Source organism: Mytilus trossulus, chromosome 6 (assembly GCF_036588685.1).
Source record: "Mytilus trossulus isolate FHL-02 chromosome 6, PNRI_Mtr1.1.1.hap1, whole genome shotgun sequence".
Lineage (NCBI taxonomy): Eukaryota > Metazoa > Mollusca > Bivalvia > Mytilida > Mytilidae > Mytilus > Mytilus trossulus.
Genome location: NC_086378.1, coordinates 65396773 through 65468861, shown reverse-complemented (window position 1 = coordinate 65468861; position 72089 = coordinate 65396773). Strand labels below are relative to the sequence as shown.

The 72089-nt window shown below is 33.1% G+C and overlaps 2 protein-coding genes and 1 pseudogene across 2 annotated transcripts; 1 reads left to right on the top strand and 2 right to left on the bottom strand.

The window, feature by feature from the left end:
- The window catches only part of LOC134721687 (uncharacterized), a 1667-nt pseudogene extending 1301 nt beyond the window's left edge, over positions 1 to 366 (top strand).
- A 26994-nt stretch (positions 367 to 27360) lies between these two features.
- LOC134722917 (uncharacterized) lies at positions 27361 to 63316 on the bottom strand. Its single transcript, XM_063586552.1, has 16 exons — positions 63245 to 63316; positions 59625 to 59901; positions 42186 to 42234; positions 41315 to 41680; positions 40246 to 40453; positions 38415 to 38543; positions 37101 to 37295; positions 34757 to 34910; positions 33676 to 33815; positions 32730 to 32928; positions 32264 to 32402; positions 31022 to 31505; positions 30785 to 30833; positions 29768 to 29991; positions 28509 to 28593; positions 27361 to 27668 (listed from the first exon to the last, which is right to left on the bottom strand). Exons 1-16 carry the CDS (start codon positions 63260 to 63262, stop codon positions 27361 to 27363), a joined length of 3024 nt encoding a protein of 1007 aa, XP_063442622.1. The 5' UTR covers positions 63263 to 63316.
- Positions 63317 to 67577: 4261 nt separating this feature from the next.
- Positions 67578 to 68781, bottom strand: LOC134722916 (uncharacterized). The gene has a single exon (XM_063586551.1). The coding sequence runs from the start codon at positions 68676 to 68678 to the stop codon at positions 67578 to 67580; it is 1101 nt and encodes a 366-aa protein (XP_063442621.1). The 5' UTR covers positions 68679 to 68781.
- Between the last annotated feature and the right edge of the window lie 3308 nt (positions 68782 to 72089).

Genomic DNA, 72089 nt, shown 5'->3' with positions numbered 1-72089 from the left:
TTGATTTTGCAATTTGATTATGAACTTTCCGTTTTGAATTTTCATCGGAGTCAGTATTTATGCAATTTTACTTTTTTTAATCATACAATTATACATAACTGTCAAAACCTAAAATGTTATATATCTTTTTTTTCCAGCACAGCTCGTTGTGTTGATGCTTTTCACATTTACTCAAGACGTGGCCAGGAGGACGTACCATACCAACCATTTGTAGTCTCATGGAAATATGGCGTAAAGGGGTGTTTCCAAACTAACTGTGGACCCAACTTCTGCTGTTGTATTGTTTAAGCAAAAACAGACTTGGATTCAGAAGAAAGCGATAATGTCAATATTTTGACGATTATCAATAAAGAAATTTAAAAGCAATTTTGTTTGTGCTTTATTACAGTTTTGCGTAACCTCACAAATTTATTAACGAAGGTAAAAAGGAGCAATGTATGATTTGATTGATTTGAATTTGACGGTTGTCCCGATATACAAGCAACTAGATGATTATGGGACCCAATGTGCTAATTTGATTTTTTAAATTTGCAACCAGTTTTCTTGTTAAAATTGTTTATCAATTATGCTGCAAAAAAAAACAGTTTATATACAAAAAATATTGTACCAAGGCAAGAATAGGACAGTTGTATCTTTGTTTTTGTAATGTTTGAGCTGTTGCTTTTGCGATTTGTTGTTGGATTTTCATCCTGTTTAAGATTTAACTTTTCCTCGGAGTTTTGTATTGTATTTTTGGAATATTGTATGAGTAAAGAAACGATACGTGATACAGGGGTACAGTTTTGTATATTGCTTCGAAGTAAGAAACTGTATTTTCCCGTCCATACAAACTTCTAAACAGAAGTATAAAGAAGAACACTGAAAATGACACTTTGTAAGATTACGATTATCATAACTGTTTGATTGAGCGATACGATAAACGATTATGTCGTAAATCAAATTCATGTTTTCACTGTCTTATATCTTTAGATACGACAACAGTCGTCTTTTCATTGTACGTGTCGTAGTTTTAGCGATTGTGTAAACATTCACAATATGACTGAATTTAGACTCACCTGGTATGGAAGGCATCATTAAAACGATAATCTGGTCTTGTGTAACATTATTTTTCTGTTTGTCTTTTTATTTTTTTAGCCATGGCGTTGTCAGTTTAATTTCGATCTATGAGTTTGACTGTTCCTGTGGTATCTTTCAGCCTCATATAAATTGTCTGCAGACCTGGTTTAGCCCATTCTTTTTTCTAATAGTCCGGCGGCTACAAGCATATTTCAGACGAATTGTGCACATCCTGCTACAAGCATGAAATTTGGTATAGACCTTCCTCAACTATTACACTTTTTATTCAGATAGGGAGGCATTTGAAAAAGATGTCGCACTTCCGGTAAAATTCAAAATGGCGGACTTCATACTTAAATCAGCCCAATATCGAAGGTTAGTATTTGAAAAGGTGTTATTATCATGCTTCTATCATAATATTTGGTACAAACCTTTGTTTTTTACTACTTTTTGATATATTTTATAGATTATATGTCTTCAAAAACCCTACTTCCGGTTAAATCTAAAATGGCGGACATTGTACTAAAATAAGCTTATTTTTTAGGGAGGGTCATTGAAATGTGTTTTAACGTACTGCTACTATCATTACATTATGCAGTAACCTTTCTTTGGTGCTTTTCATGTCTTTAAAACCCCCACTTCCGATAATATTGAAAATGGCGGACATAAAAATATCAATTCATTATTTAAATATTCAACTTTTTTTTTAAATGTAAAGAAAATGTTGTTTTATGTGCTGGTCATTAAACTTTTGGCTTTAAGGTATCCTCAAACCCCTAATTCTATTCTGTTGTAAATGTTTTAATACAAAGTTAACACTTCCGGTAAAAAATATGGTGTAAAATTCAAAGATGAGTCCTCAATCCATTTTTTCGATGTAGAGTTTTGGATAGATTGATTAAAACAAAATAAAATCACTATTATACTAAAACATTTTTAAAAAAACTACCATTTGGCCAAAAACACATGTTTATTTACAATCACAACCACATGCACACAAAGCCGTGCACCGGAGACCCGTTAATCCACATTAACAACTACCTCGACATCTTTTCTTACATCCACAATGTACATAAATCCCTTCGTCATCCATTAGCGCATGAACTGGGTAGCATAACACCCAATCCAAAGCTCGTCCGCCAAAACACCTGCCCTAGTATATTGCACGTTTTACATGCTGGAAAAGACTAGAACAAGTTGAGTAAATAGCCTCAATTAGCCTTCCCTTTTGCGCAAATAGTTATTTTCTTGCTTTGTTAACCATGTGAGCCCCTTCTGATAAGTTTGTGCGATTTTTGCGATCTTACAGTAAAACCCCGGTGATTAAGGTTGATCAATCATCATTCTTTCAGTTAAAGTAACATCTTCAAATGCAATCAATGTCTCACACGCAGTCTTTTTCTTTTCAAGCAAAAAGAGAACCGTATCACAACCGGTAAATGCATTGATCACAATAAGTGTGTGTGATCACTCATTGCCTAGTACATTTGAAAGGCTATTGATAGATATGAATCCAAAGTTTTTTGCCTTCTCAAACACAATCCGTAGTTTGTCTACCCCTATGTCACGGAATAGCAAAATAGTAAAGACAGTATCATCAGTAACGACTGTTCGAATCATGACTCGTTTAAGGAGATATGAACCTGACGAATTTGAATTTTCTGCGCAACTCGAACTGTCGGTAAGATACGAAACTTATTGTTGTACAAATAAATAATAAATACAAAATTTATTAAACGATTGAATATATTGAAACTTTTGTTATAAATGAAAGTTGTTTAATTGTTGTTTTATGGAAATAATTTTGCGATCGCACGATTACGACATCGTTTAATTTCCAGCGCCATTTGTAAACAACAACAGTCGTCTGCTGTAACTTAACGTTGGTAGCTGCAGTGATGACAAGAATACGTAAGCATGGCTTCAAATCTAAAAGATATCTGAAGGTGTCGAAGAGTCAACATGCCCGATGGACCAAAACATCGACTTACTCTAATGATCACAACTATTTTTCCAGTAAGTAATCCATTTGCTTCCCGAAAAATACACGACAACATCAACACAAGTTTTACAACTACAGTATATAATATTACAATGAATAAATTATATAGTTACGTAAAATTATGTTGACCATAAAGATAATCTTTATATAGTATTAGTCCGAGATTGTTTTTACATCCAACGACTGTTTCGCCAGAAAATCTTGGACTGAGGGGCCCTCACTGGCCAGCTTGTGCAAGTTTTGGCAAAAAACCGTTGGACGTCAGAGCAATCTTGGACTAATGAGTTTTAATACCAGTAACTGAGTAAGGTGAACATTTGCCTTCAAGAATAAATGTCCTGGACTAGCATGACAAGTCATATTTTAATTCCACTTTCAAGGGTCCTTTTCATTAAAAATCAAATACTTTCTCATAATCTCATCCCAGGATGTGAAGGGATCAAGTCTGTTTCACGCCTTGTCAAAATAATTATGATTGGCAAGGCTATTTTTTTTCTGGGACGCCTTCCTATGAGGTTGTCCCAAAAAAATTAAAATAGCATTGCCAGACCTTATAATTATTTGGACTAATTTGCTCAATAACCATGTGTATTGTCCTTCCCTATGCCCATACAACCCTGCTCAGTCTCTCTGTAATTCTCCTATCAAGGCTTAAAAACAAGACCATGCATTATCAGCCACGTCACAATGTGAAAGTAGAAGTTATCAGGGATGTCACAATACAAGAGATGTTATCAAGCTTGCTTTTGTCAAGTGTAAAACTGTCTTAGGACGAGGGAAAAGACCAGCAACAGAACAATAAAAAGATAATCAAGTTTTCTTCTATAATATAAATCGATATCATAAAATATCAGCCACTCGACATAATGAGAAACATTCATAGGATCCAGGGGGCCCGCCCCCCCCCCCTTTTGTGGGAAAAATTTGGTTGATTATATAGGGAATCATTGAAGCATGACTGGAGCAGGCCCCCTCTTAGGTCAGTCAGAGGCCCCCCTTAGGAAAAGTTCTGGATCCGCCACTGACATTAAGCTCATTCGCTCCACTCACTCGTAAAAAAGGTTCAATTTGTGGCTTGTGGCTGATATTTTAAAATATCAATGTCACATTGTGTAGAAAACCCAATAATCTATACGTACCACACACCTTTGCGCCCTACGTCCATTCGCGCCTTACATATTTGCACCCAATTTTTGTTGAAATTCCAGATGAATTATTAGATATATTTTTTCATATGTATATATATTCCCTAAAAAATTATATATATTTCCAGAATAAAATTGTGTCATAAGAGACATATCAAATGTTGTTTATTTTTTATCAAATTGATAATTAATTATTAAATGTTATTTATGTACATGTATGATTGCTGTTAATTGGTCAAAGCTTAATTTGGTCTCTTGCTTTGATATAAATACTGCAGATAGGTATGATAAACACATTGTAGGGTGTGAACATGTATAGGGTGCAAAAAGAGTGTCAGCCTCTTAATGTAAACATGGTGCTTAACTTGAAATGCATCACTTAGTGGATAACACTGAACATCCTGAGCATGTGTTGCTACAACTACTATACTCATCAAAGATTTCATCCACTCTTGTTACAGTTTCAAGGTATTTTATTAAGAAGAGGACATACTACCCAATCAGCATACTCTTTAGGAAACACCTTGTAACTGTTACAATAGGGGATGTAGTCTCTGATGCGTATATAGACAATACTGATAGTTTGAAGGCTGTTACGAGAAGCAAGAGCTACATTTTTGGGAAAGGGAATACACCGACGAATCCAGGGTCAAAACAAATTCCTCAATATTGGCAAAGTTTTTCTGAGAGATGATGACAATAAAAAAGAACTTTTTAGTTTTCATTCACAGTAGCTTGCTCAATAAATTTTGAGGAAAAGGTAGTTGTATCAATAATACTGAAGGATGTTCAGTGTTATCCACCACTTGATGATGTTTCAAGTTTATATGAGGAGACTTACACTAGAATCAAGATGGATGTGTCTGATGCATTGAAACACAGACTTTACTGAGTCATGACTCGAACAGTCGATACTGATGTCATTGCTGTTTCCGTATTCCGTATAAGCTTAATGTGTGTTATTATATTTTATTCATCGATTAATAAAATGAGTATCACAGTATAAATGTTACGGTCTATCGATGTATACATCGTCTTTTTTCTTCTTAAATGATATGCAACCGGTTGTACGAGGGTCATTAGCTTAATGAGTCATAAAGGCTTAATGATTCATTAAGTTCATAATAGTACATTTATTATGAGTTAATATTAAAATGTGTTGAACGATGAACAAATCTGTTGCTCATTGACCAATGGACATGTTATGAAGGATCCGCCATTAAACTATCTTGTAATATTGACTTTCCCCTAAATACTACCAATAATTTCAAAAGTTGTATTTATCCGTTTGCAAGGTTACCATCAACAACTTTGAAGAACTCTGAAACGCACATGAATAGATCTGCATCAACTAAAATAACCTTGATCACGGAACTGGTACAGTCAATATGTATAGGATTCCATAGACACCTGATTACATATTGTTCCACCGTAGTAAAAGTCCATGGTTACTAAAACGTGGACAGAGGTAAACAAGAGGTGAACATTTGATCGGTTTACTTACAGTGATGATTTTTTTCTCAAAGGCAATTACGTCGTTTTCTCTTTGAGCCATGGCGTTGTCAGTTTATTTTTGATCTATGAGTGTGAATGTCCCTCTATTATCTTTTGATATCAACAATCGTTGTTCGTCAATTTGAAATTTTTTCTAGAGTACTGCAGAGGACAAAACTTTGCTCATGCCAAGTTTTCCTTTATTTTAAACAAATCCTTCCTTTTTTTTGAAAAGTGCACTTTTAACAAAGACTAATAGGGGAACATCAATGGTGGTATTACATCTATCACTAGGGTAGAATTTGGCAAGAGGATATATAATACAATTTTTGTATTTCCTCTACAAAACGCTACAATAAAATACGAATCCAAAAGCCATAAAGTATAAACCTGTTCCTTTTGAGAAGAGTCAATGGAACTGCGGACAAGGAACCACTTGGTACATAAAGTTAAATACTTATAGGGTTCTTCCTTAAGTACTACTAGTTCAGCTATACACTGTACATATCATTGTCATTTAGGATGTATTCTTTATTAATTTTGGTCACAAAATACAAATTATACAAACATTTCGACACAACAGACACTCAATGACAAACAGTATAAAAATCAAAACACAAATCTAATGAGTTGTATATGGATTCCTCTTTTCATTTCTGCTAACATAATGTGTACCTCAGATACCAAGGATAAGACTGACATCATCATATATTATTTATTTTGATACCTGTATGTTAATATAAATTTTTACGCCAATTATCATTGTTATATTTTGTTGCCATATTTTTTTTAAGATGATATCAATGTAACATTTTACTTCCTTGCATGTTATAACATATTTATTGGTTTCATCTTATTAGTGAAAGTCAAACATCATCCATTATCGGTTCATAAAATCCACAATAAAACTATAACATAGAGGCGCCTACACTATTTCATAAGGTTCATTAATTCCAGAAAATAAGTTTCGTCCAGCAAAGAGTTAACCAAGAACTAGATAGAGATATATGAATATACCGAAATATGATCTTATGCGGGAAAAGTTATAACTATACTTTTGAAGGTACAATTCGTTTGTTTTACCGGCCTTTGATAATATTAGTATTTAGAGTTATAATCACCCTGGGAATCGGAAAACGGGAATTAATATGACTAGAATTCCACCATTTGCAAGATATAAGATGTAATTTGTAATATTTCAGACATGAGTGATTAGTGGTGGTCATGGATTATAACTTATCCCGAATATTCGCGGTTAGAGCAGTATCAATGCAAATGGCAGGGTTGAATACTCCCCCCCCCCCAAAAAAAAAATAGAATATCGCTTAGATGTTTTTATTTTATCATGAACTGAGTAGTATTATGTTTTCCGGTCTGTTTCTTTGTCCGACATTCCGTCCCGAAACGGATTTAGGTTTCGGTTAAAAAATCCAATCACAAAATTAAGGAACGCCGAGGGAAATTCAAAACGAAAAATCCTTAATCAAACGGCAAGAGACAATTCTCAAAAAAGAATTCAAACTTATGGTTAACAATTGTCATAATCCTGACTTGATACAGACATTCTTTTAATAAAAATAGTGAATGAAACCTGGTTTAAAAATAAGTTAAACTTGTATGATGGTCGCATAAAGTTCCTTAATGTTAACAACGTTGTTTGAGGCAGTATTTTCTAAACATGACTTCTGTCTTAGACAGCGAGATCTAGTGAAAGTGATCAAACGGGAGCGGTTGCTTCTTTTGCTGAATATTTTTGAAAGTAAAATATCAGGATGTTTCATTATTTGTACAATGATGCTTTGTGTAACGAACTTTCCACTTGTCATGTGGTCATTGTTCTTGACTTTAGTTTTACAATTCAGTGACTATTTAAAAAAAAGATTGAGATTTGGTGTATGGAATAATTGTAAAGAGTTTATGTCCGTCTAGCAAATGTAATTTGACCTTGACCTTATTTTCATAGATCATCGATCAATGTTCAAATTGTTATGAGGTTTGTTTATGAGAAACTTTAAATTTTCATGTGGTGTATGCAATGATTACAGATTACATTTTTAATCTTAAAGAGATTATATCATCTTGACCTGGACAAATATACATTATTTGATCACTTAAATATTAAATCGATGTAAATGATTGTAGTAAAAACATCTTTTGTATGCTTTGAAGACCTGTTAGTGACCTTCTGCTGTTGTTTGTTTCTATGGTCGGGTTGTTGTCTCTTTGACACATTCCCCATTTCCATTCTCAATTTTATTTTTTTACAGAGTTTGTCTTTAGTGCCGTTTGGAGGCAGTAGAGTGCCTCCCCGTGCTTCAGATTTATGCTCTTTTAATATACTAGATTATGGAGTGTGTGTCCGAGTGAGAACTGCTCTAGTTCATTACTTTATGAATATTTATCAAAAAGTAGTATTTCAATATTCAGCCCCATTCTACTATTTAGTCGGGTAATTAATACTGATAGCATTTTACATTTTAAGCCGAATAGATTTATCAATTTTACATAACTGAAATTATTGTATGCTGGTTCATATTCTGGACGCCAGTCTTTGCTCCTTTATTATATAATTCACTAACAAAAAACAATTATGAAGCTAAGAAATGGAAAAATATCAAATACTAAACTTGTTCAAAGGGTATCTACACGTCTCAATCTTCAAAATCGATAATCTAAAAATACTACCATCGCTAACATTTTTAACAATGAAAATCGTGGTTACCCTTCTATCTATAAGTGTCATGCCAAAACATGACTTACATGCCCCCCGTCTTTCCACAAACAATACGGTAAGGTCCACGTTTAATGGTCGCACATTTTTTTTGAATTTTGAAACTGATATTACTTGAAAAACTTACAGTATTATTTATTTACTTACATGAAACAAACCGGGATGTGTTATTCAGTACGTAGGAGAAACTGGACGATATTTATCTAAACGCACTGAAGAACATCTGTATCGTTTTAAAAGACCCAATAAATTCAAAAGTATCATTAACCAACACCTTAAGAAGCACAACCATCCTTTTGAATATTTAGCAGTTAAACCTTTAGAAGTAGTAAATAAGCAGCCTGGTGAATCTCATTCAAAGTTTGTACGATCACGGAAAATAATTGAATTAAATTGGATTAAAAAATTACAGACAGTCTACCCTCTCGGTCTTAATGATAATATCATGGAAATTGGTAATATATCTAGAACCGATTCTGTTAACATTTTGGATATAGTTTCTAAAACTGTTCGTAAAACCGTTCTCACGGTCGTAGAACAAATCGCAATCAAAGAAAATTTCGGACCAATCATACCAATATTTCGGAATTAATTTCTATTTCAAAAAACAACGGCAGACATTATATGTTAACAAAACTCTGTTCATTACCGGTTAACAAGTTAAATAAAATTTTGGAGGATTGCAACACAATTTCATATAGCAGTCCTAAGTATGAAATTGTTCAAATTATTATGGCATATTGTTATTCTAAACTATTTCCCAAAATTGATCGCCCCGAAGATCATGAAAAACATTTTATTAAAATAAAGTATGTCAATAAAGGTTTTGATTTTGTAAATTTTGCCGGTATATTTAACGACCATTCTGTTAAAGAACAAATTCCTGGATATTTTGACAATACTGAGCTACCTCTTATTTGTTATATTTACAAGAAATCTACCCGGAAATTTGTGTTTAATTATAGTCAATTGTGTAAAGATGTTAATATTAGTGATTATACACCTACTTCATGTAATTGTAGTACCTCCGAATATATTTATGGACCCATTTCCCATGTTATAACTGGAGATCTTAACATCGTTCAAGACCGAGAGTTAAAATCATTCCTCAGTAAAGGACCTAAATATCGTCCCCCGTCAACTATTAATTGAAATGAGTGTCGTAATATTATCCACGACTCACTCCATACTTACTGTATGAAATGGGTAAAACGGGAACAAGCTGACAAAAAATCTTTGGACTGTTTTTTAATTCAGTAATGAAGATAGTTGATATACGTATTCAACATTTTAAAGAACATTTTACTATTAACAATAACCACATTAAACCTATTTCTCGTATCAAACATAAACTAAAAGAACTAGCCAAGGAATTTGTTTTTGTCCCGGCCGATAAAGCTGCTAATAATATCATTATTGTTTGACATAAATTTAACATTGAGGTTCTGAAAAAAGAAATCACCAATTCACCAACATTCCAACTGACTCCATTTTCAGAAAACGACATCTGTAACAAACATAAACTTTTAGCTACCGCTTTACAAGCAGAGCCAAATACAATGAAAGTTCCAACTATGTATTGGCTCCAGAAGCTACACAAAACACCATACAAATATAGATTTATTTCGTCTTCAAGCCATTGCTCCACTACCAAATTGTCTTTTCTTCTTACCAGCACACTTGGTACAATTAAAAACCTGATAATAAATTGTTCAAATAAGGCCTTCGAAAATAGTGGAATTAATCATTTTTGGGGTGTCAAGAACTCGTTGGAAGTACTTGATAAATTGCATGCTTATATTGGTGATTTTGAATCTGTTCAAAGTTTTGATTTTTCTACCCTATATACCACATTGCCTCACATTTTCATAAAGAAAAAATTTACACACCTAATTAAATGGGCATTTAAAAAGTCAGAATGTGAATATATATGTTCAAACTCTTATAGGTCATTTTTTAGTAGCAATAAACAAAAAAACTATGTTAATTGGACATGATACTATATATGCCCTTGAATTTTTACTAGATAACATTTTTGTTCGCTTTGGGGATTCCGTATATCGTCAGATTATCGGAATTCCAATGGGGACTAACTGTGCACCACTTATTGCGGACCTGTTTTTGTATTGCTATGAGTTACAATTTATGAGAAAAATAAGCAAAGACCCATCGAAACAACATCTGATAAACAAATTTAATAATACTTTTAGATATTTGGATGATATTTTGGCTCTCAATAATGACGACTTCAGTATGTATATTAAATAAATTTATCCTGTTGAACTTACTTTGAATAAAGCTAATACTAACAATGACCACTGCCCTTTCCTCGATCTCGATATTTATACCACTAACGGAAAGCTGAATACTAAAATTTATGATAAAAGAGATGATTTTTCATTTCCTATCGTTAATTATCCATTTTTAGATGGTGACGTTCCCTTGTCACCATCTTACGGTGTTTATATATCTCAACTTGTACGATTCGCTCGTGTATGTAACAATGTTTTAGATTTTAACGATAGAAATTTGTGTATTACTGAAAAATTATTACACCAGGGTTTTCGATATCACAAACTGGTCAAAATATTTACTAAATTTTATCATCGGTATAAGGACATCATTCGTAGATATAGCTCAACATGCAGACTTCTTATACGTTCAGGTATTTCACATCCAATTATGGAAATATTCTTTATAAAGCACAAAGGTGTCAGTATTCACCTCAGAAACTAACAAAACCTTTGAATAGACTTATTTAGAAGGGTTATAGTTACGATACTGTTGTCAGGTCATTAAAGATTGCATATTTTGGCGTTAATAGTGATTCACTTATAGGGTCTTTGCATCGGAACTAAACACATTTATTCAAAAAACAGTTGTTGGCATGACACGGGTTATGTTCTTCTCATATATGTTACCATCGAGAAAAGTTATACGTTCATTGTATGTTCACTTGTTTTGTCACTTATGATTTTTGTTCGATTTAAGCTTAAATTGATATTTGATACTATAATGTTAAATAACAAAAATACTGAACTCCAAAATACAAAGTGCCTATTCAAATGTCAAAATCGACAACAACTGTCATATTCCTGAATGGGAACAGGTATTTAAAGCGTCTCACTAGTATGACAGTCGCATACAATTCCATTATATTGACAAAGATGTGTGAACAAAACAAACAAGACATAAAAGGTCAAAATATCAATTATAGGGGTACAGCAGTCATTATTGTGTTAATATCTTATAAAACAAACACATATATTAATAAACATTAATCTTGACAAAATAAACATTACATTTAGTGGGGTTAAAATTTCGTGGTTTGCATTCAACAGTAAGTTCGTTGGGATGAATCTTCGTGGTTTTTAAGTTAAGAAAACAAATATGTAAATGTCATTTTATAATTGACAACACTCAATAAAACTGATCTTCACTTTCGCCGTTCAGAAAAATCAATTATTGCATTGCATAGTAACAGTGAGCACTAATTAAGTGTTGCAAACTGCACATGCTATCTGGCTTTTACACATCTTTGATGATTTATTCAAGGACAGTGGTTGTGTAATAAATATGTTTCGACTTGAGGGCATTGCAGACAAATAAGACTGTTAAATGACACTGATTGACAGTTTTGTAATAGTTATACACCGAGTAAAGGATAAGAAACCCCGTAGGCCAGACACGACGTATTCCGAGGTGTATAACTAACCGACACCCCATTCATATCTCTAGATTGTTAACATTGAATATTAAATGAAAAAAAAAAACGATAGCATGTATTTTATTGACAATATCAAACCTTGATTTATAACATTTTTTTTATTACATGAAACCCCTACTAGTAACCTTTTTTTGTTATCTTCGTTCAATCTTTGTCAAGGTTGATCGTATCTTGAATTCATATTACAAAACAAAAAAATACGTCATGCTCCTTGTATGCAGTTTTCAATATAGAAGGGTATGAGACGGACGACAATTTTTGGCAAGCATTAAATTTGGTAGAAGAGACCAAAGATATAGCAATATTACAATCCAAAGTACTTACTTGTATCAGTTTAATCAAGGTAATCATAACTTTATTTTTTATCTTACGGTTTTATTGAGAGAAAAAAAAACTTTTTTCTCGAAAATAAACAAACATTCATTTACCAACCTACAAAGGGATAATGGTGTTTACAATAGTAAACCCGACTTCCAGACACGCTCAGCATACAAAGATACAGATTCAATATTTCGTAATCCTCTTGTTTTGGGGGCAGGGGCTGATCCAGCTGGGGTCCAAACTCAACAGAAAGGGGCTGGGGTTCCAATCAGTCAAATACATTTATCTTTTGAATCGGGTCCAACCCGCTGAACCCCGACCTCGGATTGGTCACTAGATAAAGAGGGGTGAGGTGGTCCGAGAGTTAGGATCCCCCTTTAAAAAAAGATCAATGTTTAAGAATAGAGACATATGACTGGCAAAAAAAAAACTTTCAGAAAAGGAGTAATTAAAGGATTATTTTTGTATTAAAAAAAGAGGCCATTTTTTTTTTCGCAATTGGAATTTCCTCAAGAGTTTTTTTTTTTAATATCTTGAAACAATTTGTATTGAGCACTATTAATAATTTCTTATGGTCATACTATTCAAAGAATAATCAATTTCTATTGTTACGAATAACAATCGAAGTTTACGGGATGTAAAAGCAGGGGTTTTCAGAAACTACGCTCGTCACAGCCTGTTGTCAAAATCCATTTTTATTCGTAACAATGGATCTATTCAATTTACACTTGTTTCAAAAATAGAAAATGTGAAGTATAACAATAGAACTGGGGTGTAATGATCATTACTTATTACTGTGCAAACAAAACATAAGAATTATCATCTTACTCAATGATGATATTAAGTACAGAGCGGCGATATATGTAAGAAAGAAACACAAAACGTCTAAGGATAAAGCATAGAAATAATCAGAGGACAATAACACAATGACAGGATGTACAACTACGGGGTTATTCGAAAAAAATTGGTGAACACAAAATATATTTAGTGCATAAACGTCATATATAGCCAGATGAAATGTGAAATTGTGCAATGTCAACATATAGATTCTGCCGAATGTTTGAACTTTAATTATCACAGCTGTATGGCAAAAGTACCAAGTCATTGCTTTAATATATGTATCGATAAAAACAAAATTTTGATATTAAAGTGCAGTTTTTGATATATATCAATAAGATTTAACAAGGATCGATAAGTTTATGAGAATCGTATCTCAATTTACGTGCTTTATTAACAACTTCATCGTAAAACAAAAATGTATTATCCGTTCGGAAAAAAATCCTACAGATACAGCTTCAATTCCATAATAAATCTTAGAATCTATGAAATACGTCAGTGATATCCTTGTATTGATGATTAAATAGTTAAAATCTTCCAATTATAAAACGTCACAACAGACACGAACAAAGATAACGAGTTAGAATAACTTTCTTACGTGAGATTGGGCTAAAGAAATAAAAAATCCTCAAAATCGTCCAGTGCGACTGTTTTTTTTATTTGAAAATGTATCAATAATAAGTGACTCTTCATATTCCTTAATAAACAGTAATGGCATTTAAAAATATCTTTACCTTTAGTTCTCCTACAAAATCACTATCGAACATGTCATCTTTAGCGATCACAGCGTCGTTGTTAGGGTTTAAATTTTGAATAAGATATTTACTGCATCTATTAATGACTAACTGATGGTTCTTGTTGTAATTTAGCATCCGCTGAAAGGGAAAACAAATATGATTACTATTGAGTCACTGATTCTATTTTTTTAAATGTATTTTTAGAAATATCTTGCAGTATTGATTTTATTGAGTGGCACTATTAGCGAACCGGCGTCTATTTGAAAAAAAAATAAAAACATTTCATTCATATATAAAAGTTAATGCAACACCAGTGTCTTATTTTTTTACTTGTCGTCTATTCTAATAAATCAACTACGGTTAAATATTCGTCTGACAAGACCGTAAGTAAGTGTTGAATCTTTCGACCCTCTTTAAGAAGAAAAATGATAAACTCGAACATATTAATACACTATTATAATGTTAACTTCTATTTATCAGTAGACAACTCATATCGTTTACATATGTAACTTTATTATGATTTTGTCCTATTTTGTGATAATGAACTGTTCATATATACCAGAACGAATGAAGTAAAAGAGCATTGAGGATCTCTGCATGCTAAAATTTTTGAGAAATACAGCTACGGTAAATTGCTGTATTCTCGAATGTTTGGCTGTATTATAATGGTGAAAAGTAAAATAATACAAAAATACTGAATTTAAAAATGGGGAAGTTCAAACCGTAAAGTCCTTTATGAAATGGCAAAATCTGACAGCAACCTTAAAGTAAAATCACAAAAATACTGAACTCCGAGGAAAATCTGAAAAAGAAAGTCACTAATCAAATGGCAAACTTAAGCTCAAACACATCAAACAAATCAAACAAACGCATACTAACTGTCATATTCCTGACACTTGTTACAGGTTGTACTTTGTAAATACAGCTGTTGCTCAAAACACGCCTCTTTTGGGGAGAAATTGAATATTCATGGAAAATTAATTTTGTTTACATACTGGTTCCCAGTTATGCTCTCTGTGTTCCATATCGCAGAGACAGAACTTGGGAATGTTACCAGTAAATAAACACGTGCATATTGTTTACATTGAAATCTGTGGTAACCTTTCATTCGAGGTAGGGGTAGTTAAGAAAATTAGTGTAAGTTTCAACTCATAGTTTAGGTCACATAAACGTTAAAGATATGCCGCACAGCCCTATATTTTGACCTTTGAAAAAAACTCTGGTGCATATGAACTTTAAATTCTAGGATAAGATTTTTTCAAAACTTCATAGTAAAAGTGGTACAGTATTAGCCGTAAAAGGAGTTCCTATGGGAAATTGCATTGTCAATATTTACAGAAATGCAACCTATATAGGATGAAAAAGGGGAACATTCAGAGTTAACCCAAATTTGCTTTATTTCACAGATTTTAAAGAAATTAACTCAAATATGAAGTTTTATAAATATTTAATGAAGATTGACTGAATCCTGGGCCTTACATATGATGACTCAGCTTAAATTCACAGTTTGCAGTATGCATAGTTTACTTAAAGTCCTGGATACAAAATTAATTCATAATATTTGCATATTTGTAAGTTAAATGGTTAAGAAGTGCTTATATTTACTCTTCGCAGTCATTGAAACTCATAGATCCTTCCTGAATATACTGTATGGGGTATTTGTGTCCTTTCGATAACCCAAAAAGTAAGCCGCAACACCTAAATCTGCTTTTTTGTCACCAAGTCATAATAAATACAAGCTAGTAAAACAAAAATATCTCAAGAAAACTAACAATAGTGTTTTCTATCCTGAATATGTACTAAATATTCCAGATTGCTAGAAACAGCAGAATGATTTAGGAAATTTGAGGCCCCAGGGGCAAAAAACATAGAAAATTGCCTACCCCCTGGGTCATAAAACAAATAATTTAACTTGTAAATGCTATGATTTTATGATTTTAAAGTTCTTGATATAGAAAGCAATAACTATGCTTGGAAGTTATGCAAAAATCAGATGTTAGCAGTCATCTCTACAACATTTTAAGTGAATTTATATCTTAGACTGGTATCTGCATACATACAACTATTGCAAATATGGCTTTGTTTGAACACTTCTAGTATATATAGTAGCTAAATTGTGTCAGATATATGGTTACAGATGATACTGTTTTGACAAGAATTCTAAATTGACCATTTGAGGCAGAAAATGTGTTCTTTAATTGACAAATAGGCATACAGTAAGATGTGGACTGGAGACAGAGGCTGGATTGGATACTTTGTATAATCTTGAATGTTGTAATGATTGACTGCTAAACATTACATAACTATTCTGGTATGCTTTCAATATGTTATCAAAACAGTTTTTAACAGGTTCTAGGCATTTTTTATCAGAAAATATGCAAATAGGGTAAGCTGGCAATAATTAAAGTTTTGTTTTCAAATTCTTTAAAAAATTGAAACATGGGAGGGGGTATAAAATATATAGTGAAGAAAAACTTAAAGTATACACAATGATTTCCTTTTGTGTCCTTTCGATAACCCAAAAAGTAAGCCGCAACACCTAAATCTCCTTTTTTGTCACCAAGTCATAATAAATACAAGCTAGTAAAACAAAAATATCTCAAGAAAACTTACAATAGTGTTTTCTATCCTGAATATGTACTAATTATCCAGATTGCTAGAAACAGCAGAATGATTTAGGAAATTTGAGGCCCCAGGGGCAAAACACATAGAAAATTGCCTACCCCCTGGGTCATAAAAGAAATAATTTAACTTGTAAATGCTATGATTTTATGATTTTAAAGTTCTTGATATAGAAAGCAATAACTATGCTTGGAAGTTATGCAAAAATCAGATGTTAGCAGTCATCTCTACAACATTTTAAGTGAATTTATATCTTAGACTGGTATCTGCATACATACAACTATTGCAAATATGGCTTTGTTGGAACACTTCTAGTATATATAGTAGCTAAATTGTGTCAGATATATGGTTACAGATGATACTGTTTTGACAAGAATTCTAAATTGACCATTTGAGGCAGAAAATGTGTTTTTTAATTGACAAATAGGCATACAGTTAGATGTGGACTGGAGACAGAGGCTGGATTGGATACTTTGTATAATCTTGAATGTTGTAATGATTGACTGCTTAACATTACATTAATATTCTGGTATGCTTTCAATATGTTATCAAAACATTTTTAAATAGGTTCTAGGCATTTTTTATCAGAAAATATGCAAATAGGGTAAGATGGCAATAATTAAAGTTTTGTTTTCAAATTCTTTAAAAAATTGAAACATGGGAGGGGGTATAAAATATATAGTGAAGAAAAACTTAAAGTATACACAATGATTTCTTTAAGACTATAATTCTGATAAATGAGTATTAATGTGAGAAAAACTGATTTTAGAGAGTTTTCTATTTGAATAAATGTCTGTATAGGTTGTACTTTGTAAATACAGCTGTTGCTCAAAACACGCCTCTTTTGGGGAGAAATTGAATATTCATAGAAAATTAATTTTGTTAACATACTGGTTCCCAGTTATGCTCTCTGTGTTCCATATCGCAGAGACAGAATTTGGGAATGTTACCAGTAAATAAACACGTGCATATTGTTTACATTGAAATCTGTGGTAACCTTTCATTCGAGGTAGGGGTACTTAAGAAATTTAGTGTAAGTTTAAACTCTGAGAAGTTCAGGTCATATAAACGTTAAAAATATGCCGCACAGCCCTATATTTTGACCTTTGAACAAAATTCTGGTGCATATGAACTTTCAATTCTAGGATAAGATTTTTTCAAAACTTCATAATAAAAGTTGTACAGTATTAGCCGTAAAAGGAGTTCCTATGGGAAATTGCATTTTCAATATTTACAGAAATGCAACCTACAGGCATTTTCTTGTGTAGAAAATGTTGGATAGAACCTGGTTTTATAGCTAGCTAAACCTCTCACTTGTATGGCAAGTTTCATCAGAGTCCTTTTTTATAGCTATTTAAACCTCTCACTTGTATGATAATTTCATCAAATTCCTCTTTTATAGTTAGCTAATTCCCTCACTTGCATGACGATCGAATTAATATTGAAAACAGAGTGCAAGTAAAACAAACAAACAATATAAGACAAAATCTTTAAAAAATGAGGTACATCAGTTAACTATGTTCTTTTATTTTCATCACATCAAATCAAATAACTGTTTCAACCATTTGATTTCAAGTTAATAATTTCAAGAGCATTCAAAAAGCGCGAATTAACAAGCATTATATTGCTAAATAAAAAGGATGGTTTTGTCCTATTAAAAGTACGTACCAACCCATCCGAAGTCGTAAATTTCTATTTCACCGTCATTTTCTGTTTTGTTTTCACAGGCTACGTCTATATATGAACCTGCTGGTTTTACATTTCTTAGCTCTTAATAGTGTTTTGCTGCTTGTTTAATATCTTTTTGGTTCCATTGAATTGCCTAAAATAAACAATTGTTTATTCTTGATTAAAAGTTTGAAATTAACATATATATTAATAATAGTGAATCCAATAATAATAAAATAAAGTTCACTATCAATTGTTTTTATTGATTGCTAATATAATGTTGAGGCAATTAAGAACCTGTCATAATGTAAGTGCATTTTTGTTTCTATTTTTATGATACTTTAATGAGGAACTAGTATAAGGCTATATATTTACTACGTCTATTTATGGTTTCCTGATTAACTGATTGTTCTTGTTGTAATTAATTATCAATTGATTTTATTGATTATTAATGTGGAGGCGATTATTTTTATCTTTTGCAATAAACCGTTTTTCTTATCCCAGGAATAGATTACCTTAGCCGTATTTGACACAACGTTTTGGAATTTCGGATCCTAAATGCTCTTCAACTTTGTACTTGTTTGGCTTTATAACTATTTTGAAATGAGCATCACTGATGAGTCTTATGAAGACGAAACGCGCGTCTGGCGTACTAAATTATAATCCTGGTACCTTTGATAACTAATTATACTAGTAAATGTTACTTAAGCGTGTTTTGCGAATGAAACATGAGTGTGATTAATGATGACTGACTATGTACCGTAATGTATTTTAAAATTACTAACACATATATCGTATTTAAATCAAGAACAACGGTTATGAGGAGTTTTCTTTCACGGCAATATTGATGTGGAAGTTCTTTTGTATTCAGTCAAATTTTTATTTTTGTAAGCAATATGTCAGGTTAATAAGTGTAACATATATCTGTGTACTGACAAAACGCACTAAAAAGTCGAAATGTGATTTGATTTGTGTGTACGATCATCGTCTCAAAGAGTAAAACAAACCTTTTCTCGACTTCAAACTTTATTAATCACATGCATACATGTCTTTAGTATTTTTTGGTATTTTTTATGATTCGAAAGTGTTCATGTATATTACATCCCAGCTCCTTTGTTCTAAAAGGGTGATCTGCGCCGGATCACCCCTACCAGATCACATCAGTTTGAGTTTCTTTATTATGCATGCTTTCCTTTGTTCTGTAACATTTTGGCGGGAATGCCAAATCCACTATAAAACTTATAATTAATTATACGGAAAAGACTATCTATCAAAATTCACGTAGAAAAAATCCAGTGTATATGCTGGGAATCGAACTCAAGACCTTTAGCATATCAAGCCACGACACGTTCCACTACACCAGGACGACTGGATACAAACTAATAGTAATTTAACATACTTAAAGGAAGCAAGATATTTTTATAAGCGGGGCGAGTTGGCAGACCTGTATTCAGTGGGGTGTCAACCCTTTTCGTTAATAAGTGAGTTGTCAGACTGATTGTTCAATTTGATTTTACACTTTTTCAAATTGGGGCCAGTCGGTAAACAAGAGTGGGTCATTTTTTTTTATAAAGTGGCGATATAGTTAGGGCCGATTGGCCAGTGGGGCGAGTTGACATTATTTGATATCTACTCTTCGTGTTCGGGGGTCATTAAGGGTATACATCATATAGTAATATATAAATTATATTATAATGGTTGTGTGGCGTTCTAAACTAGATTTTATGAATTGAAAATGGTTTTTCGTCTAATCTTTAACAGCTGGGATGTAAAATAGTTATCCCATTCGGACTTGGTGTGTCAGTGTAAGATCACCCTCTGGCCTCGGGGTGATCAATATGTGTATCTAAGATTCCCCTGTCGAATAGGTAGACTTTAAAACGGTTACCAATTTGAATCTTTGCATTATTTCCGCATGGAACTTGTACGATTGTCTTTTATAAAAAGTAAAATCACAAAAATACTGAACTCCGAGGGAATTTCAAAAGGAAAAGTCTCTAGTAAAATGACACAATCAAATGATTAAACACAACAAACGAATAGAAAACAACTGTCATATTCCTGACTTGGTACAGGTATTTTCAAATGTAAAAAATCGTAGATCGAACCTGCTTTTATATCACTTAATCTCTCACTTGTATGACAGTCGCATCACATTCCATTATATTTACAAAGACACGTGAACAAATCAGACATGATTGGTAGCATTCTCAAAATAAACAAAGTAACAAAAATCTCATTATGTACGTATGATTATCGCTATCAATTTTGAACAATGCTTGGTCTTAAATGTCTTCATACTACTAATTTCAAGACTTTTTTTCAAGCAGATGTTATTAAGAGACTAACACACTTATTTGGAAGTTTTATCTCTGGGAGGGGTTTTCCAGTTTTCAACTTCTCATCATTCAATTTAAACTTCAGTATAGACATCAAATTGTCATCGTGACTTACGATTGGTACATGTATACTGATTGGCATCTGAAAAAAATGTATTATATTGAAAAAATACCATAACTGTATCTCCCAACACAAACCTATAACAAAAGGGTATATATAACAAAACACACTTAATTGCCTTTCTAGCGAAGTTGAAAAATATTTCTCCAAACATTAATATTATATCTGCCGGTATTAATCTAATTAATAATTCACATATGAAATAGAATGAAATGTTAATGTTTGTTACTACCTACGATATTTTGTCTGCTGTCATGAATACACTTTTTACATGTACTAGTCTATTTTATGTTAAGAACCAAAAGTGTTTCCTTATATACACTTCTTTTTAACTCCGGTTACATCCCAGAAATTAAAAGCACACATAATGCAACAGACTAAACGTCTTTCCGTCGGACTTTTAAAAACAATCGATAGGAAATGCGTATGATATCTCCAGTAAATCAAAATCCGAAATTGGTATTACGATGATGTCCTTTAAATGATCAATATATATCATTTTAATAACAGTTTCTCTTTAAGTAGATCATGGATTTGTTTGCTTTCATTTTAAATGCTTCTTACACTAACCGGTACATTTTTATATTGTATCGACGATATTTTGAAACACCACTAAAAAACTCGAAATGCATTTCAATTCTTTTCTTAGACATTTGCGTTTTTATTCGGACTTTGTGGTCGCCAGCTTAGCTGTTACATTTCATTTCATTATCTGAAGTTTAACTTTTTGGGTTATAAAATAAGGTTCGAGGACGTATAAATATAACCTCTTGTACATACATAAAAGATATACCTTAGAAGTTATCTTCTTCTTTTTATTTGGGCTGATTGTAATATTTGATGATACAATTTCTTCGTCGTTTGTCTCTAAACATTCATCAAGTTTATCATCAGGGCATTTGCACTCAAAATCATCTTCTTTTATTCCATCCGGCATTGTGAATATAACGCAACATATTTCTTGTTTGAACTTGTTTTTCTTTTTGTTGTAATATCTTAACAGAAAACAAATATGTACATAAAAGTAATTTTTTCATTTGAATTAGAACTGTTTTGTTTTCAAATGGGAAATGAATATTGACATTCGTAAGAATGTTTTACGGACCGAACATATACTATTGGATAGATGGAATATAACATATTCTTTTGTCATTTAAAGTATATCAGTTTTATAAAGTAAGTAACTTCAAGGGTAATGGTACACTGGAATATAATGCACAGATAGATTGAAATGGTAATCGTCAATACTTAACCCCTCCAAAAATCATCTTCTTTTCTTTGTCCTATCCATATCTGATACTTTTGATACACATTTGATGTTTTCGAAATCATTCATCATTATCAATAACACAACAAAAATACTAAAGATGTTACATGTGGTGTTTTTAACCAATATCGTCGCGATAAAATTACTTGAATTCAACAAAATAAATAGATGAAAATTATTTATAATTTTTTTTATCAATGAAGGCAACAGTGAAAGTATTTAGAAGGGTTCAGCTATTTAGGGAAATTTTATCGGTTCAATATATTGAACAATACTAACAGATTATGATGGTGAAGTAGTAACAAGTGCTAAAATATAATCTTACATAAAAGGTGGCCAATTTTCTTTTTTGTTCCTTTCAAGTTGTTTTTTGTCCTCCTCTTCTTTCAGTTTTCACGCAGCTTCTTCGTGTTTTTTCCTTTCGGCTTTTTCTTGTTTCTTAATCCTATCAGATTCTTCTTGTTTCTTAATCCTATCAGATTCTTCTTGTTGTCTTTTCTTTTCATCTTCTTCTGCTTGCTTTTTCCTATTAGCTTCAATTTCGTCTTTTTGTTTTTTTTCTATTTCTTTCGTCTTCTGCTTGTTGTTTTATTCTTTCAGCTTCTTTTTCTTCTTGTATTTTTCTTTCATTTGTTTGTTTTTCTTTTTCCATTATTTTTTCAAGTAGCAAGTATCATTTATTCAATCAGTGGTAATATAAAACGATGCCAAAAGCTCGAGGTCACATGATCTATCTTTAAATGTTTTAAAATCTATGATAAGAGTGCAATGATAAGAGAAATCTTTGATGTTATTAATTTTATAAAAGACATCAATTAAAAAGCTACATGTTTTACGAATATTGCTAAAGCAACCCTTTTATATTTAATTTAGATGAATCATGACTGTGTTTAAAAAAATGTAATTTTCGGCAATGGAATTATTGATGTGCACAACGTTATATCTTTGCAACTTAATCGTGATTAATCTAATATGTTACCAAAACAGAAGATATGCAGAAGCTTTAAGAGTTTTGATGCTTCAACCTTTATAAATGAGTAAGAAAAGCAGCATTTGATCTACCTGAATTTGATAATGTAAATGCAGAATATGATAATAAAAGTGTCATGTAGGTAGCTGACAAACATGCACCTTTAAAGGAAAGAAAAATATTTCCAAATCAGGTAACATGCATGTATATGAATGCAGAGCTTAAAAGTGTCATTTATAAGAAAAAAATGTTGTATAATAAATATAAAAAAATCACTCAAAAATAAGAACTGGGAAGCATACAGGCATCAACTCAACTTTATTACCAAACCAAGAAGAAAAAATACATCACCCAATATATTGATATTTTGTAGAGAGGTGTGCTGACGGCCCGAAATCGAAAGATTTATTGGCAAACAGTGAAATCTTTTTTTACAAATAAAGGAAATGTATACCAAACAGAAACCGTCCTCTCTGTAAATAATGTTTTAATTACAAAACAGGAGGAGGTGTGTGAGATATTTAACAGATAATATTTCAGATCTTGATCAAAACAGTATTTAATTTACCTTTTCTACTATTGATCAAGACTTAGAAAACGTATACGTAAAATTAATGTTAAAAAAGCCACTGGTATAGATAGTACCTCACTCAAATAACTGCATTTTGCTAAAATTGCTACTGTAAAACCCCTTACAAATATTTGTAATTTATCATTATCTTCTATAACTTCCCTGACTATATTAAGGAAGCTCAAGTTGCACCTATTCACAAAAGAATAGTATATTAGAAAAAGGAAATCATAGACCGGTAAGTGTATTATCGGTTATACCTTATTTTTTTTAAATGCTATAGAATTACAACTAGTACAGTATTTTGATGAAATCTTCAATTCATTTTTGGCAGCTTTTAGATCAGGTTTTGGATGTCAGTCAACTGTATTAAGAGTAATTGAAGATTGGAAATTAGCCTTAGATCAAAATAAATAACTTGCAGCTATCCTTATGGAATTGTCAAAAGCATTCGACTGTCTCCCTCATGACTAATTGCTACTGCAACTTATGGTCTCTCCCAATCCTCACTTGATATGTTTTATAGTTATTTAACAAAAATAAAACAGTAAGTGAAGGTAAACGAAAATTAAGTGATATGCTTGACATATTTGAATGGGAACCACAAAGTTCCATCCTTGGACATATCCTATTTAATATTTTTATAAATACTTTGTTCTTTTTTGTTAAAAAAAGTTCTTTGTGCAATTATGCGGATGACAATACTTTGTAAAAGTATGGCAATTCCTTACAAGATGTAATTTTTGCTCTTGAGGTTGCACATTTTAAATACAGCTGTTTCTCAAACCACGCCTCCTTTGGGTATATCTAGAACATTCATAGAAAATTAATTTTGTTTACATACTGCCTCCAAATTATGCTCTGTATGTTGAATCTCATCGATAGTATCAACTATAACTTACGAATGTTACCAGTAAATATATATGTGTATACTGTTTATATTGAAATCAGTGGTAACCCTTTAGAAAACTAGTGTTTGTTAAAACTCTGAGAAATTCTGGCCATATAAACGTTGAAAATCTGCCACACAACCCTATATTTTGACCTTTGAAAAAAAATAAAAGTGCATATAAACTTTCAATTCTAGGATATGATTTTTTTTTCAAAACTTCATAGTAAAAGTGGTACAGTTGTAAAAGGAGTTCATATGGGAAAAAGCATTGTCATTTTTACAGAAATGCAACCTTGAGGAAGACAGCAATTATTCAATACAGTGATTTTCTTCAAGTAAAATGCAGGCCAACCCAGAAAAATTTCAAGCTAAAAAGGCTGCAAGGCAATTAAATATTTTGAAAAGAATTGGGAAACACCTAAACAAACTGAGTGGGGAACTAAATACCAGAAAATTAGAAAAAAATACAAGAAGGAGCGGTTCACTTTATTTATGAAGACCATCAAAGCTCATACGAAACAATTCTGCAGATTTCAAACCTTCTATCACTTTTAACTCGTATAATGCGCCCAGTTGTCTCGAAGACCTTTAAAACATGAATAAAATTTTCCTTTTTTATTCAAGATCTGGTTGTAATAAAAAATTCATAATTATAATTTATGTATGTAAACCCTAATTTTTCTGTCTATGAAGAAATACCATAAAAAATGTGGTGCACACTGAATAACCCGCGTAGTCGGTTATTTAACAGTGTGCACCACATTTTTTATGTTATTTCGAATAGACAGAAAAAATGTTACAGTTATTTCTTATACTTTAATTCTAAATTCCATTTTAAACCGAGTAAACCATGAAAATTTTTTGATGACGTCACGGTCACATGACTTAATTATGTCTATGGGCTGATAAACAAAACGACGTTAGCTAATCAGAAGACGCGTTGCATCCAAAATTAAATTGTTTACTATTGTTTTTATGCTTTTTAGTTTGTTATTATTTAATGATATCCAAGTATTAGCTGATTCCCCCGTTCAATGCACATATAGAGGCGATTGACACATGAGATTTGACTCTGGAGGCTCACAAATCAAATTTGATTTGATTTCATTATATTTGCATGATTTTTCATTTTCATTTATAGTATTTGCATGATGAAGCATGATTTTTATCACCAGAGCTTATGTTGTGTCTGTTATTATGGATACATATGACGACTCTACTGTAAATATACTTACTTACTTACTTAACTTATTCTTTGTTATCATCGTTCTAACATTGTTGGCTCATCTAGTTTTAAACTACTATGTCGGCTATGTCATTTTTTATATAAATAAGGCCGTCAGTTTTCTCGTTTGAATTGTTTTACATTGTCATATCGGTGCCTTTTATAGCTGAATATGCGGTATAGGCGTTGCTCATTGTTGAAGACCGTCCGGTTGCCTATAGATGTTCATTTTTCTGTCATTTGGGTCTCTTGTGGAGAGTTGTCTCATTGACAATCATACCACATCTTCACTTTTATGTTGGCGTCGATCGTCAATGCCCGTCGTCCATAGTTTTGAAATTTGGCAATGATAACCTTATACATGTAGGTATAGATTGTTTTCTACGATCGATTCTTATGCCGCTTCCATTGAAAGAAAATCATGATCGCATAAGGAAAATTCGATCATAATCATGTCAAAAGTATATTATTTTGTTTATATCTTACAAACTAAAAACTAAGAGCAAAACCGACAACTTTCAAAATGATTCCATTGAATGAAAATTATGATCACATATGGAGAATAATCATGTCAAAAGTATCTGATTTGGTTTATATCTTAAAAACTAAAGAAATAAGAGCAAAACTGACAACTTTCAAAATTACAGAGTTCAAATGATGTCCATTTAGATAGCTAATTAAGACTAACGATGAATTGTTTGAAGTATTAAGTATTAAATCCCCGGAAAATATTACCTTAGCTGCATTTGGCAAATCTTTTCGTAATTTGAAACTCTTCAACTTCGTCATGTTCGAACTATATTTAGGCCTTTTTCAAATCATTCATTCGAGAGTCAGTTTTTACTGTTCTATATTGTAGAGAACAGTAGGTGTTTGTTAAATGTTCTCTAAAATAAATTAGAGTGGGAGAAAGTTCTACCTTAGAACGTAGTAAATTCCATTGTTATATTAGTAAACAGGAAAAAATGAATATTTGTAACAGTCTTTGAATGTAAGTCGGTGTCTGTAAGTTTGTGGATGAAATTGTCGGGTTCTATTGTCTGATGGTTCAGCGACAATATGATAAACAATTGTATAGAACATTATAATTCTAGTTTTAAGTCTGCATTGTTGTAAGGTAGGCAAATTTAAAGTATTGAGCATGTCTGTAACGATTACATGCATACCTAGCAGCCAGACGTTGCAACATTTCAAGTTTATTGCATTGTTCAGCAGTATATGGGTTTTAAACATAACAAGCGTATTCTAGTTTTTGGAAGACATTTGTATGACCTTCAAAGTGGTCAACTGAAAGTAACTTCATTTTAACCGGAAGTTATCATGTGTACACTACTTTAATGGAAAAGTTCTTAGAAACCTTTTATTTTAGAATCGGTTTGAAGTCATTAATCTTATGAACATGAAGTAACATCTTCTTCCATTTTAAATCTTATCATTTATTATTAAACGTTGAGGTGCAAATACCTTCAATTGTTCTCTAAACAATTGATTTGTTCATGGTGTGTGTTCTTTTTTATTGTGCTGAAGGTAGATAATAAATAGAAATGATAATCAGATTTCGCATGAAATTATGTTCAGATAGTCTACCCATATATTTCATTAATATACGATTACTAGTAACATGGGTTTCTGAATTCAAACAGTCAAAATAGTATCGTTTGAATTCTTTTCGTATTCTTTCAACCATTCAACCAATGAGCTATTACAATCTAATGATTCAGAGATATCACACAACTTTTTAAACGGACTTTCTGTTGTCATGACAACTGCATCAAAAATTCTCCACATCTCTAACATTCTCATGGCTTGTCGAACGAGACCATCATCTGACGAAATGATTCGACTTATATCATAGTTACTGAAGTTAAGTTTTTCTGCAATGATTTTCCAATCTCGGGCAATGATATATGCTATCTGTTCTATCCTTTCGTTTGTGAAATAACCTTTGAATAGAAAAAAATAAAAAAAATCATCAAATTGAAATGTAAGCTACATCAATTCTAGAACATCTGACAAGGTGGTAGAATGTAAAAGATAATTTAATTCTAAAACGTTAAAAAGAACAAAATCCTGCTGTTCAGTGGTTGTCGTTCATTGGTGTTTTTCTATATAGATTAGACCGTTTGTTTTCCAGTTTGAACTGTTTAAGATTTTTCATTTCGGAAATCTTTATAGCTTGCTGCTCGGTGTGAGCCAAAGTCAAGTATTTAAGACAGTACTTTAACCTATAATTGATAACTTTTCATATAGTATGGAAAGTTATATCATTTGTACTCGTACTATACATGTGGGAACAATGTTGCATGTTTAAATTAGACAACACCTTAAACTAGATTTTAGAGGTAGATATAACGGTATTTAAATCGTCTACTAGCAGTTGAAATATTAATACGGATTATCGGGTTTTCTACAAATTGATATTGTTCAATATCACAAGTTAGCCACGATAAGAAACCTTTTTGCAGGTGAATTCAGCGAACGTGCTAAATAGGTTTACATTGCATTGAGCTGCTGATATTTTTTTATATCCATACGATGTTTGTCGTTTTATTGCTGCTCTGTTCCCTCACTTGTTACGCTTAAAGACATTTAAAAGTTTGATAATATCTTCTGAGATATTTGTCGTCTTTGATTATGTCTGATCACAACACAAAGCCATGATACGAGAATTACTGAGCAACTGAGCAGGATGATAAAGGATAAGGAAACGGCGAAAAATGCTGAAAATCGAAAAAATCTGTAATCATTCAGTAAAGCAGTTAAAAAAATGAAAAACGACTAACCAAAAGGGGGTAGATATGACATAATGAATTGGTTAGCCTTCTGTCGTGTCTCTTCTTCAGACTGTGCCTCCAGCATTTTCTCAATCTGAAATATACATTAATTTTTTTCTCGCACAATTAACCGTTCTAAGACGTTCGTGTATAATGTATGTCTTACATTTGTACAAAATAGAGAGTTCAAAGTGGTTGACGACATTTTACTTATCTTAAAATTGTCTTCAACACTTGAACAATAACAACAAGAAAAGCTTTTTCTGATATAAGTTCTATTAAGACTGAATACCATCATTCCCCATGTAAAAGTAAACAAGAATGTGTCCATCGTACACGAATGCTCCGTTTGCACTATCATTTTCTATGTTCAGTGGATCTTGAAATTGGGGTCACAAATCTAATTTGGCATTGAAATTAGAAAGATTATATCATAGGGAACATGTGTACTAAGGTTTAAGTTTATTGGACGTCAACTGCATCAAAAACTACCCTACTACTACGGATGAACGAACGGACGCTCAGACCGGAAAACGTTATGCCCATAAATAGGACATAAAAATCTTCTAAAAGAAATATTCCTCAACGTTTTTCAACATAACAATGGTAGCATACGCTATATAATGTATTACTTTGGGATATCATGAGGCATATTTTGTTAACAATGAACAAAAAGGCAAATCATGCTACAAAGAGAAACAAGTGATTAATATGCTGGAGTTTATTATTGACAATATATTTGTGTATTGTTAATGCGCTTCTTCTTACCGACCTCTTTTCATCTTGATGGAAGACTGTTGTGTTTCTGGAACGTTATGATTTTTTAAGATAACTCTTCGGTTTGTTAATCTTGTTTTAGGAACAAAAGGCAAAAATGTATTGATTACTAGTATGTTTCATAAAATTAATATATGTACGATATGTTTTCCTCATTTAATTTAACTAAACGTGTTTCCTGCAAACAAGCTGTTAATAGTTCTGTCGTGTGCAAATAGACAAGGAAATATTTCTTCACATTAAAATATTCTTATCTGTCATCGTAAAATAATATTTTTTGTTCTAGTGTATATTTTTAAAACTACAAGAGATGGTTTTTTTTCTTCTATTTTGCAAAATTATGTCAGACTGTATTGGTATCTATAAATTCTAAATACCACGAAAGCATTTTGCTATTGAATTAAGACACCAACAAAGCATATCGGTCAACCAATTCGTGAAGTTGACCGCTTGGTGATGGTTCTTAAATGTTACCTGTAATATTTCTTTACCTTATTTGTGTTAGGATCGGAATAATGTGAAGACCATCGTAATATAAATGCTTCACATCTGTCCCTTTCTGAATCACTTGATTCGTATTCGTCTATATCTCTGATAATTTGTCTATATGTTGGCATTTCTTGTTGTACTAGGTTTCCTGCATATGTCACCCATCTTGTCGAATAGGCATTGTCATACGTCTGTTGCCAGGCGATATGCTTTGCCAAAAGTTTGACTGTTGAATAGAAAACCATCTTGTACTTATTATAGAAATGTAGATATCTTACGTTCGTTACCAATACATTACAAATTGAACTTCGATGTAGATTGTGTACCTACGTTGATTCGATGGTATATGTCTATTTTGATATAAAGTGTATATTGTTTTGCATTGGTGCTTGTGTACTTTTTGGGTTTGATTTTGTTTTCCAACACTTTCCAATCATTTTCACTGAACTAGTACACATTTTATTTAGGGGCAAGCCGAAGCCCAACTCCGGGTGAGAGAGTATCGCGCCGTCTTGAATGCCAATTGGTGGTCTTTGTCTGTTTTCTGTCCTTTGGTTGGATTGATGCCTCTATGACATTCCCTATTTCCATTCTCAATTATATATGTATTTAAAATAATTTAAATATGATAGTTAGGTTATTTTACAAACCATAGTTTGAGAAGAACACGAGGTAGGGTTACATTTAATCTGTTTAATTTGAAATATTTAAATATTTATAAAAGTAATATAATATAATAATGGTCTACGATTCTGACAGCCCAGAAACATACATGTACATTCAGAACAAAATAATAACCCTTTCGTACTGACAGTAACCGTTGTACAGTTAAGAATAAACTCATCAGAGATATTATAATTAAAATTAGGTATTAGCGCCAGACGCGCGTTTTGTGTGAAAAAAACCTCATCAGTGACGCCAGAATAAAAAAAGTTAAAAAGGCCAAATAATGTACGAAGCAATCGTAAAAACATTCTATATGGGAAAAAAAATCAACTACTATTTCCCTGAATCATTACCTGGATCAACACCTGTATGCACAAAGTCTTCAATATTTTCTTCCAGTTCCTACAAATAGATTTGAAATGTATATTTGTTATCCAAAAAAGGTATGAACAGTTTTGTCTGACAAATGATTTATTCATTTAAAATTTCACCGATTTGATATGTCATTTTCAACTTATTTTAAAAAAGAATATCAAGCAAACTAGCTATTTCAAACCAGGACTCTCTGTCATAACATATTTAAGGTTTACCTTTGGAAAATGTATGTGCATGGTTCCTTTCCTTTCTTTATCAAATCTTCCAGTTGTTACTTTATATACTAGTTGTCCGTGATGCGTTGCATCACCACGCTGGTCGTTTATATCAACTATGTCAATTCGACCAGAAAATTTCATTGGTTCTATATTTGCAAAATATTTTATCTTCAGAGGAAAAAGTTTATACTTTGTCATTTGTATATTGTGCTCAAAATGAATTTCGATTTCTTCTCCGTCAATCAACCCAAACTCCTCACTTGCTGATGGCCCTTGTGTATACCCTCTCTCGTCTAACTCGGCAAGTCTTTTTTCTGCCTCGCATGATGTTGTACAGTGAATTATCACATCATGAAGATCCTCCTCATTTTGACGACAAATAATTTTTACTTTTGTAAAATATGTAAGCTCATCAAGAACATTAGCAGCATTTTCCAACTCCTTACTTGTTAACTCTTCAGATGAGGTGAAGCTAATTATTCTAAAACATACGGAAAAGATTCGAATATATTAGTTCATATAATACATGCTTTTTCTTTAACCCATTACTATACACGTTATGCATAATCATGGCATTTATCCTCTTCTTTAAGTGTTATATACTTACTTCATACATATAATAAACATGGTAGTCATTAGTACTATCAACTAAAACATCAAAACTGCGTGCAGGTCATTTGGTGTTTTGTACATGTCATTATTCGACCGTATGTTGTCTTATCATGTTTTAATTAATGTTGTAAGCACACACTGGACAAAATTTGTATAAAGCAGTAGGACAGTTACGATTACCTAAGCTGTAATTTACCAAAAACGTTTTGGCTTCTTAATGCTTCAACATCTGACCTTGTTTGAACATTTTTACTTTATTCATTCGGCCGTCACTAGTGAGTCTTTTGAAACGAAACGCTGCGTCTGTACACAGTTTCAACCCTGGTATCTAGTATGAGTTTATTGAAAATACGTTCAGTTGCAGTTTAAACATTTGAAGTCAATATTTGGTATAGATGCACGGGAAGCTGCCTCTTCTCTTCTTTGCGTAATATTGCTATACCTATGTCTACTCTGCTGAAGATATTCATCATTTTAATATACAGTGAAATGCAAGCATAAACATAACTTTTGAAATATGTGTAAGATGTGATTACTTGTGGCATGCATGGTCAAAGTCAATGCATACCAAATTTCTCAAATACAATACACAAAAAGAGTTGAGTTGATAATGATAACATCACATACTTATATACACAATGTCCTTTCTCTAATGTTATCACACGAGACTTAGGATTCATTGGCTTTTGCTCGTGAAGTATAGATTTCCATTCTTTGTCGTCCGATTTCATAATGATGTACAGCTTACCATTATAAAACTGATGATCTGGAAAAGAACGTCATTATGTTATTACAATTCAAATTTTGAATCTGTCTCGAATTTATATGTTTTCAAATTGATATCCTGTATTTACGTACCGAAATTCGAGTCAGAGATTTTTGGTGATTGAGTTGTATCTAAATCTATGAAAATCTATTAACGCATATAAAATTTTACATTTGTTTACATGAATGGTTGGTTTGTGCTCTCAATTCGTAAAATTATGTGATTTCCATGAAATTATTCATATCTATTCATGTCAACCAATGTTGACATTAACATTTGTTTCAGATGCACACTATTTAAGTGATTTATATTTTATAACATACGTACCTTGACTAAAATTTATCTCTTGTGCTGGGAAATGTGATTTTGCTAAGACAATGTCTGTCTTTACTCTATTTAAAACTTCAATTATGTTTTGCTGCTTAGTTTTTTCAAGGTGTTGAATAAAACTGTCGAAATCAGTATCATCACAATTGATCAAGTTATGTAAAACCAATCTATTCTTGTCTCCCATGGTTCGTAATACCTGTATAATAAGTTAGAATTACCAAAATTAATTACTTTCAAAATAAGAGTGCAGTATATGTCAGCTTCATGTTGAGCGATTTGACTTAAATTTTCATATTTGTTTTATAGCATACATACTAAAGCGTATATACTTTTACAAAAATGTCGTTTGCATTTTTGGTTAAGAGTTATCTAATTAACCAACAAAATGACCTGCGAAAACTGACGACAATCATATTACGCGGGTCATTTCATTATGTTCATAAATAGAAGCAACCACGAGTAATTTGATTTTTTTTATTTGTTTGATTTTTATATTGAAAGTGTAGAATTATATTCATCATTGTTTTTACCTGTATCCGAACGATATTATGCCTGATCAAATGAGTCAAACAAATGTTTCACCCTCGTTTTACTTTCATCCTCGTTTTACTTTCATCCTCGTTATACTTTCATTCTTGACATTATTTTATTTTGATAGCTGAATTCCTGCGAGAATAATGTCAAGCTACGGGTTTAAATTTAAAGTCAAATGAAAAAATGAACAAAACAAATCATATTATTTTTTTTATGTATATTTCATAGCTAATGTCCCTTTAATCTGTAAATTACATTTGTAAGAGAAACATCATATCTTGATGTTCATTAGTTGTTTTAGAAAATATATGAACTTTGCAGTGAAATCATCGGAATAAAAAAAAATTGTTGTGCGATTTAACTAATTGAATTCAAAGCGCAATGTATCTACAAAATATTCTAAGTGTACCTGGTGATCTTTGGGTGCATCTTCACATGTTGTTTGAATATTGTCGGCCATTATATGTTTCATATTGTTTATTATCCACCTACTGCATCTATGTAATGTTTCTTGATTTGTTGTAAGTCTGGTCACGCCTTCTTTTTCCACTATTTAAAAGTACAAGCATATTTTATTATTGAATAACTATTTTTCAAAGTCAATTCGAATTTTGATATAATAAGTTACGTAGTGCGCTAGTGACATAATACAATAATATGGGGTCAGTAAATTCAATAGAGTGAGATCGAATCACCCGCGTATTCATATAAAACTCAAATAGTATACACATATCTGTTTACTACTCATACAAACAAGTCAAATGTAAAAGTTTGAAACCAATGTTATTGGATCGGTATGGTTTAAAGTCTTGACTATGTTGTTCAATTTTTTACAAAATATCCATAATTATATCAATTAGGACCTGTTGCAACAAAAGTGCACACCGCACGGCACGCAAACCATTAGAGAGTTCTTGTCAATTAAGTGTATTCTTCCACTGGACATGCACACATCAGGTATCAACATGAAGTTATTTGGCAACAATTTATAGTAAACAGATCAAAATGACATTTTTTTCATCAATAGATAAATCTTACTAACCGTTTCCTTTACAACTGATACAACAGGCTCTACCGGATTCCTCCAGAATAAATCGATTGCCTCCTTTTTACTGTTAATTTGATAAAGGTACTAGGAACGGTCACGTTTGGAATAGATTGATTAAACAATACAGCTACACTTAGTATTGAGCATGCGTACCCTGTGGTAAATTGGTATGATCTTAAGTGATCCGGAATGATAATAAATTTAATGTATAATACATGTGTAAGTTCTAAATTCTTATTTTATCTTTAAGTAGCAAACAAATCATCTTAAAAAATTGCCTGTAATTTTTTTTTTTATTACATTGATAACCAATTTTAGACAATAAAGAACCCCTGACATAATTCACTGTCCGTTGCAAGTATTTATTTCACCACCGATTTTGTCAGTAATTTTTTTAGTGCAACTAATCTTTGATCATGGATAATAACTAGTTTGTACTTACGAAACCATCCAATATTATATAGTATCACCTCAATGTCGGATTTCGTGACTGTTTCACTAACTACTTCAAGATAGGATCCGATAGCTTTGATATATTTCAAGTTGCTATTTGGTTGTGAATCTATTTCGACGCCAACTTTGTTCCAAGATACAACCTAGAATTATCCGAAGTTAATACTTTTTTTCACTTGATGTTAATACATCATTTAAGACAACATTTTTGAATTTAATCATTTACTGTTAAATAATAGAAATGACACTTTATAAAATTATTTAGCTGGATTATGCGCTCCATTATGAGCTGGCTTCAAACTAGAGATGTATTAAAACTTGTAAAACTATAAAAAATTCATATTACTCTAATTATAATCAAAATCCTCATATTTGATTTTTCAACAATGAATCAAATTAATTTGTATTTTATAAGCAGTTTTATATTTTCAAAGCATGCTCGAAGCAAACTTAAAAAGAGGTAAAAGATATCAAAAAAGAGGTCAATGATACCAAAGGGACATACACACTTATAAGTCGAAACAAGCTGGAAAAACAAAGAGGACAAATACCACTGCAGTACATAAAACAACCTAAAAAACAAAAGCTAAATCTGAGCAAAACGAACCATACAAAATACGGGGGATGATTAAAGGAACATTCAAATTCGTAAGACGAAAAAAGACTGACGACGCAATGGATAAATATCAACAAAAAAATAAAGAAGAGACAAACAGCACTACACAGTTGTACCGGAAGAGTAAGCAGATCCTGACCAACCTGTTGTGTACCTCATGTTTCTACAAATCCGGTATAAATTTTATCTCGAAAGTTACATGTTGTTTATTCTTTAGTTTTCTATGTTGTGTCATGTGTACTATTGTTTTTCTGTTTGTCTTTTTCATTTTTAGCCATGGCGTTGTCAGTTTGTTTTAGATTATGAGTTTGACTGTCGCTTTTGTATCTTTCGTCCCTCTTCTTTTACATAAAGGTAGCAATACACAGTTAAAAATTTTGTTCCGCATTTTGGTCATGTGAACATTTTTTTAAATACATAAGGTTTTGACACATTTTTTTGCCATTTTTTTATTGACATTCCGTATTTTCACATCCGTACGGCCAATAAGACCAGATACTATTTTTTAACAAAGATTTGACCATCGAACATTTAAATAATATTGACTATTTGACTTGTTTATAATATTTTGGAACATCCTGATAGATAAATGTCCATAATGTCAGGAAATGTATCACTAATGAATTGAAAATTTCTTTGAACGAAATTTTCGATATTTTTGAGAGAAGCAACAACTCCCTTTTTTTTTGTCAATATTTTGTATTAAATAAATACAGATTGTTGCCATGGTTTCACATACAGAGATTACATTTCACAATTATAACAACTGGAAATCAAATCTATGGAAACTGTTGTTTCCATAAATATATGCATGCATAACACAAGAGTAAAGTCTTATTTGTTTGAGGCAAGAGAAAGAAGGTGGTCAAAATTATGAGTGTCAATTTCTAGTTTTATTCCTTACTGAATATAGCTACCATAATACAGTTACAGGTGAGGTAATGGCGTTGCTAAAATAAAAAAAAATACTTTTCGCAGCATCAAAAAGAAAATAGGAAAATATGACATACCGGTAAAAAGTAAAATTACAAAAATACTAAACTCCAAGGAAAATTCAAAACGGAACAGCCCTATTCAAATGATAATCAAATCAAAAGCTTAAACACATCAACTGAATGGATAAAAACTGATATATTCCTGACTTGGTACAGGCATTTTCTTATGCAGAAAATGATGGATTGAACCAGGTTTTATCTTTATAAATTAACTGTTAACCAAACTTTAAATTTTTGAAATACTAAAGCTTTTCTACCTCAGAAATAGATTACCTTAGCTGCAAATCTTTTATGAACTTTTGGTTCTCAATTCTGTTCAACTTCGTTCTTTATATGTCTTTTTTTAACATTCTTTGATTCGGGCGTCACTTATGAGTCCTTGTAGTCTTTGTAACAATGTCCAAACTGCAGCGGTCAACATTGTATCAGAGATTCGAACTTTTATAGCCGACTAAACTGTATTAATTTTTCTCATTGTTAAAGGCCGTACCGTGACCTAAGTCAAAACTTGTGTGACCAACACTTTTACTGTCATCGTTAATATTATTATTAATAAGATATACTATAGTCCATTAATAAATGATTTAATTGGGTTCCCAAATGGTGTCAGCCAAAGACGTAAGCTTTCCTAATGTCTCATTTACTGGTATGGCAAGCTTATACAATCGTGTATGTAGATTAAACAGATTGTTTAATCGAGGAAAATGTTTCAACACAAGTACCTTAGATAACACTTTACTTGTATTAGGAAATGTCATCGGTGGAATAGATATCTTTATATTCCGGTCGTCGTGCAATTCATATGTTAGTCCTGTTTCATCAACATCTACTTCATGACGTCTATATCTTGCAACTGCTATACACTGTAGACAAACAAGGTCTCTGACAGGAATAGAAGCACCGACAAATGTCACATTCTGAAATTTAAATTAATAAAAACAATTATTTTTATGAGTAAACTAACGCAAGTTCTCGTTAAATTATACGAGCAACACAACAGGTTACGACTGTCAACGTATATGTGTTCCGCCTATCTAACCGAGGCTCCGCAGGCAATTTACTTTGTTATAAACAATGTCAAAATATCTGTGTTTTGATTTCTTGAAACAAATATTCCACACCATTTTTTCCGGTAGGAATATAAATTGTCATTTGTATTTAAGTGGAAATGATACTCCTGTTAAAGAGAGCCATAATGTAGTTGTTAGTGCATCGGACTTCTAACACAAAGGTTCCTGGTTCGAGTCCCGTCTGGGATGAAAATTTCAGGGACTTAATTGTTGGCTCTCCCTTGACACCATTTGCGAGTATAATCTTGAGGAAAAGATGATAGTACGTCGGAAGGGGACGATACATGGCTGTCCCGTGTTAAGAGAGAACAAAATCTTTTGCACGTAAAAGACACCCACCTAGATTTCGAAAAAGAGCAGACTAATGCCGCTACAATGCAGCACTCGCACCCGCAAAATGGAAAGTGATTAGGGATTAGTGTAAGTTGCATAACATGTTTTGCAATCCAATGTAAATACATATGTTTAAACTAAACAAAGAGAGTATTGATAGTGTACATGTTCCATTTGTACCTGTAGCCTTTTGTTTTTAAAATTTATGTGTTAAAATTTGGCATATTCTTATTTTGTATCATTAAATTTGCATTTGAAGAGGATTTGACGTTTTGTAAGATTTATATCTATATAGATCAAGTATTATCTTATTTTGACAACTGGTAATTTTGCAAAATAAATAACAAAAAGAATTAGTAGAATTTTAATGTGTGCAATGCAACAACTTTTTAAGCATTACATCACATTTTCGCTTTCCCCTATTTCTAAGAAGTTATTATATCAGATAATAAATATACATTGTAAAGGTAGCTTAGTTTATCATTACAACTTTATGTTTACATGTGGTTGGTTGTCATTTAAATTTACAATTGTGTTACTGTTTTTCATATTTTTTCTCAAAAAAAATACATCAACACATATTCATATGTTTTAGTTAATTTAAAAGTATATTGAATTATCAAATTAACTTACAGCGACATCTGGTATTTTAATTGGTGGCGCTGCAAGACCTTCTGCCCAGCAGTCACCTTTGTAATACTTTATGGTTGGTATCAAAGATGAATTATGAGATACTACCGGTATATACACAAGGATTGGAACCTGAATGTAAGAAAGACATGAATGATTTGTTTGCAAATGTACAAGCATGATACTAATTATTAAAAGAGAAAACAAACTAGCTATGTACTACATGGTCTTATTAAGTAGAGCCTTCAACAATTGGATTCGTAAATACAATAAATTTAGATAATTTAAAATGTACTTTGTGCAGTACCCCAATCAATTAAATGAAAGTGATGCAATAAAACCTTGATTTCGTATCGATGATACATATGTTTAGATTGGCTGATTTTTATTACAATATACACGCCGTATTTCAATGTACCAATACGGTTTGACTTTTTTAGTTCTCTGTAAAATTAATTTGCTATGTTCTTCTATTGTATTTTATAGATATAGATGTATTTCATATTTGTCACTCAATAAATTAAAAGCTTTGAGTATTTATAATTGTAACTCACATATACCAGTGAACTTGAAATTAGGGATACGACTGAAACTATTAGGTCTGACTCATATACTTACGCGCATCAATATTGACACAGATGAATGGCTGACATTAAATTAAACACACGTGATTTGTTTTATATTCAAAATGCAAAACTTTTAATTCATCAACACGGGCATAGTCTTGTTTAAATCATTTGGCGTATTATACATGTACCAGTTGACACAATAAAATTACCATGACTGTTTTTCAAATACAATTATGTAAACACTATGTCGACACTACAAAGTTTTACAATCCTAAAATTATGAGCGACATGTTTTATTTTGTCTTAAATATAAAAATGCAAGAAATTTCTTTTACCAATTACATATTTTTTTCTAGATTTTGACATACGTTTCTTTAATATTTTGTGATGTATAACATATGTCATGTGTTTTATTGTATATACTTTCATCTTTAAACAAGCACCTATCTGTAAACAAGTAAACACATGAGTTAAATCTGCCTGTTTATAAGTTTTGAAATTATACGGAAGGGTTTCCACTCCCTCGGGCAAAATTGGCTTTGGATGGATTTGGCCTTTTTATGGGCCTTTGTATTTATAGCTCATCAACTTTTTCGAGCGGTACTTAAACATCCTTTGCTTTAAGATAATCGGCTTTCAGCGACCCTGATAAATGTAAAAGCACGTCGGATGTTAGAATGTTTTTCCGTTTTGTTAAAGGTATATGTGTCAAAGACAAGTTAGTGTGGTCAATTCAGACTGTTGACATAAAGAGCATCTCAATATGGTACGATAAGACATTAACAAAAATGTATCAAAAATAATATGTCATCTTAAACATGTTTAACATTTTAAGGTACTGAATTCTTGTCTTTGGGAAGAAATAGCATGTCCTATTTTAAGTAATATATCGTAATATGAAATATTTTCCGGAACTAAAAATGATTCTACTATTATCATTAATAGAAAAAGAAAATTCGGGATTTTGAGTCATATTCCAGTAATGCCATCAATACAAATGATGATCTTTCAATCGAGTTCGTCGCTTGACTCAAAGATAAATAGTATTTCAGAATGAAAGTGCCATTTTCGTCAATACATTTGAATCAGCTTACAAACTTTAATGTAAATTGTATGTATTCAAAATTTAGTATGAAAGGCAAAATACAAAAAATTAGTACTGTGATAAAAATTACTGTTTTTCAGTTCATTTAAAATAACATTGTGTAACAATATTATTGATATTTGATTATGTTGTATAAAGACAAAATCCAAAATATCAATACCTCAAACTTAATTGATTTTTCTTCGTATGCTTTAATAGTGACCAAGCCTGATATTGCCTGCTCATCAATAAATTCCAAACAGTTGTCTAAAAGATGGTAGGAATCTGCTGCTTCACATGATATATCACTTCTATTCAAACTTCCGGGAGTAGCTAGAATTACACAACATATTCGTTGATTGAAACGACTCGTTCCTTTAATGTCATATCTGCAATAGATTACGGAAACATTGTTACTGAAACAATTACGCAACAAAAATTGTGTTATTATCATATTTCAATTACTATCTATGACTATTGTATTACAATAAAATCTATTATTTTACGTACTATTAGTTTTTGTTTTCGATTTGGTCACTTATAACCATATAAGATCAGATTCAAGTTGTACAATAGTTTTATGTTATTGTGGATGAAAAAAAAGTTCAATCTTAAATTATCAAAATGATTTATCTAACCGTTAACACTGTATGACTTTATTTCTATTTCATTTGATGTTAATTAATAAGAATTTCTAGTCAATCGAAAGAAGCTGCGGTGGCCAACAGGTCTAAGTTCTCGCCCTAGCCTGTTAACACTGATGTTGTAGGTTCATATGCCTCACATGGAAGGTGCGGTCCACTCCAATTTTCATTGATTGATATTGTCAGTTTTCCCACCGAATGTGTGTGGTGCTTTCCGAGTTTCTTTCACTGATAAAAACTTACCGTCACGAAAAAGCACTATAATAAAACTGAAAGATGCCTTTACAAACAAATTTATGTTTGGGTCATTTCTCAACCAGGTTTTCTTTTTTGCAGACTTATATATCGACGAATAACATTATGGCTGGTGGCTCAGAGGTTTAATCGAATATATGTATCGACGTATAGACAAAACACTTACAAAGGTAATGTTTTTAAGATATGTTTCAATTGGTTGTTACAAGTTTTGTTCATTCGTTGAAAACATAACATCCTTTAATAGCCATTAGACTGTATTGTAATTGTAAAACTTATGCGCAACATTTTAATAACTTTCTAAAGTAATGACACTAATATTCATATCAGCATCTTAATTTCAAATCTTACACAAATAGAGGCCACGCTTGCCAATTTGGGTGCTGTCTGTCAAAATCCTCTGTATCATGTAACCCATTGACATTTTCTACCATCCCATTTTCAGTGCCATTTGATTTATTTATATCATTATTATTATTCGAATTTTCATTGTCCATCAGTCTTAATTTTTTAACTTCTATCTGTTCTAATGTGTTCGTCCATGACACCAAATGTTCTTCCAAATTAGCAATATCTTCTTTACAATAGTCAACTTCTGTTTCTGATCTCAATAAAATCTCCTCGGTCTTAGCAATTAATTCTTTTAGTTCATGGTCTTGTCTTCCAAGTAATTGCTTATTTCTAAATTGCGTAAGTTTCTTTTTGGCAATGGTTATTCTAAGAAAAAAAATGATATCTTACACATAAGTATTGTAACTACATATTAAAAAATGTTGTAACAGATAATAATGCGATGTATGTTTGATTCCTTTTTATCTAAATTTCAAAAAAAAAAATGATATTTTCAACTAACGTTCAATAGGGGAGCAAAATGTTGTCGTTTAATTTTTTGGTATATTAAACAATAAATAACTATGCTTAACTCATACGTTTTCCAAAAATGTTTTATTAGAAAATTAACAGCATTTTTATTTGAAAGAGGTGAATTAGAATAAAAAAAGTATTACAATAAAAATTCTAATTCAGCTTGAAAAAACAATATTCTAAAGTAGAAATGTACTGAACACCATTACTTATTGTCTTCACAGAAAGGCTTCTGTTTATCTGCAAATTCACCTTTAATAAGTATTTCCTTACGTTTATTTTCATTTATTGCCATTTGAGTGTCCATGCATACATATGTGTTTGTTTATATTAAGTGTTATTCTTATTCAAAACTTACCTTGAGTTTTCTTCAACTGTTGACAAATCTCTTTTCAAGCAGTCAGATTCTGTTGAATAAATATTTTGAAGGACTTTAATTAACGTACATGAGTAGATATTATATAAAAATGTATAATGAAATATTTGCATAATCGATTAAGACTTTTGATTGTCAGTTTTTAGACGAAACGCGCGTCTGGCGTACTCAATTATAATCCTGGTACCTTTGATAACTAATTACACCACTGGGTCGATGCCACTGCTGGTGGACGTTTCGTCCCCGAGGGTATCACCAGCCCAGTGGTCAACACTTCGGTGTTGACATGAATATCAATAATGTAGTCATTTTAATAAATTTCCTGTTACAAAACTTTGATTTTTTCCAAAAACTAAGGATTTTCTTATCCCAGGCATAGATCACCTTAGCCGCATTTGGCACAACTTTTCGAAATTTTGAATCCTCAATGCTCTTCAACTTTTAAATTATTTGGCTTTATAAATATTTGGATATAAGCGTCACTGATGAGTCTTATGTAGACGAAACGCGCGTCTGGCGTACTAAATTATAATCCTGGTACCTTTGATAACTATTTACACCACTGGGTCGATGCCACTGCTGGTGGACGTTTCGTCCCCGAGGGTATCACCAGCCCAGTAGTCAACACTTCGGTGTTGACATGAATATCAATAATGTAGTCATTTTAATAAATTTCCTGTTACAAAACTTTGATTTTTTCCAAAAACTAAGGATTTTCTTATCCCAGGCATAGATTACCTAAGCCGCATTTGGCACAACTTTTCGAAATTTTGAATCCTCAATGCTCTTCAACTTTTTAATTATTTGGCTTTATAAATATTTTGATATGAGCGTCACTGATGAGTCTTATGTAGACGAAACGCGCGTCTGGCGTACTAAATTAAAATCCTGGTACCTTTGATAACTATTAACACCACTGGGTCGATGCCACTGCTGGTGGACGTTTCGTCCCCGAGGGTACCACCAGCCCAGTAGTCAACACTTCGGTGTTGACATGAATATCAATAATGTAGTCATTTTAATAAATTTCCTGTTACAAAACTTTGATTTTTTCCAAAAACTAAGGATTTTCTTATCCCAGGCATAGATTACCTTAGCCGCATTTGGCACAACTTTTCGAAATTTTGAATCCTCAATGCTCTTCAACTTTTTAATTATTTGGCTTTATAAATATTTTGATATGAGCGTCACTGATGAGTCTTATGTAGACGAAACGCGCGTCTGGCGTACTAAATTAAAATCCTGGTACCTTTGATAACTATTTACACCACTGGGTCGATGCCACTGCTGGTGGACGTTTCGTCCCCGAGGGTACCACCAGCCCAGTAGTCAACACTTCGGTGTTCACATGAATATCAATAATGTATTCATTTTAATAAATTTCCTGTTACAAAACTTTAATTTTTTCCAAAAACTAAGGATTTTCTTATCCCAGGCATAGATTACCTTAGCCGCATTTGGCACAACTTTTCGAAATTTTGAATCCTCAATGCTCTTCAACTTCTATATTATTTGGATTTATAAATATTTGGATATGAGCGTCACTGATGAGTCTTATGTAGACGAAACGCGCGTCTGGCGTACTAAATTAAAATCCTGGTACCTTTGATAACTATTTACACCACTGGGTCGATGCCACTGCTGGTGGACGTTTCGTCCCCGAGGGTACCACCAGCCCAGTAGTCAACACTTCGGTGTTCACATGAATATCAATAATGTAGTCATTTTAATAAATTTCCTGTTACAAAACTTTGATTTTTTCCAAAAACTAAGGATTTTCTTATCCCAGGCATAGATTACCTTAGCCGCATTTGGCACAACTTTTCGAAATTTTGAATCCTCAATGCTCTTCAACTTTTTAATTATTTGGCTTTATAAATATTTTGATATGAGCGTCACTGATGAGTCTTATGTAGACGAAACGCGCGTCTGGCGTACTAAATTAAAATCCTGGTACGTTTGATAACTATTTACACCACTGGGTCGATGCCACTGCTGGTGGACGTTTCGTCCCCGAGGGTACCACCAGCCCAGTAGTCAACACTTCGGTGTTCACATGAATATCAATAATGTAGTCATTTTAATAAATTTCCTGTTACAAAACTTTAATTTTTTCCAAAAACTAAGGATTTTCTTATCCCAGGCATAGATTACCTTAGCCGCATTTGGCACAACTTTTCGAAATTTTGAATCCTCAATGCTCTTCAACTTCTATATTATTTGGCTTTATAAATATTTGGATATGAGCGTCACTGATGAGTCTTATGTAGACGAAACGCGCGTCTGGCGTACTAAATTAAAATCCTGGTACCTTTGATAACTATTTACACCACTGGGTCGATGCCACTGCTGGTGGACGTTTCGTCCCCGAGGGTACCACCAGCCCAGTAGTCAACACTTCGGTGTTCACATGAATATCAATAATGTAGTCATTTTAATAAATTTCCTGTTACAAAACTTTGATTTTTTCCAAAAACTAAGGATTTTCTTATCCCAGGCATAGATTACCTTAGCCGCATTTGGCACAACTTTTCGAAATTTTGAATCCTCAATGCTCTTCAACTTTTTAATTATTTGGCTTTATAAATATTTTGATATGAGCGTCACTGATGAGTCTTATGTAGACGAAACGCACGTCTGGCGTACTAAATTAAAATCCTGGTACCTTTGATAACTATTTACACCACTGGGTCGATGCCACTGCTGGTGGACGTTTCGTCCCCGAGGGTACCACCAGCCCAGTAGTCAACACTTCGGTGTTGACATGAATATCAATAATGTAGTCATTTTAATAAATTTCCTGTTACAAAACTTTGATTTTTTTCCAAAAACTAAGGATTTTCTTATCCCAGGCATAGATTACCTTAGCCGCATTTGGCACAACTTTTCGAAATTTTGAATCCTCAATGCTCTTCAACTTTTTAATTATTTGGCTTTATAAATATTTTGATATGAGCGTCACTGATGAGTCTTATGTAGACGAAACGCGCGTCTGGCGTACTAACTTAAAATCCTGGTACCTTTGATAACTATTTACACCACTGGGTCGATGCCACTGCTGGTGGACGTTTCGTCCCCGAGGGTACCACCAGCCCAGTAGTCAACACTTCGGTGTTCACATGAATATCAATAATGTAGTCATTTTAATAAATTTCCTGTTACAAAACTTTGATTTTTTCCAAAAACTAAGGATTTTCTTATCCCAGGCATAGATTACCTTAGCCGCATTTGGCACAACTTTTCGAAATTTTTAATCCTCTATGCTCTTCAACTTTTAAATTATTTGGCTTTATAAATATTTTGATATGAGCGTCACTGATGAGTCTTATGTAGACGAAACGCGCGTCTGGCGTACTAAATTATAATCCTGGTACCTATGATAACTATTTACACCACTGGGTCGATGCCACTGCTGGTGGACGTTTCGTCCCCGAGGGTATCATCAGCCCAGTGGTCAACACTTCGGTGTTGACATGAATATCAATAATGTAGTCATTTTAATAAATTTCCTGTTACTAAACTTTGATTTTTTCCAAAAACTAAGGATTTTCTTATCCCAGGCATAGATTACCTTAGCCGCATTTGGCACAACTTTTTGAAATTTTGAATCCTCAATGCTCTTTAACTTTTAAATTATTTGGCTTTATAAATATTTTGATATGAGCGTCACTGATGAGTCTTATGTAGACGAAACGCGCGTCTGGCGTACTAAATTATAATCCTGGTACCTTTGATAACTATTTACACCACTGGGTCGATGCCACTGCTGGTGGACGTTTCGTCCCCGAGGGTATCACCAGCCCAGTAGTCAACACTTCGGTGTTGACATGAATATCAATAATGTAGTCATTTTAATAAATTTCCTGTTACAAAACTTTGATTTTTTCCAAAAACTAAGGATTTTCTTATCCCAGGCATAGATTACCTTAGCCGCATTTGGCACAACTTTTCGAAATTTTGAATCCTCAATGCTCTTCAACTTTTAAATTATTTGGCTTTATAAATATTTGGATATAAGCGTCACTGATGAGTCTTATGTAGACGAAACGCGCGTCTGGCGTACTAAATTATAATCCTGGTACCTTTGATAACTATTTACACCACTGGGTCGATGCCACTGCTGGTGGACGTTTCGTCCCCGAGGGTATCACCAGCTCAGTAGTCAACACTTCGGTGTTGACATGAATATCAATAATGTAGTCATTTTAATATATTTCCTGTTACAAAACTTTGATTTTTTCCAAAAACTAAGGATTTTCTTATCCCAGGCATAGATTACCTTAGCCGCATTTGGCACAACTTTTCGAAATTTTGAATCCTCAATGCTCTTCAACTTTTAAATTATTTGGCTTTATAAATATTTTGATATGAGCGTCACTGATGAGTCTTATGTAGACGAAACGCGCGTCTGGCGTACTAAATTATAATCCTGGTACCTTTGATAACTATTTACACCACTGGGTCGATGCCACTGCTGGTGGACGTTTCGTCCCCGAGGGTATCACCAGCCCAGTAGTCAACACTTCGGTGTTGACATGAATATCAATAATGTAGTCATTTTAAAAAATTTCCTGTTACAAAACTTTGATTTTTTCCAAAAACTAAGGATTTTCTTATCCCAGGCATAGATTACCTTAGCCGCATTTGGCACAACTTTTCGAAATTTTGAATCCTCAATGCTCTTCAACTTTTTAATTATTTGGCTTTATAAATATTTTGATATGAGCGTCACTGATGAGTCTTATGTAGACGAAACGCGCGTCTGGCGTACTAAATTAAAATCCTGGTACCTTTGATAACTATTAACACCACTGGGTCGATGCCACTGCTGGTGGACGTTTCGTCCCCGAGGGTACCACCAGCCCAGTAGTCAACACTTCGGTGTTGACATGAATATCAATAATGTAGTCATTTTAATAAATTTCCTGTTACAAAACTTTGATTTTTTTCCAAAAACTAAGGATTTTCTTATCCCAGGCATAGATTACCTTAGCCGCATTTGGCACAACTTTTCGAAATTTTGAATCCTCAATGCTCTTCAACTTTTTAATTATTTGGCTTTATAAATATTTTGATATGAGCGTCACTGATGAGTCTTATGTAGACGAAACGCGCGTCTGGCGTACTAAATTATAATCCTGGTACCTTTGATAACTATTTACACCACTGGGTCGATGCCACTGCTGGTGGACGTTTCGTCCCCGAGGGTATCACCAGCCCAGTAGTCAACACTTCGGTGTTGACATGAATATCAATAATGTAGTCATTTTAAAAAATTTCCTGTTACAAAACTTTGATTTTTTCCAAAAACTAAGGATTTTCTTATCCCAGGCATAGATTACCTTAGCCGCATTTGGCACAACTTTTCGAAATTTTGAATCCTCAATGCTCTTCAACTTTTTAATTATTTGGCTTTATAAATATTTTGATATGAGCGTCACTGATGAGTCTTATGTAGACGAAACGCGCGTCTGGCGTACTAAATTAAAATCCTGGTACCTTTGATAACTATTAACACCACTGGGTCGATGCCACTGCTGGTGGACGTTTCGTCCCCGAGGGTACCACCATCCCAGTAGTCAACACTTCGGTGTTGACATGAATATCAATAATGTAGTCATTTTAATAAATTTCCTGTTACAAAACTTTGATTTTTTTCCAAAAACTAAGGATTTTCTTATCCCAGGCATAGATTACCTTAGCCGCATTTGGCACAACTTTTCGAAATTTTGAATCCTCAATGCTCTTCAACTTTTTAATTATTTGGATTTATAAATATTTTGATATGAGCGTCACTGATGAGTCTTATGTAGACGAAACGCGCGTCTGGCGTACTAAATTATAATCCTGGTACCTATGATAACTATTTACACCACTGGGTCGATGCCACTGCTGGTGGACGTTTCGTCCCCGAGGGTATCACCAGCCCAGTGGTCAACACTTCGGTGTTGACATGAATATCAATAATGTAGTCATTTTAATAAATTTCCTGTTACTAAACTTTGATTTTTTCCAAAAACTAAGGATTTTCTTATCCCAGGCATAGATTACCTTAGCCGCATTTGGCACAACTTTTTGAAATTTTGAATCCTCAATGCTCTTCAACTTTTAAATTATTTGGCTTTATAAATATTTTGATATGAGCGTCACTGATGAGTCTTATGTAGACGAAACGCGCGTCTGGCGTACTAAATTATAATCCTGGTACCTTTGATAACTATTTACACCACTGGGTCGATGCCACTGCTGGTGGACGTTTCGTCCCCGAGGATACCACCAGCCCAGTAGTCAACACTTCGGTGTTGACATGAATATCAATAATGTAGTCATTTTAATAAATTTCCTGTTACAAAACTTTGATTTTTTTCCAAAAACTAAGGATTTTCTTATCCCAGGCATAGATTACCTTAGCCGCATTTGGCACAACTTTTCGAAATTTTGAATCCTCAATGCTCTTCAACTTTTTAATTATTTGGCTTTATAAATATTTTGATATGAGCGTCACTGATGAGTCTTATGTAGACGAAACGCGCGTCTGGCGTACTAAATTAAAATCCTGGTACCTTTGATAACTATTTACACCACTGGGTCGATGCCACTGCTGGTGGACGTTTCGTCCCCGAGGGTACCACCAGCCCAGTAGTCAACACTTCGGTGTTCACATGAATATCAATAATGTAGTCATTTTAATAAATTTCCTGTTACAAAACTTTGATTTTTTCCAAAAACTAAGGATTTTCTTATCCCAGGCATAGATTACCTTAGCCGCATTTGGCACAACTTTTCGAAATTTTGAATCCTCTATGCTCTTCAACTTTTAAATTATTTGGCTTTATAAATATTTTGATATGAGCGTCACTGATGAGTCTTATGTAGACGAAACGCGCGTCTGGCGTACTAAATTATAATCCTGGTACCTATGATAACTATTTACACCACTGGGTCGATGCCACTGCTGGTGGACGTTTCGTCCCCGAGGGTATCACCAGCCCAGTGGTCAACACTTCGGTGTTGACATGAATATCAATAATGTAGTCATTTTAATAAATTTCCTGTTACTAAACTTTGATTTTTTCCAAAAACTAAGGATTTTCTTATCCCAGGCATAGATTACCTTAGCCGCATTTGGCACAACTTTTTGAAATTTTGAATCCTCAATGCTCTTTAACTTTTAAATTATTTGGCTTTATAAATATTTTGATATGAGCGTCACTGATGAGTCTTATGTAGACGAAACGCGCGTCTGGCGTACTAAATTATAATCCTGGTACCTTTGATAACTATTTACACCACTGGGTCGATGCCACTGCTGGTGGACGTTTCGTCCCCGAGGGTATCACCAGCCCAGTAGTCAACACTTCGGTGTTGACATGAATATCAATAATGTAGTCATTTTAATAAATTTCCTGTTACAAAACTTTGATTTTTTCCAAAAACTAAGGATTTTCTTATCCCAGGCATAGATTACCTTAGCCGCATTTGGCACAACTTTTCGAAATTTTGAATCCTCAATGCTCTTCAACTTTTAAATTATTTGGCTTTATAAATATTTGGATATAAGCGTCACTGATGAGTCTTATGTAGACGAAACGCGCGTCTGGCGTACTAAATTATAATCCTGGTACCTTTGATAACTATTTACACCACTGGGTCGATGCCACTGCTGGTGGACGTTTCGTCCCCGAGGGTATCACCAGCTCAGTAGTCAACACTTCGGTGTTGACATGAATATCAATAATGTAGTCATTTTAATATATTTCCTGTTACAAAACTTTGATTTTTTCCAAAAACTAAGGATTTTCTTATCCCAGGCATAGATTACCTTAGCCGCATTTGGCACAACTTTTCGAAATTTTGAATCCTCAATGCTCTTCAACTTTTAAATTATTTGGCTTTATAAATATTTTGATATGAGCGTCACTGATGAGTCTTATGTAGACGAAACGCGCGTCTGGCGTACTAAATTATAATCCTGGTACCTTTGATAACTATTTACACCACTGGGTCGATGCCACTGCTGGTGGACGTTTCGTCCCCGAGGGTATCACCAGCCCAGTAGTCAACACTTCGGTGTTGACATGAATATCAATAATGTAGTCATTTTAAAAAATTTCCTGTTACAAAACTTTGATTTTTTCCAAAAACTAAGGATTTTCTTATCCCAGGCATAGATTACCTTAGCCGCATTTGGCACAACTTTTCGAAATTTTGAATCCTCAATGCTCTTCAACTTTTTAATTATTTGGCTTTATAAATATTTTGATATGAGCGTCACTGATGAGTCTTATGTAGACGAAACGCGCGTCTGGCGTACTAAATTGTAATCCTGGTACCTTTGATAACTATTAACACCACTGGGTCGATGCCACTGCTGGTGGACGTTTCGTCCCCGAGGGTACCACCAGCCCAGTAGTCAACACTTCGGTGTTGACATGAATATCAATAATGTAGTCATTTTAATAAATTTCCTGTTACAAAACTTTGATTTTTTTCCAAAAACTAAGGATTTTCTTATCCCAGGCATAGATTACCTTAGCCGCATTTGGCACAACTTTTCGAAATTTTGAATCCTCAATGCTCTTCAACTTTTTAATTATTTGGCTTTATAAATATTTTGATATGAGCGTCACTGATGAGTCTTATGTAGACGAAACGCGCGTCTGGCGTACTAAATTATAATCCTGGTACCTTTGATAACTATTTACACCACTGGGTCGATGCCACTGCTGGTGGACGTTTCGTCCCCGAGGGTATCACCAGCCCAGTAGTCAACACTTCGGTGTTGACATGAATATCAATAATGTAGTCATTTTAAAAAATTTCCTGTTACAAAACTTTGATTTTTTCCAAAAACTAAGGATTTTCTTATCCCAGGCATAGATTACCTTAGCCGCATTTGGCACAACTTTTCGAAATTTTGAATCCTCAATGCTCTTCAACTTTTTAATTATTTGGCTTTATAAATATTTTGATATGAGCGTCACTGATGAGTCTTATGTAGACGAAACGCGCGTCTGGCGTACTAAATTAAAATCCTGGTACCTTTGATAACTATTAACACCACTGGGTCGATGCCACTGCTGGTGGACGTTTCGTCCCCGAGGGTACCACCATCCCAGTAGTCAACACTTCGGTGTTGACATGAATATCAATAATGTAGTCATTTTAATAAATTTCCTGTTACAAAACTTTGATTTTTTTCCAAAAACTAAGGATTTTCTTATCCCAGGCATAGATTACCTTAGCCGCATTTGGCACAACTTTTCGAAATTTTGAATCCTCAATGCTCTTCAACTTTTTAATTATTTGGATTTATAAATATTTTGATATGAGCGTCACTGATGAGTCTTATGTAGACGAAACGCGCGTCTGGCGTACTAAATTAAAATCCTGGTACCTTTGATAACTATTTACACCACTGGGTCGATGACACTGCTGGTGGACGTTTCGTCCCCGAGGGTACCACCAGCCCAGTAGTCAACACTTCGGTGTTCACATGAATATCAATAATGTAGTCATTTTAATAAATTTCCTGTTACAAAACTTTGATTTTTTCCAAAAACTAAGGATTTTCTTATCCCAGGCATAGATTACCTTAGCCGCATTTGGCACAACTTTTCGAAATTTTGAATCCTCTATGCTCTTCAACTTTTAAATTATTTGGCTTTATAAATATTTTGATATGAGCGTCACTGATGAGTCTTATGTAGACGAAACGCGCGTCTGGCGTACTAAATTATAATCCTGGTACCTATGATAACTATTTACACCACTGGGTCGATGCCACTGCTGGTGGACGTTTCGTCCCCGAGGGTATCACCAGCCCAGTGGTCAACACTTCGGTGTTGACATGAATATCAATAATGTAGTCATTTTAATAAATTTCCTGTTACTAAACTTTGATTTTTTCCAAAAACTAAGGATTTTCTTATCCCAGGCATAGATTACCTTAGCCGCATTTGGCACAACTTTTTGAAATTTTGAATCCTCAATGCTCTTCAACTTTTAAATTATTTGGCTTTATAAATATTTTGATATGAGCGTCACTGATGAGTCTTATGTAGACGAAACGCGCGTCTGGCGTACTAAATTATAATCCTGGTACCTTTGATAACTATTTACACCACTGGGTCGATGCCACTGCTGGTGGACGTTTTGTCCCCGAGGGTATCACCAGCCCAGTAGTCAACACTTCGGTGTTGACATGAATATCAATAATGTAGTCATTTTAATAAATTTCCTGTTACAAAACTTTGATTTTTTCCAAAAACTAAGGATTTTCTTATCCCAGGCATAGATTACCTTAGCCGCATTTGGCACAACTTTTCGAAATTTTGAATCCTCAATGCTCTTCAACTTTTAAATTATTTGGCTTTATAAATATTTGGATATAAGCGTCACTGATGAGTCTTATGTAGACGAAACGCGCGTCTGGCGTACTAAATTATAATCCTGGTACCTTTGATAACTATTTACACCACTGGGTCGATGCCACTGCTGGTGGACGTTTCGTCCCCGAGGGTATCACCAGCCCAGTAGTCAACACTTCGGTGTTGACATGAATATCAATAATGTAGTCATTTTAATAAATTTCCTGTTACAAAACTTTGATTTTTTCCAAAAACTAAGGATTTTCTTATCCCAGGCATAGATTACCTTAGCCGCATTTGGCACAACTTTTCGAAATTTTGAATCCTCAATGCTCTTCAACTTTTTAATTATTTGGCTTTATAAATATTTTGATATGAGCGTCACTGATGAGTCTTATGTAGACGAAACGCGCGTCTGGCGTACTAAATTATAATCCTGGTACCTTTGATAACTATTTACACCACTGGGTCGATGCCACTGCTGGTGGACGTTTCGTCCCCGAGGGTATCACCAGCCCAGTGGTCAACACTTTGGTGTTGACATGAATATCAATAATGTAGTCATTTTAATAAATTTCCTGTTACAAAACTTTGATTTTTTCCAAAAACTAAGGATTTTCTTATCCCAGGCATAGATTACCTTAGCCGCATTTGGCACAACTTTTTGAAATTTTGAATCCTCAATGCTCTTCAACTTTTAAATTATTTGGCTTTATAAATATTTTGATATGAGCGTCACTGATGAGTCTTATGTAGACGAAACGCGCGTCTGGCGTACTAAATTATAATCCTGGTACCTTTGATAACTATTTACACCACTGGGTCGATGCCACTGCTGGTGGACGTTTCGTCCCCGAGGGTTTCACCAGCTCAGTAGTCAACACTTCGGTGTTGACATGAATATCAATAATGTAGTCATTTTAATATATTTCCTGTTACAAAACTTTGATTTTTTCCAAAAACTAAGGATTTTCTTATCCCAGGCATAGATTACCTTAGCCGCATTTGGCACAACTTTTCGAAATTTTGAATCCTCAATGCTCTTCAACTTTTAAATTATTTGGCTTTATAAATATTTTGATATGAGCGTCACTGATGAGTCTTATGTAGACGAAACGCGCGTCTGGCGTACTAAATTATTATCCTGGTACCTTTGATAACTATTTACACCACTGGGTCGATGCCACTGCTGGTGGACGTTTCGTCCCCGAGGGTATCACCAGCCCAGTAGTCAACACTTCGGTGTTGACATGAATATCAATAATGTAGTCATTTTAATAAATTTCCTGTTACAAAACTTTGATTTTTTCCAAAAACTAAGGATTTTCTTATCCCAGGCATAGATTACCTTAGCCGCATTTGGCACAACTTTTCGAAATTTTGAATCCTCAATGCTCTTCAACTTTTAAATTATTTGGCTTTATAAATATTTTGATATGAGCGTCACTGATGAGTCTTATGTAGACGAAACGCGCGTCTGGCGTACTAAATTATAATCCTGGTACCTTTGATAACTATTTACACCACTGGGTCGATGCCACTGCTGGTGGACGTTTCGTCCCCGAGGGTATCACCAGCCCAGTAGTCAACACTTCGGTGTTGACATGAATATCAATAATGTAGTCATTTTAATAAATTTCCTGTTACAAAACTTTGATTTTTTCCAAAAACTAAGGATTTTCTTATCCCAGGCATAGATTACCTTAGCCGCATTTGGCACAACTTTTCGAAATTTTGAATCCTCAATGCTCTTCAACTTTTTAATTATTTGGCTTTATAAATATTTTGATATGAGCGTCACTGATGAGTCTTATGTAGACGAAACGCGCGTCTGGCGTACTAAATTATAATCCTGGTACCTTTGATAACTATTTACACCACTGGGTCGATGCCACTGCTGGTGGACGTTTCGTCCCCGAGGGTATCACCAGCCCAGTGGTCAACACTTTGGTGTTGACATGAATATCAATAATGTAGTCATTTTAATAAATTTCCTGTTACAAAACTTTGATTTTTTCCAAAAACTAAGGATTTTCTTATCCCAGGCATAGATTACCTTAGCCGCATTTGGCACAACTTTTTGAAATTTTGAATCCTCAATGCTCTTCAACTTTTAAATTATTTGGCTTTATAAATATTTTGATATGAGCGTCACTGATGAGTCTTATGTAGACGAAACGCGCGTCTGGCGTACTAAATTATAATCCTGGTACCTTTGATAACTATTTACACCACTGGGTCGATGCCACTGCTGGTGGACGTTTCATCCCCGAGGGTATCACCAGCCCAGTAGTCAACACTTCGGTGTTGACATGAATATCAATAATGTAGTCATTTTAATAAATTTCCTGTTACAAAACTTTGATTTTTTCCAAAAACTAAGGATTTTCTTATCCCAGGCATAGATTACCTTAGCCGCATTTGGCACAACTTTTCGAAATTTTGAATCCTCAATGCTCTTCAACTTTTAAATTATTTGGCTTTATAAATATTTGGATATAAGCGTCACTGATGAGTCTTATGTAGACGAAACGCGCGTCTGGCGTACTAAATTATAATCCTGGTACCTTTGATAACTATTTACACCACTGGGTCGATGCCACTGCTGGTGGACGTTTCGTCCCCGAGGGTATCACCAGCTCAGTAGTCAACACTTCGGTGTTGACATGAATATCAATAATGTAGTCATTTTAATAAATTTCCTGTTACAAAACTTTGATTTTTTCCAAAAACTAAGGATTTTCTTATCCCAGGCATAGATTACCTTAGCCGCATTTGGCACAACTTTTCGGAATTTTGAATCCTCAATGCTCTTCAACTTTTTAATTATTTGGCTTTATAAATATTTTGATATGAGCGTCACTGATGAGTCTTATGAAGACGAAACGCGCGTCTGGCGTACTAAATTAAAATCCTGGTACCATTGATAACTATTTACACCACTGGGTCGATGCCACTGCTGGTGGACGTTTCGTCCCCGAGGGTATCACCAGCCCAGTGGTCAACACTTTGGTGTTGACATGAATATCAATAATGTAGTCATTTTAATAAATTTCCTGTTACAAAACTTTGATTTTTTCCAAAAACTAAGGATTTTCTTATCCCAGGCATAAATTACCTTAGCCGCATTTGGCACAACTTTTTGAAATTTTGAATCCTCAATGCTCTTCAACTTTTAAATTATTTGGCTTTATAAATATTTTGATATGAGCGTCACTGATGAGTCTTATGTAGACGAAACGCGCGTCTGGCGTACTAAATTATAATCCTGGTACCTTTGATAACTATTTACACCACTGGGTCGATGCCACTGCTGGTGGACGTTTCATCCCCGAGGGTATCACCAGCCCAGTAGTCAACACTTCGGTGTTGACATGAATATCAATAATGTAGTCATTTTAATAAATTTCCTGTTACAAAACTTTGATTTTTTCCAAAAACTAAGGTTTTCTTATCCCAGGCATAGATTACCTTAGCCGCATTTGGCACAACTTTTCGAAATTTTGAATCCTCAATGCTCTTCAACTTTTAAATTATTTGGCTTTATAAATATTTTGATATAAGCGTCACTGATGAGTCTTATGTAGACGAAACGCGCGTCTGAGGTACTAAATTATAATCCTGGTACCTTTGATAACTATTTACACCACTGGGTCGATGCCACTGCTGGTGGACGTTTCGTCCCCGAGGGTATCACCAGCTCAGTAGTCAACACTTCGGTGTTGACATGAATATCAATAATGTAGTCATTTTAAAAAAATTCCTGTTACAAAACTTTGATTTTTCCCAAAAACTAAGGATTTTCTTATCCCAGGCATAGATTACCTTAGCCGCATTTGGCACAACTTTTCGAAATTTTGAATCCTCAATGCTCTTCAACTTTTAAATTATTTGGCTTTATAAATATTTTGATATGAGCGTCACTGATGAGTCTTATGTAGACGAAACGCGCGTCTGGCGTACTAAATTATAATCCTGGTACCTTTGATAACTATTTACACCACTGGGTCGATGCCACTGCTGGTGGACGTTTCGTCCCCGAGGGTATCACCAGCCCAGTAGTCAACACTTCGGTGTTGACATGAATATCAATAATGTAGTCATTTTAATAAATTTCCTGTTACAAAACTTTGATTTTTTCCAAAAACTAAGGATTTTCTTATCCCAGGCATTGATTACCTTAGCCGCATTTGGCACAACTTTTCGAAATTTTGAATCCTCAATGCTCTTCAACTTTTTAATTATTTGGCTTTATAAATATTTTGATATGAGCGTCACTGATGAGTCTTATGTAGACGAAACGCGCGTCTGGCGTACTAAATTAAAATCCTGGTACCTTTGATAACTATTTACACCACTGGGTCGATGCCACTGCTGGTGGACGTTTCGTCCCCGAGGGTACCACCAGCCCAGTAGTCAACACTTCGGTGTTGACATGAATATCAATAATGTAGTCATTTTAATAAATTTCCTGTTACAAAACTTTGATTTTTTCCAAAAACTAAGGATTTTCTTATCCCAGGCATAGATTACCTTAGCCGCATTTGGCACAACTTTTCGAAATTTTGAATCCTCAATGCTCTTCAACTTTTTAATTATTTGGCTTTATAAATATTTTGATATGTGCGTCACTGATGAGTCGTATGTAGACGAAACGCGCGTCTGGCGTACTAAATTAAAATCCTGGTACCTTTGATAACTATTTACACCACTGGGTCGATGCCACTGCTGGTGGACGTTTCGTCCCCGAGGGTATCACCAGCCCAGTGGTCAACACTTTGGTGTTGACATGAATATCAATAATGTAGTCATTTTAATAAATTTCCTGTTACAAAACTTTGATTTTTTCCAAAAACTAAGGATTTTCTTATCCCAGGCATAGATTACCTTAGCCGCATTTGGCACAACTTTTCGAAATTTTGAATCCTCAATGCTCTTCAACTTTTTAATTATTTGGCTTTATAAATATTTTGATATGAGCGTCACTGATGAGTCTTATGTAGACGAAACGCGCGTCTGGCGTACTAAATTAAAATCCTGGTACCTTTGATAACTATTTACACCACTGGGTCGATGCCACTGCTGGTGGACGTTTCGTCCCCGAGGGTATCACCAGCCCAGTGGTCAACACTTTGGTGTTGACATGAATATCAATAATGTAGTCATTTTAATAAATTTCCTGTTACAAAACTTTGATTTTTTCCAAAAACTAAGGATTTTCTTATCCCAGGCATAGATTACCTTAGCCGCATTTGGCACAACTTTTTGAAATTTTGAATCCTCAATGCTCTTCAACTTTTAAATTATTTGGCTTTATAAATATTTTGATATGAGCGTCACTGATGAGTCTTATGTAGACGAAACGCGCGTCTGGCGTACTAAATTATAATCCTGGTACCTTTGATAACTATTTACACCACTGGGTCGATGCCACTGCTGGTGGACGTTTCGTCCCCGAGGGTATCACCAGCCCAGTAGTCAACACTTCGGTGTTGACATGAATATCAATAATATAGTCATTTTAATAAATTTCCTGTTACAAAACTTTGATTTTTTTCCAAAAACTAAGGATTTTCTTATCCCAGGCATAAATTACCTTAGCCGCATTTAGCACAACTTTTCGAAATTTTGAATCCTCAATGCTCTTCAACTTTTAAATTATTTGGCTTTATAAATATTTTGATATGAGCGTCACTGATGAGTCTTATGTAGACGAAACGCGCGTCTGGCGTACTAAATTATAATCCTGGTACCTTTGATAACTATTTACACCACTGGGTCTATGCCACTGCTGGTGGACGTTTCGTCCCCGAGGGTATCACCAGCCCAGTAGTCAACACTTCGGTGTTGACATGAATATCAATAATGTAGTCATTTTAATAAATTTCCTGTAACAAAACTTTGATTTTTTCCAAAAACTAAGGATTTTCTTATCCCAGGCATAGATTACCTTAGCCGCATTTGGCACAACATTTCGAAATTTTGAATCCTCAATGCTTTTCAACTTTTAAATTATTTGGCTTGATAAATATTTTGATATGAGCGTCACTGATGAGTCTTATGTAGACGAAACGCGCGTCTGGCGTACTAAATTATAATCCTGTTACCTTTGATAACTATTAAGACCTCTTTTTATTGTTAATTTACACATGTAGAAAGGGATCTACTCACTCTTCCTGAGAACCTGATATCACATTTAGAAGTTTGGAGGGTTCATGTCGTAAAGACATTATTTTTCTTTTTAGTGTTTTGTTAATCGTTATTTATTTTTTCGTTTTCTGTCATGTTGTAATAGTATTTCTTACATGTACGATTTTGTTGTCCCTTACGTATCTTTCGCCTCTTTGTATGTATTTTAGTGCATGTGATTGCCATAATTTATAGCAATGGAGGTTGTTGTGCGTGATACATATAATGTACATGTATCTTAAATATTTTTTCCTAGAATATTGGTAAGATTTAGTCGCAAGTCATGACATGTAGTTTCGTTAATATAAAAAAGTAATGTCCTGGTAAAAATAAGATGCTGTTTATAATCTACATAAAGTCAAAATACTTTTTCTTATGTATAATATAGCTTAATATTTTACAAGCGCAGACTATTGGGTTTTGAAAATCAGTTTTATGAATATTTATTCGTGTTCAATTTATCCATGACAGATAAAATGCAATATAGTTTCTATAATCACTGCATCTCATTTAAACGGAAGCATGAATGCATTATTAACGTTTACCACCAATAAAATTATCGCGTTGTGCTTACATAACGCGAAATTGTAAATAAAAATGGTGGCCATGTATTATTAGGGTTTGTTTTTCTGCTATAAATGTTCGAGAACATCATAAATGCATTTTCTTTTTTATACAGCTTTGTAGTAACGAGTGTTTTCAGAAACTTTGTACATGTTTTGATACCTTTTGATATGTATGTAAAGGAACTAAACAGACGGTTGATTGTTTGAAAAAAGTACAACAAAATTCAAAAATTTTGCCTTATCAATATTGTCATCCTTTATCCCTATATAACATATCATTGTATTGTACAAACTACCTGTAAGCATATGTTCCTTGATGATCTGTTGTAAGTTCTCAGCTATCTCAACATCATATTCTTTACTGATATCCCTGACATCATCTATTTTTGTTGTTATTTCACAAACATAATCTGCCACCATTTGAATATTTTTCATTACTTTGTCTAATATCTGAGTGACTGATGACATTATTTCATTGTCTTGTTCCAGAATTGAAGGCGGTTTTAATTTTGCCAGCAATTTTAATTGATAATCAAGGAGTTTTAAAGCTTTGATGTCGACTATAGCATCTTCCTATGAGAAATAAAACAATTATTTCAGAATAGATAACTATTTCGACAAATATAAGTTAGAGTTGAATGATAAACTCTTATCATTATGATGTAAAACCATTAATAATGGGCATCAAATGTGTATTCTGACAATTATCGCGATAATTGAGGCCTACAATGTTGTAAGGCCCAGCCCTAAATACAAACTACTAATTTAATAAAAGGACTTCATGTATAGGTAAAGCCGAACCCGTACAATGAACCAGAGTTATGCTAAACATAGATTGCTTAATAAAAGCAACCTGAAATAAAACAATTACTAGAACGTTTATACGAACGAAGCAATGTAACATCGTAGGGTTCTACCAGTAGAAGTTAAACATAAATTAAAGTAAACTGCCTAAACTATATAGATGCCCATTATTAAAAGTTTACTCTTTTGTATTTGCTATTTGCGCTTGTACAATAAGAAAATAGTTATTTAACGCGGGATATTGGTAATTGATCTCATAATTCATTTTTATTTTCCTACTTAAGGAAAATAAATATCTGTAAACTATGTTACGAATACTAAACATATGTTGGTGTAGTCCAAATAATTGGAACGTTTAGTATAGGAAGGCTGAATTACATGTTCGCTTTGATGCAAAATATAAAAACACCCACAGCCTACGACATAAATATCTTGAAAAATGGTGGTGTTAAACAGATTTCAGATCAAGCACCATTTTTGCTATTCTACATTAAAATGTGTTGCGAAAAAAACATTGGTTAACCAATGTGGATTGAATGACAGTGGAAATGCAATGATTATGATAAAAGGGTAAGACATGCACATCAACATTTCGATATCGAGTATTGTTCTGACGTCTCATAACAGTCGGACTATATTAAGGGGAGAATTCATAAGTCAAACATAGACTAAAAACACATGTAGAATCGGACTCTTGCATGGCAAATATAACTTGAGAGCTAACGCTATAGTTTGAATTCCACAATGAATTTTGAATGTTTCTTACAGTCAAGCTATTGCTCACTTTGTCAATTGAAAAATGTGGTAAAAATATGCCTTCACTTACTTTTCATGAGATCAATGAAGTCCAAATTTTATGTACTTAATACATTTCTATACGTAAAACAGACACAAATACCGTTTCAATTTCAAAAGCTATTAACACAAGCGGATTATTGTAAACACATTGAGATTATTTTTAACACAAGTTTGATCTAAATTTGTTTTTTTCTAATCCAAAAAATAATGGATGATTTATTCATGAAAATTGTTACAAATCAGCATCAGAAATAATTAGGGCAAATGTTGAATTTCTTTTACAAAAAAATGTGCCTGTACTAGTTTTCAAACTTATGTGCAAATTCAGTCAAAACATCCATCTCATCCTGATAAATATGTCATAAGTTGACTTCGAGAAAGGTAACATGTTATGTAAGCCACAGCACACCCCCGCCCTTGTCCTGTAAATGTGTCGTTTGCCTTAATGTATTCCTGCTATACAATGATTTATAGGTCAATTTTTTTCTGTGTACCTAAGATGCAAAAGATGCAGCACGAATAAAAAAAATGCTGTAATAAAAATTAAATCTTATTATTATCAAAAACAAATTCAAAATGAGAGACTATTTCTAAGATATTTTTCAACTAAAAAAACTTGCATAAACGATTCATACATTTTTACATTGTTTATTAAAACTAAAGATATGTGTGAATTAAAGAATCTGAGATATAATACTAACATACCAGATTATGTTGAAAATGATCGTAGTTTTCCGACCATTTATATTAACAGTATAAGTCAATATATAGAAGGGTTATCATAGGTTTAAGGAAACATTTACTCGAACTCGAACCAGAGCAGCTCTTTAAAATTTGAAAACAACACTTTCTGAATTTCATGCATCGGAAGCGCTTGACATGATTTACCATCATCAGGAGGTTCAAAGCCGAAAACGTGATAACTTGTTATGTTTATTTCGTTTATCACTTTTAATAGACGAAACGCGCGTCTAGCGTAAATAAAGAATTAGTCCAGGTATCTACGATGTGTTTATTTACAACATGTACAACCACTGGGTCGATGCCACTGCTGGTGGAGTTTTAATTCCCCGAGGGAATCACCAGCCCAGTAGTCAGTAATTCAGTGCTTACATGTATTTGTATTGTTATGCATATGGTCATATTTATAAATTAACTGTTTACGACACTTTTGAATTCTTGAAATACTAAGGCTTTTCTACCTCAGGAATACATTACCTTTGCTATATTTGGCAATTTGTTTTGGAATTTTGGTCCCTAATTCTCTTTAACTTCGTACATTATTTGGTCTTTTACATTTTTTTGATTCAAGTGTCACTGATGAGTCTTTAATAGACGAAACGCGCGTGTGGCGTAAATATAAAATGTAATCCTTGTATATATGATGAGTTTATTGTATATATAATGTATTAAATTTAGAACTAACTATATTTTTAAACCGAAAAGTGTTACACTTTTTATATGTATTATGAAATAATTTAACCATTCAATCAATGTGCTGGATTTATGTAAAAAACTTAAACAAATCAATGCTTACATCAATATGCTTTCCAGAAGATATCGCTTTAAAGATATTCAATCTAGGATATTACTGTGAAAGTACTTTTATTCGTGGGGTACCAATTTTCGTGGTTTTCGTGGATGTCTTTATCCACGAATTTAAGTGTCCAACGAAATAAAATAACTAATGTCCAAATCAAGACTGGGAAAGATCCCCATCGGTAGATTTGACTACTGACCCATTTAATCTTCAATTACCTAAATTACATCTTTTGAACTTATTCGATGAAAGTCAGATTTCCGGTATTGATATGCTAGTATGATAAAGTTTTTGATCAGAATTATTTGACAATTAAAGATACGTTTATAGCATTTGTTTATGTTACTGTTTTCTTTGGGTGACATGTTAACAGTTTATGATCTAATTAACACCTTTGATGGTCTTTAATCTGTTGATCACTTTACCATGGGTTAATTGGTGTTATCACTACGGTTTGAAAGGGACGAGGTTTTCTTTGCAATTTCCTTCAATATAGACTATTTGAACCTTTGTTTCTGAATGCTTTTATTTTTTATTTTTATTTAAGAAAACTAAAATCCACGAATTTAAAAACCCACGAACATGTGAATATTGCTCAAACCACGAAAATTGATACCCACGAAATAAAGTACTTTCACAGTACATTTTAAAACATAAGTGTCACATAAATTTACTGTATAATTAATAAAAAAATTAAGCTGATTACGAATCTCATTTAGGTATCTTAATGATTTAAAAAAAGAAATAAAATCAACAAAAAGAAAACAAACTTACAGTGTTTTTCGCATCCATTGTTATCGAAACATATAAGATATAAGAAGATTTAATAAATTGTAATTCATAATATAATAGATCATTATTTTAACAGGTACAAAATGTATACTTCTGGTTAGTTTATGGTTCACATGTTTCATTGTAGTCTATTTCAACACATGATCAGTTATGTTGAATGTTTAAAGTGTGTGTTACACACTTGTATATAAATGATATACTTTTGATAGGAAATATGATAGTTGTGCTTTAATGATTCATTGGTACAGTTCAGTAAAAGTACAATATCATTCGTATATTTCAAATATCATAAACAACGATGCGTTAAACGACTCAATTTTGTTTTTACAATTTTTTGAAAAACATATTTCACTTGTTAAATTTTTTTTGTTAGCAACCTATAAATCATTATGTGTTATGCTTATTGATGATATTTTAATCTATACTCAAACGAATTCGTTCACCATCGATAACAGGATATGTTCATTTTGGTTCCGTACATTTCATCGTGTTGTTTATTTCTCCGCCTGTAAAATATTAGGCCTTTTTAAACGGGTATTTTTCACTAAACAACAAATGAAAATGTGTTTTTTTATATTGCAGTATAAAGACAATAAAAGTGAATTGACTTGACATGGATAGAAGGATTCGGCACGAAACGGGGAATAAGCTCGACAGAGCCTCGTATTTCCCCGTTTCTAAGCCTCATCCTTTTATCATTGATATGTCAAGTCAATGCACTATTATTGTCCATTCATACATCCATCCATTCATCGTTCCATCCATCCATCAGTTCGTCGATTCATCCATCCATCCATCCATCCGTCAATCCGTCTATTCGTAAGTCCGTCCATCCATTCGTCCGTCCGTACATCCGTCAGTCCGTCCATCCATCCACTCATCCGTCCGTCCGTCCGTCCGTCCAATCATCTATCCGTCGATTCATCCATCCATCCGTCCATCCATCCATCCATCAATTCATACTCATCCATTCATCCATCCATCAATCCATTCATCCATCCATCCATCCATTCATCCATATCCATACATCCATACATCCTTACATACATCCATACATACAAACAGACAGACACAAAGACACACAGACAAAAGGGATTTGCTCCACTGTCATAGTACATGGTAGATCCTTTGTTTCATACCTCATAGCTGGAAAGGGCTTTCCACTTCTGTCAATGATTTGCATCATTATATTAAATATTATGAGGAATGCCGTATTTTGTTGTCTTTGTCGGAGCAGCATGAATGGTGTGAATATGTTCTTCAATAGACTTTTTTTAAGTTGTGTTGTTAAACTTTTCACTGTTGGCTTAACAACAATGGAATTCGGTGGATATTTTAAAGGAGAATAGTTGTACCTTAATAACTATTTACACATCTGCTTCGATGCCACTGCTGATGGACGTTTCGTCCTTTAGGGTATCACCAGCCCAGTAGTGAGCACTTGAGTGTTGACATGAATATCAAATATATGGACATTTTTATAAATATCCTGTTTACACAACTTAGAATTTTTGGAAAAACTAAGGATTTCTATATCTAAAGCATCCATTACTTTAACCTTATGTGGCACAATATATTTTAAATTTTGAATCCTCAATGCACTTCAACTTTGTACTTGTTTGGCTTTATTATTATTTTGATCTAAGCGTCACTGATGAGTTTGTCATTACGTCGTCTGATCTTTTAAATACCGAACGTGACTTATTCCCGATTGTGATTGTTTTACTGAGTGTGAATTTGCATTAATATAACACATGTCACATATTTTTCTATTCCAAATCTATTCATTTTGTTTAGATGTTAAATGTGTTATTCTCATCGGTTTTTGTCAAATGTCTTGACGTTTGTAGTTGCAAATATTATTTTTTTCTGTTGTATTCATGTGTTATGGTAAAGATAATTAATCATCCAGTCCATTTATTAGATTTAAGTTTTGATCAACAAAATTTATACGATATATTTGGTTTATAGCTTGATTCAGAAGAAACACCGACATAGTTAGATAATATAACTAATTATCTAATTACTACCGCAATTTCATACTGATAAGTATTGTAATTTTCATAGCTATTAATAAATATTTTATCAGTCTTACAAATCTAATCTTGAATTCTATCCTGATTCTATCTTATTTTTTGGAAATCTTTTTAGAAATTCAAATGTGACGTCATCTATTCTGTAGTTAGTCATCACTTCAGTTTTATCATGTGTATCTATTATATAATCATTTTATAAAATTTACTGTTTTCGAAATTATGAATTATTCTAAATAATACGGATGTTCTTATCCTAGGCAGATAACCTTAGCCGTATTGGTCACAACCTTTTGGAATGTTTGGTCTTCAGTGCTTTTCAACTTTATATTTTTTTGGCTTCCGAAAACTTTTTTCATCTGAGCGTCACTAGTTAGTCTTGTGTGCACGAAACGCACGTCTGGCGTATTAACCTTTAAACCTGCCTGATACCTTTTTTAACTAATATTCGTGTGGTTCTCTGTTCTATATTTTCTCCCATGTATTTGTATTGTGATCCTGTCATGTAATGTTATTTAAATGTTAACATCACCATTAAATCGGGTTCAACCCGCCATTTTTTTTTCTTAAAATGTCCTGTACCAAGTCAGGAAAATTACAATTGTTATATGATAGTTAATTTCTGTGTGTGTTACGTTTTAATGTTGTGTTTCTGTTGTGTCGTAGTTTCCTTCTTGTATTTGATGCGTTTCCCTCAGTTTTTGTTTGTTAACCGGAATTTTTTTTCCTTAATCGATTTATGAATTTCGAACAGCGCTACTGTTGCCTTTATTTATGAGTCTTATGTTGACGAAATGCGCACCTGACATATTAAATAATAATCCTTGTACTTTTGTTAACTATTTACTCCTCTGGATCTATGATACTGCTGGTGAACGTTTCGTCCCTAAAATTACACAAGCTAAGTAGTCAGCACTTCGTTGTTGACATGAGTATCAATTATAAGGTCATTTTTATAAATTTCCTGTTTACAAAACTTAGAATGTTTTGAAAAACTAAGGATTTCCCTATCCAAAGCATAAATTACCTTAGCCTTATTCTGCACAGCTTTTTAGAATATTGGATCCTCAATGCTCTTCAGCTTTGAGCTTGTTTGGCTTTACAACTATTTTGATCTGAGCGTCATTGATGAGTCGAATGTAGACGAAACATCTGTCGTATGAAATTATAATCTTTTTACCTTTGATAACTATTTACACCACTGGGTCGATGCCACTGCTGGAATATGTTTCGTCCCCGGTATCACCAGCCCAGTAGTCAGCACATTGGTGTTGACATGAATATTAATCATATGGTCATTTTTCTAAATATCTTGTATACAAAACTTAGAATTTCTTGGAAAAACTAAGGCAAATATTACCTTAGCCTTATTTGGCACAATTTTTTTTTGAATTTTAGGTCCTTTTGCACTTCTTTGGCTTTATAACTATAATGATTTGAGCGTCACTGATAAGTCATATGTAGACGAAACGCGCGTCTGGGGTATTCAATTACAATAATCAGTTGATAAAGATAGATATATCTACATTGTTAGCGGCTTTTTTTCTTCAGTAAAAGTTAAAAAAAACTTTATTTATCAATCATACATTCAAGTACTTTAATCGTGAAGTCAGCCAATATGTGCATTAAATAATCTTTCAGATCACCAAAACAATTGTTATCATAAACTATAAGCAACTACCAATTACAAGTTATATCCTCACATTATAAGAACTAATCTTTTGACAATTACACCTGTGTAACTATAATATAACTAAATATGCTCTTTTTGTCCGGATCTGAATTATTGGTTCCTCATCTGAATAGAATATATTACAGAGGGATAACTAAAGAGGGTACCAGATATTGACTGAAATGATGTGGCTCGTTTACTTTTCATAAATTGTTACAAAACACTTAGCTTAATCTGTTGAATTTTTTTTTTAAAGTGTTCTAGCTGTAACGTTTGAACAGGGCGCAGCGCCCGCCCTTTTTTTATTGACGCGCTTGCCTTTTTTGTCGTTCCTCGGGCGCCCTGCCGTTTTCATCACCGAAAATCGGCATTTTTAGATTATTCCCGTTATTTGTGCGGCTTCAATTGTTTTGATTAATTTAAGAATAAATCAAAATAATTCGAGCCGCACAAATAACGGAAATAATTTCATTTAATACATAATTGTTTATTAACAAACTCTTTTATTGATCATTGAGAAGACGAATTTCATTTAACGAATATTAGTTGAGTGAAACGTTCAGTTGATTTTTTAATGAGTTAACTCCTATAGATGTGCTGTACGCCTTTTCTACAATCTCTCAATTCGATATACTTTCGGTAAACGGTCTACGTTTAATAAATCACTATTGACATTGAAAAGTCTAAACAGGATTATCTGTAACACAGCCTGGTCGAACCTGTGGCAGTGATAAACAACTTCCTTTCGGGGTTTACACTCCAGGACTAATTCTGGATTGTAATGAGACATACAGTGTTCTGTAAGGGCACATGCTAACCAAGGTTGGATAATATATTTCCACGTAAATGGTGTTTTCCAAATTGTGACGAATGTAGCTTCTGCTGATCCGAAATCGAACATACACGAGGTTTCATTTAGTAACTGAAATGTTTCTGATTTCGTGTAGTAAAAAGTTGTAGCTGTTCCTTTTTTTTCTTCATGAGTTCTCAATAGAATGCCAACTTCTTTTACTTTTTTGAAAAACACGTCAAACGCCTCTTTCGTGCCAATAAATCTAACTGAAGCATCAGCCCACATTACAAAGTTATATTCTTTTAAGACTGTGTATATAACCAAAGTTTTCCAAGAATAATTTCTTAATACCCGAACAAACGATGGATATTTGCTGAATTGGAAAGTCCTCATTTCACAACTGCAAACGTTTTGTATTTCCTTTTTTTGGTAGCTCGTTAAACCGAGGTCAAAAATTATTAGCTTTATTCCTGCGTATCGTGGTAGAATGTTTTTCTTGAACGTATTGATCATAACAAGGGATTCGCGGTAATGATTCGACGAAGCGGCTGTAACAATAACAGGAACAGTCTCGTTACCAATGACAACTGGCTTTTCAAAAAAATTGAATATATCTTTGAACTTTTTACTCATTTGACGAACAACAGGATAATTCAAAACGGTTTGCATGTTATCATCCATTCTAGTGTGAAATTTTCTTTTGCAAGATCTGTTATTAATCGACAAAATATTTGATGCTTTGATTTCATTTTGCTTGGTAATCTGTAGGTAATATTCCATCCAAAAACGACCATTCGATTGGTTAACTCTTCCAATGTGCAATCTTTGAAATTGGTTCATCAAAACATTAAATAATACTAAGCACAAAATTATTTTTACAGATACTTTAAGAACTACTAGTAATTCGAATCTTTTCATAACTTTCGTAACATAAACAATATTGCGCCAAGAAAGAACTAGTGTTTGAAAGTTGAAACAAATAACTTCACCAGACGTTACACAGCAATTGAATGGGGGTTTGTGTGATACACTGAAAGAAATAAAAATAGCGAATTAAATATGTGAACTATACGAATAAATCTGAAGTGAATGTATAAAATGTTCCCTTTGGTCAGATTACGAGTTACTAACGACCTATACTAGCCAACACAAGAAACGGTATACAAATTTGAACTCTATTTTATCATAACATGTAATCAATAATTATCGAATAGAAAAAAATCATTCACGAAGCAAATGCATATGATTAAAAGAATCTGACAAATTGGAAATTTAAAGAAAAATACAGAGGTTTTGAACACGTTGGAAATTTATTTTGTAGAAAATGATGACAAAAATCGGCACTTCATTTCGAATATGACAGTTAAGTATAGTCAAATATGTTCGCAAACATCGCAAAGGCATTCAACATTTTAAGCAGACCGTATTTAAGTTTTAAATTGAAAGTAATAATATCGACCTTTTGAAATAACTTAAAATTTAAACAAAAAAACGCGTTTGTTGCCTGAAATCAATGATTTTGACAGGAAAATAACACTCTTTAAAGACTAGACCAATTGTGCAATTATTTACCTCGGTACAGTGTATTCAATTTCACAATATATGGAAAATACATTGTCTTGTATCGTTTCTTTTGTTGACTAGGATCATATATTATAGTTAACGTTGAGTCACTGATGGATTTATATCTAGAAATTGATTATGAGGGTCGGTTGAAAACAAAATAAAACGACACAAGTGATGATTTTAGCTTACCTGTTGTGACCTTTTCATTCAAATGATGAAGTTGTTATCATCCCTGCGAAAATATTACAGACGCCATCGCGAGTTAATTGATCGTCATGGAAGATTTGTGATAAAAATGATATCGGATTTGTTCCTTATGTCGTAACTACACTCCCCTTCCCTTTTCACGAATATGACCTACCGATTTATACCATTTAACGGCTTTGTAACAACATGAGCAACACGACGGGTGTCAAATATGGAGCAGGACCTGATTTCCCTTCAAGAGCACCTGAAATCACCCCGAATTTTTGACAGGGTCCGTATTGTTTGTGAACCCCTATTTGTGACATTTCGTTTACGCATCATTGTCAATATAATGGAAATTGATGCGAATGTCGCACAAGTGAGAGGTTAACGCTATAAAACAGGGTTCAAATCACAATTTTCTACATTTGAAAATGCCTGTACCAAGTCAAGAATATGTCAGTTGTTGTCCATTCGTTTGATGTTGCCATTTGATTAGGGAATTTCTGTTTTGAATTTTCGTCGGAGTTCTGTATTTTTGTGATTTGATAATTTGTGTTTAGAAAGATTTGGAATTTAAAAGATAATCATACCAAAAATGCCCCAAAAAAATTACGTAAAATTATGCGCACTCAAAAATACAAAATTCATGATTGAATCAAAAGTACCAAACACATCAACTTCTTTCTTTTTTTTGCAAACTGTTTTTGATAACTTTAATGGTTAGAAGAAATTTCGTTTCTGTATGATACTACTAAATTAGAAACTTAAAACTAAACTGCCGATACTCCACGTATCAATGTCTTTACTCAGATCTTAGAAGAAGTACATAGAAGTCAGTTTCATAGAAGAAAGTTAAATTATTCGATACAAAATAAAATCATTTGAATATTAGATTTGTTAAAAGATATTTATTTAATCTAACTTATGCCAAAAAATAGTGCTTATATATGGCAGAAAGTGTTTTTGGAAGACATTTTTTTCTATCAAACGAGTTACTTCCGAGCTGACGAAGTTTTGTTATATGTTTCAAACTTCTATAATCTAATTGTTTATAAAGTAATCATGTAGTATCCTACAACGTTGGGACAAAGCTTAGGGTTTTAATTGTTACGTTATATCTTATTTTCTAGTGTCCAGTGTTAACGCTTGTCAACGCTAGATCAACATATAAATTCTCCGAAATTGTTTCTACGTCCAACAGTAAATAAGTAAAGAGTGATAGGACCAAAACGGTTTAATATTGAGAGGCACAGTCATATCCTGATTTTTCGCGTTGGTTTAAAAAATCGACTAGGTAGTATCTATAAAAAAAAAAAAAAGATAACGTGGTATGATTGCCAATGAGACAACTCTCCACAAGAGACCAATATGACACAGAAACTGACAACTATAGGTCACCATACGGCCATCAACAATGAGCTAAGCCCATACCGCAGAGTCAGCGATAAAAGGCCCCTAAAATAACAATGTCAAACAATTCAAACGAGAAAACTAACGGCCTTATTTATGTACAAAAAATTAAAAAAAGCATTCAGAAATGAAAAAAAGGTTGACGTTCCATCACATATTTCAATTAAAAAGACACATTTGAATAGACAGACTCATTCAAATGACGATCGATGCTCTAAAAAGATAAATCTACTATTTTCTAATTTCAAAAACAAAACGATGTTCAAAATATAATGTATATTACCTGACCTTTCTCCGAGACACTTAAAGCGCGAAAATACAATAGTAATATAATGAGCAACTGTATGAAAGGGATAACTAGAACTTTGTATAAGTTGTGATAATATTTTTCCCAATCAACGATAAATAGATGTTTAAAATAAAACTAAATGTATACATAACGCAAGCTGACTTAAAAGTTTTACTTTATGACAGCTGTTTACAACAGATTGAACATTAGAGATACTTGTAAAATATTTTGCAAAATTCAAACTAAGAGGGTCTTTTATAACTATAAGCATGTCGTAATGATTGTAGTCCTGTCATTCGAGGTTATCATTTTAGTGTTATAGTTAGCATAATCATGAAAGCGGAAGGTTTGGCAAAAAAAAACAGGTTCATCCGACCATTTTTTCTGAAAAATGTACTGTAACCAAGTCAAGATAATATTTTTAAATAAACAAAAAACGTTCCACCCTATGTTGATCCTAAGAACATGATAACATGTGTTTTTACGGTACCCTTATACTGTTGTTTGAGTAGTATTTTTTCTAGTATATCCAACGATTACTCGATTATCAAATCTTCACCGAGTTGACATTCCTAATATATATATATATGTCACAACCTTTGGAAATTTAGAGTTCTGCCAGTTCACATCGCAAATAACTCTTTTTATTGGCATATCTTTGTAATCTTTGCGACGTGTTTGGAAATTTTAAAATTTTTACCAGCGTCTGTGATGTCCGCTTAAATTGTATAAACTTTCAAAATTATGATAGTGTCTCAATTTGAATATATTGACTCATTTCTATGTAGCCCAGGTGGTCGTAGGGTTTAGCGGGACGACGACTACAGTGCAGGCGATTTGGTGTTACGATATCTCAGTAGCTTGGGTTCGAATTC

Coding starts and splice junctions, on each gene's coding strand:
- LOC134722917 (XM_063586552.1), bottom strand. Junction 34,911..37,100: donor CAAGTAAAGTGTTATCTAAG/GTACTTGTGTTG, acceptor GGATAATTCTAG/GTTGTATCTTGGAACAAAGT. Junction 33,816..34,756: donor ATATAATATTGGATGGTTTC/GTAAGTACAAAC, acceptor ACTTTTAAATAG/TGGAAAAAGAAGGCGTGACC.
- LOC134722916 (XM_063586551.1), bottom strand. CDS start 68,678: ATGAAAAGATTCGAATTACTAGTAGTTCTTAAAGTATCTGTAAAAATA.